This window comes from Nicotiana sylvestris, chromosome 8 (assembly GCF_000393655.2).
Source record: "Nicotiana sylvestris chromosome 8, ASM39365v2, whole genome shotgun sequence".
In the NCBI taxonomy this organism is placed as follows: Eukaryota; Viridiplantae; Streptophyta; class Magnoliopsida; order Solanales; family Solanaceae; genus Nicotiana; species Nicotiana sylvestris.
Window position 1 is genome coordinate 151,606,298 of NC_091064.1, and position 72,089 is coordinate 151,678,386.

Genomic DNA, 72,089 nt, shown 5'->3' on the forward strand with positions numbered 1-72,089 from the left:
TTGCTTCCTCCTTCAATTAGGCATTCTAACATGAGCTTGAACTCTCCATTTTGACAATGCTCCACTTCTTTCACTTCCATATCCCTATTATTTTCTTCCCAAAAAGTAGAATCATCATAGCGGGGGCTTGGGGAAGGGAATGACAAATAATCAAAATCATCCCAATGACCATTTTGACGACTACACTTATCACAAATACTCCACTCATGGGTTTGAGATTGTGCGCACAATCCATCCCAGAGAGAATTTAAATAATTTTTCCACGAGTGTGTCCTCCACAATAAAGACATAGGTCATCAAAGTATGAACAACTACAATCCGATCCATTGTCATAATATGATGCCATTTTTCAAAACTTAAGAAAATAAATAAGGAACAAGAAAATAGACCAAGGTAAGAAAAATAATTACACAAATATTCACAAGTTTGGATCAAAGCACTCACGCTTATTTCTCAAACAACTTAAATTATGCCAAATTGTTCGCCGGCAATGGCGCCAATTTTGATGATGTCCAAATCCACTACTAAAAAGTAAATGGACACGGTCGCATGTAATATAATTTACCCAACTATGAGTCGGGGTCGAATCCTACAGAGAACAATATGTATGTGATTAGGAATGTAAGAGAATTATCACTTGTTATCAATGCAAAAAACTTAGAATTGGTTTTTGAAAATATTTATATCTAAATGCGAAAATGTAAACTAACCTAGAAAGCAAGTAAAATGATCAATGGCTACAAGTATGGATTCATTGGGAATTACACTCAAGTAACGATCCAATGTATTTCATGATTTTACAAATATGAGCGAGTTTATGTTAATTAGCCTCGGGTAATAATTCTATATTAGCTTCTTCCGAAGACTAACAAGACTTTCTAATTGAATTATTCCTAAAACAATTAAGAGATTAAGCACACTCGATTATGGCTACAAGTAGTTCAATCCTATCTTTAGGTAGAATCTATAAAATGAGGGTTAAAGTTTCAAGTTCTTGTTAATTAATCTTTTCCAACCCCAAATAATCTTTTCCAAAATTATTTCAGAGTTAATGGGCGAGTTCTAGGGTTGGCTAATCCCTTTGGAAACATTAAAGAGCAAGAATAATTAAAGAAACAATAACCCACTTCATAAAAGATAAAAAAACCACTCAATACATAAGCACAACAAGATATTTAATCCACACTTTAATTATGAATATTCCCATAAACAAGATTCAAGTGTTGAAATAAATAATACACACTTAGATATTCAATACAAAGCAAGAAAATGAAGAAATGAGCATAAATGATTAAGAAATTCTCAACCAAAAGCTTCAAACCTTCAAGACCCAAGTGTGTGTGCAAACCCTAGCTTCCAAACTTGTCCTCTCTAGTCTTAGAGACTAAAGATAAGCCAAAAGATATGCCAAGGATCTGTTCGGTCGCGTATTAAAAGGTTTGGGGATTAAAAACGTAAAATTCCATTTCTGCTCAGAACTGCCCAAAAATGTGCTATGCGTCCGCATATGTGCTCCTGCGTTCGCGGTGAATAACTTCTCCAAGGTACGCGATCGCATACAGTCTCACGCGTTCGCATAGCTTAGTTGACCAGCCGCTGACCGTGCTTTCTTCATTGCATTCGCACTGATTCATATGTGTTTGCGTAGCTTTGCCATCATTGACTACTGTGATCGCGTACAAATTCTTGCGATCGCATAGGGTATTCACTAGCAGTGGTCCATTTTTCCTTTTTTTGCACTTTTTGACTTGTTTTCTTCTATATCTTCTCCAAATCATATGATACTTGAAATATGCCAATAAACCTCAGAAAATGCCTTAATTTCTTATCAAAATTATACAAAAGCCTAAGTATTAAGAAGTGATAAGTTGGTAAAATACCAACTTATCAAGCCTCCACAGGGATCATCTCCCTCAAGCCATCAACACTGGAAACACCGATTCGACCCTGAAGTCACAACATAGTTTCATCTCCGATAATCACTTCTTAGGCACCACTTCGCAACACCGTGCCTAAAGGACAAACAAATACGGACCACCATATTGACGAGCCTCAGTGAACTCAAATAAGTATGATTGCACAACAACACAACTAAGAAATTTACCAATTTGGAAATACCTAATCCTGCACCCCGGTCAACCAAGGCCTGAACATCCGTAGCCCAAATGCCTCTTGTGCACTGGAACGAATATCAAACTCCACAGTCATGAATCATTCACTACTGTGACACATAAGTAAACACCCTATAATTTACACCAACACTACATGAAAATAACATGAGAAGCATCATAATACACTGTGCATAACCCGAAATTCGTGAGCAATGCCAACACTAGACTGAAACGATTGAACACCCTCCCACAAGGCAAGATAGTAGTCTACCATCATAATGAAGGGTAAAACATCCCACACGCACCTGTAGTACCACCACAAGTCCTCGATGCCCAACTGATATCAAGTTCTCAACATCGTCTTCGAAAGAATAGGAAGGAACTAAAGACACAAGGTTCAACTGAAATCAAGTCGCACAATAAGGAAACAAGAAAGGGAAGTTCTCCTAACAACCATGTAGCCTCTCAAAGATAAGTATAGGCATCTCCGTACCGATTCACAAGACTCTACTATACTTGCTCATGACTCGTGAGACCTAAGTGAACCTAGTGCTCTGATACCAACTGTAGTGACTCAAAACCTACCGTAGGCCGTAATGGCACCCAATACTCCATTAGGCAAGCCAACAATTAAATCAACACATCATTTGTTAATCCAAAATGCATTTCGAAACAGTTGAAGAAATAAGGAGCAAAAATCGTTCATTTTAAAGGAAATATAGATGTTATTATTTTAAATGTTCGAATGAGGCCAAAATATAAACTAAGAAATTATAGTAGAATACAACCAAGAGAAAAATCTAAATTCCCAAAATTCGGTGTCACAAGTGCATGAGCATATACTAGAACAAATACAACACTACTACAACATCTGCCTGAAATAGAAATAGACAGAATATAGTAAATAACTAGAACAGGGACTCTGTGTGTTGCAGATCAAAACATGGAATGCAACTTACCACAAAGTCTCCTTAGCAGCTGCGCCTATGCGCCTAAATGACCATCAAATGTACATGTCTGATTACCTACACAATCAAGGTAGAAGTGTAGTATGAGTACATAAATTAACACGTACCCAGTAAGTATCTAGCTTAACCCCAAAAAAGTAGTGACGAGGGATTGGCATCGACACCTACTAGTTGTCCAACAACTTAAGTACAATAAAAGTAGATAGGTATTAAGCATTGCAAGTAAAATAGTAAAGACAGATATATGTACATAAAAATGATCTTCAATAGATAAGTAAACCCAAAATCCTCGAGTACCGAATATTACCGCGAATGGAATGTATGTTAGGTCAATAACAACTAAAATTTCACGTCTGAAGTCTGATAAAATCATAGATATGCTGAATCCTTATCGAGGCGAACAACCCAATCCCATAAGAGTGATGGTATGACATCCCGTCGTGGCGTGCAGTTCGATTCCATAAGAATAGTGTACTCTGCTGAGGCGAATGGCTCGATCCCATAAGAGTGTGTTATATGATACTGCCATGGCGAACAACCCGATCCCATAAGAGTCTATTCTATAATACCGCCGAGGCGAATGTCCGAATCCTATAAGAGTATGTTATATGATATTGCCGAGGTGAATGGCCCGATCCCATAAGAGTGTATTACATAATACCACCGAGGCAAACTGCCCTATCCCATAAGAGTATTGCTAAGGCATTCAGCCTGATCCCAATAGAATAAGAAACTTTGACGGATCACTGGCCCACTCACGAATATACATATGAGTTATAAAATTTAGAAAATAGTTGGAACGAATACACACAATGTGGAAGAAATACGGAAAAGGTAAGTATAATGTCCACATAAATTAAATAGCTATCAAGTTTCTAAAAATGTAATTAAGGCATTTAAATAGGCAAGAATAAATCAAATAGCACAATTAAAGCGTGACGTGAGTCTAAGTCTACCCGGACATAATTAGCAATTCTAGCATAAGCATAGACACTCATCACCCCATACGTGCGTAGCTCCCATAACACGTAGCACATAACAAACATATAACCTATGGTATAACACGTAGCACATAACAAACATAACATGTAGCACATAACAAGGTTAGACAGGAGACTAACCTTGATCCGAAGTCCGATAACCGGCTCGAACATCTCTCTAACACCTCAAACCAATTCCAAATAATCCGAAACTAGCCAAAGAACACTCAAACCAATCAAAAATAATACTCAAGAACCTACAATTTATTGTTTAGAAACAATTCTCAACCCCACACAAAAAGTCAACAAAAGTCAACCCGGAGCCCCCACACCCGAATTATATATATTATCAAAAATAAATATACCCATAACTTATATAGTCTTTTTCAATAAAATCATCTAATTTATTCAATGAATTGTGTTACATCTCACGTTTTCGTAAAAGCTTCGTCTTCAGTTAATTGACGTAGACTCAGGGATGAGATCATCTTGACTTTAACGTATTTACGCTATTTATAACAAGTGACAAATAAGTGTTATGAAGGATAATGAGGTACACGAATTAAAGAAAACAAGTTTCGTTGAAAGTGGCCAATTTGGAATAAAACATGGGTCGAACGATAATACCCGATAATTATGAACTAGTACCATGCAAGGTACCATATGACCATGATAGTATAATGTATATAGTATATATGAAGTATATTAAAAATAAGTAGAATTTTAAGTAATTTGTGATAATTTTTAAATTAGACGGGTAATTGATTAATTACCGGGTAAGGGGACATTACCCAGTTAACTAATAAGTGAATAAAACTTAATTAATTATACTCCAAAGACATGTGGCAACACTAGCTTACCACATGAAGTGACTAAGCAATTAAATAACTCATGTGTCTACCTAGGAATCTAGGGGAATTAGCAAGGATATTATCCATTAATTTGGACAAAAAGGAAACCAAAAACGTTAAAAAATCCAAAGGAAAAGATACTGCATTCTCTTAGTCCAAGTCTTAAAAGTGTAAGGATTCAATTTATTCAAAGAACCTCATATTACATTTTGTGATATATCTTGTTTCTTCAAAAAACGTTAGAAGCAGAAGCATGTTCGTTCAAAAATTTTAAGAATCCAATGCAGAATTTCGATTCATAAAGTTCAAAAAAGCAAGAACGAATTTTGTTCAAGGATTTCAATAAAAAAAGCAGAAGCTTAATCCGATTTTTACGATTATAAGTTCGATCCACGAAGGTTTCCAATGGAATACTATACGGAGTTTTCCCTACTCCAGGTATGTTTAGGCCATCCCTTCTTTCTTTTGGCATAGTCCAAATTATACTGAATAAACGAGCAAACACACAGTTTTCATAAATTACTCTATTCATAGAGATACTAGGGGTGTCTATATTATTGATTCCCCATGAGAATTATTATTATTATTATCTTCTGTTCATGGGTCTCAGAATAATACGCAGTTGAAAAAGTTTATTCGGAAGGAATATTGAGATTATTACGTATTTTTCATGCATTTTACCCATTTATACATGTGCTTTGACCCATGACCAGATGGCGTTATATATGCGTATATATGTAAATATATGTATATGGGATATGGAAAAAGGTTACGGCGTTATATATGCACCACCACCTGATCGGCTGGTATATGTTGATGATGTTGCCCATAGTGGCCAAGACAATATGATGGGATGCCCTCAGTGGCTTGATGATATTATGTATACCCTTACCTATTCATGACACGACATTTATACGCACGTGCATGACATTATAAATGCTTCAGAATTTACAAAGTTATTCAGATTTAAGGATTTGTTTCTTAATTCCATGTTTCATCTACTAATTTTCATGCCTTACATACTCAGTACATTTTTCGTACTGATACCCTATTTTACGGGGCCTGCGTTTCATGCCCGTAGGTGTAGGTAGGCAAGCTGATGGTCCCCCTTCTTAGGATCCTTGATTAGCGAGAGTTGGCGTGTTCCACTTGATCCGGAGCTGTTTTTGATTTTGGTACGATATGTATATATATATATATATATATATATATATATATATATATATATATATATATATATGGGTATGACGTGGCTTAGTCCCGTCCTTGTACAGTTATGTTTCTGTTAGAGTCTGTAGACAGTATGTCTAGTTGGGTTGTATGTGGCCTTGTCGCTTTCAGTTTTGGATGTATAATTATCTATAGCAGCCTTGACGGCTCCCCCACTGTATTCTGTATGTATATGTACATATGCCTTGATGGCAGGTTTCCTTCATGTATGTTATTTTCGTAATTCAGCAGATGTTATTCAGGTTCATATCTTAAACACATGCTTATGTGTGTTTGACAGGCAGGACTCAGGCAACCGTCGCAACCCATCAGTTTGGGTTTTGAAAATTGACCCTCAAATCAAGAATTTACCATTTTTCAACTTTGAGGCTCAAAACTCCAATTTCTACCATCCAAATACAGATAAAAATAATATTCAATAGAAATAATCATGGGAAAACATCAAAATAAAGGTTATATATTTACACCCTTTGTTGATACGAGAACAACGCCACAAACATCACATCAAAAGGAGCTCTAGAACTCAAGATATTCTCAAAATACTAAAATGCTCGGTCTGCCAATTTAAAACACTGCCGAGGTGATTTTTGTTCTTTGCCTTCACGAGACACCTTTACGTTCGCGAAAAGCAATTTTTTCAATTGATTTGTCAGCCCAGAATTCCTTCTTCGCAATTGCAGGACCTCTCTCGCGTTCGCGAAAAATAAAAGTTCGCACTAGAAACCAGCAATCTTTCTCGATGCGGAAATGGTCATAATTTTGTCATAAGATCTCGGAAATAGACGATTATTGTTGATATAGTTCTGTAATTACAATACAGATCTAATCATTCAATCTAATCACAAATAAAAGGTCATTTTCTCAGTTTAGTATCCTTTATGCCCAAAGAAACGACGTCGAAATATCAAATAAGAGCGTGACACAAACCAAACCCATCCGAAACTCACTAGATCTAACCAAAACTTGTGAAAAAGTCCAAGATCATCATACAAACCTGTTCAATTTTTTAAATCATGAATCCGAGCTTGTTAAGTCCACTATTTGACCGTGGTCAACTAATTTTCTTGAACTTAACTAGTATGCAACTCAAGTGTTCGAATCACTCTTAAACACCTCGGAATGAAACCAAATTTCACACACAAGTCCAATATGATAACACAAACTTGACCCAAGGCTCGGAATACCAAACATAAATCGATAATAATAAAGACCACTCCAAGTCAATCTTAGCAAATTTAAAGACCTTCAAAATGTAAACTTGTAACAATAAGCATTGAATTGCTCCCGGACTACCCGATACTCAATCCGAACATATGACAAGTCTGAAATCATTTTACGAACCTATTGGAACCTTCAAATCCCAATTCTGAGGTTGTTTACTCAAAAGTCAAACCTTGGTCAACTCTTCCAACTTAAAGCTTCCGAATTGAGAATTATTCTTCCAAATCAACTCTGAACATCTCAAAAATCGAAACTAACCACATACACGAGTCATAATGCATAATGTGAAGCTACTCAAGGTCTCAAACTGCCGAACGACGTGCTAAAGCTCAAAACGACTAGTCAAGTCGCTACATCGGGTTTTTTAATCTCGATTTTTCTCGAGGTTTTCGGTTTTTTATCCAGGTCTTCCGAGGGTTTTATTAGATTGGCCAAAGCTTGAACATCCATGTCTAGTGGCCTCTCTATTGCTTGTCAATATGCCAAACCTCCCATGCTCTCAGCCTTTCTACTCAATACATCGGCCACTATATTGGCCTTCTCGAATGATATAATATGGCAATACCATAGTCTTTCAGCAACTTTACCCATCTCCGCTACCGCAAATTAAGGTCATTCTGCTTGAACATGTGCTAGAGACTCCGACGGTCGGTATAGACCTCACAATGAATGTCATACAGATAGTGCCTCCAAATCTTCAGCGCGTGATCAATGGCTGCCAACTCTAAGTCATGAACATGGTAATTCTTCACATGAACCTTCAACTACTGAGATGCATAGGCAATCACCCTACCATCCTACATCAATAACACACCAAGCCCAATACGCAATGCATCACAATACATGATGTATGATCCCGAACCTATAGGAAATATAAACACTAGGGTTGTAGTCAATGCAGTCTGGAACTTCTGAAAGCTCAACTCACACTCGTCGGACCATCTAAAAAGAGCATCCTTCTCGGTAAACTTTGTCAGTGGGGCTGATATAGATGAAAACCACTCCACGAACTAGTGCTAATAACCCGCCAAACCCAATAAGCTTCGAATCTCTGTAGATGAAGTAGGTCTAGGCCAGTTCTGAACTGCCTCAATCTTGTTAGGATCCACCTTAATGCCCTCGGAAGATAAAACATGGCCCAAAAACGCAACCGAGTCCAACCAGAACTCACAGTTTGAAAACTTAGCATATAATTAACGATCCCTTAGAGTCTGAAGTACCATACGCAGATGCTGCTTATGCTCTTCTCGACTTCGGGAGTAAACCAAAATATCATCAATGAAGACGATCACAAAAGAATCTAAATACGGTTTGAACACTCAATTTATCAAATCCATAAAGGCCGCTGGAGCATCAGTCAAGCCAAATGACATCACTAAGAACTCATAATGATCATGCCGAGTCCGAAAAGCTGTCTTAGGGACATCCGATGCCCTAATCTTCAACTGAAAATAACCAGATCTTAATTCAATCTTGGAAAACACCTTGGCACCTTAAAGCTGATCAAATAAGTCATCAATTCTCGGTAACGTACACTTGTTCTTGATAGTAAACTTATTAAACTGCCGATAATCTGTACACATCCTCATCGTCCTATCTTTTATCTTCACAAACAATACCGACGTACCCTAATGTGAGACACTAGGTCTAATGAATCCTTACCAAGCAAATCCTGCAACTGCTCCTTCAGTTCTTTCAACTCAACTGGGGCCATATGGTATGGTGTAGTAGAAATGGGCTGAGTGCCTAGAACCAGATCAATGCAGAAGTCGATCTCTGTTGGGTGGCATCCCAAAAAATCTCTAGGAAATACCTCTGGGAACTCACATACAACTGGTACTGAATCCATGGGATGAACCTCTGCACTAGGATCACGGGTATAGGCCAAATATGCTAGACATCCCTTCTAGACCATACACCTTGCCTTCACATAAAAAATGACTCTGCTAGTAGAATGGCTAGGAGTCCCTCTCTACTCCAATCAAGGATACCCCATGCCTAAGATCACATCAAAGTCCACCATATCAAGAAGTAGAAGCCGATAGAAACCACACACGAGCGATAAACACGATCTACCATAATAGAATATTCCATAGGCGTAGACACAAAAATAGGAGCACTCAAAGAATCACGAGGCATAACCAGATATGATGCAAAATAAGATAACACATAAGAATAAGTGGAACCTGGATCAAATAAAACTAGGGCATCCCTATGGCAAACCGGAACAATACCTGTGATGACCACATTAGATGATTCTGCCTCAGGTCTAGCTGGAAATGCATAAAAATGGGGCTGAGCACCACCACTTTGACCTTCGCTTCTCGGACGACCTCTCTCTGTCTGACCTCCACCTCTAATGGACAGATTACCACCTCGGCCTGCCTTACCCCCACCTCTAATTAGCTGAGCGAGCGGTGGGGCAACCTATGCCGAAACATGGCACGAGAACTCTAACGTGGCATGCTGCTCCGTGACCTAGGACAAAACCTTATGACATGTCTCGGATCTCCACAAGTATAACGAGTCCTCGACTTCTATGACTACTCACCTTGAAACTAACCTTATCGACTGAATAACCACCCTAATAACTCTAAATTGGGGGTGCACTGACCGGAGCAGAAGGTGTGTTGTAGACTAGCTGCTCAGGATGAGACCCATAAGAACCATAGCTACCCGAAGCACTATGGGATGCCTGAAGCGCTGACTGAATTGGCCTGGGAGGATGGCTTCTACCAAATAAACCCCTGCCTCCAGACGAGGCACCACTGAAACCACTAAAATGACCAGGCCTCTCCACAGATACCGCATCCCTACCCTGACCACGAATCATCTCGATTCGTTTAGAAATCTCTACCACCCGCTAGAAAGGAATACCATCCCCAGTCCCTTTGTCCATCTGTAGCCTGATATCGAAAGTAAGGCCATCACTAAATCTCCTCCCTCTCTCCCTCTCAGTAGGAAGCAAGACAACTGCAATACAAGCTAAATCCATGAATCTGGTCTCATACTGCATAACATTCATGCTACCATGCTGAAGGTGCTCAAACTGCCTACGATACTTCTCTCTTAGAGTAAAAGGGATGAACTTCTCCAAAAATAGCTATGAAAACTGATCCCAAGTGAGTGGAGGTGATACCGCTAGTCTGGCTTGATCATAGTCCTGCCACCACCTCTTGACGAAGCCATGCATCTGAAATAACGCGAAGTCAACTTCATTAGACTCTACTATACCCATGTTGCGTAACACCTCGTAGAAACGGTCAATGAAATCTAGTGGATCCTCAGAAGGTGTGCCACCAAAGCGAAGAGGAAATAACATTTTGAACTTTTCCAATCTCATCAACCCCTCAAAAGACATTGCGAGCCTCTCCCTGGCCTGTGTAGCAATAATCGGCTGAACTACTCCAACTGGCGGAACTACCGGACTCTGATATCCGTGAGCCATCTGCTCTATTGTGTAAGTAGTGGGAGAAACACAACATGAAATTGATGCTCGCTAGCCAAAGATAGTATAATTTAATTATCGTCTCCACAAGGATTGGATTTAAATAATGTTCAAGTAATTTTTGGTTTAACGATATTTAGGATGATTAACACTTTGATTGGAATGATTATGAACTAAAATTAACTATTAAAATTAAAGCAATTAACAATTGATCATAAAGAACTAGAGAGTAGATCAATGAGATATTATCAAGACGAAGAATAAGGGTTTTGACATGATAGGTGTAAGACTGCTATCCTGAATTTGACACTGTAATATTTTACTCTTAAGGTTCTATTGATTTTCACGAATTCAACAGGTGATTAGCTTATACTTCCGATTTAGATTCCTCTCTCGATTAAATCTAAATCTTTAAAATAAACTAGTGTGAAGTGCGGTGAAACTTGCAAGAATCTATTGTTAGGAATGATCTAAGTAAAACTTCTAGCAAATATTTCTCAATCTTAATTTAAACAGTAACTCAAAAAGCTCTCTCGATTACTTCAAAGAATCACCAAAATAAACTAAGGCATACGCTGCAATATATTCAATAAGATGTTCCTCTTTCGATTAAACACTATAAAGAATAAAATCACAATAAATATTAAAGTTTCTCCAATAAATTCAAGCAGTTAAATAATAGTCAAATCCATAAACAACAACCAAGTCACCAAATCATATCAAACCCTAAGGTAAACTACTCCATATATATATGAAAAAAGTTATCACAAATAGAGTTAAAGAGTAAGAAAACATTAATCCAATGTTACAATCGCGTATTGAATTGGTAGAAGGAAGATGAAATCTTGTGTCTTGAAGCCTCCAATGCTATCAAAAGCTCTCAAGGTCAAAATCCCCTTCAAAAACATGTTTTTGGTATGTTTATACCTTGTAGGAACGAGCCCGGATGAAAATACCCTCTCTGAGCTGAAGTGAAAAAAGGTGGATGAGAAAATACATTATCGCAGCACACCGGGCGACACACCATGCGCCACATTGGTGGGAAAGTTCAGAGGCCTATTTTTTTCACTCTGCGTGAAATTTACCTTAGCACCCCGATTACCCACGGGGTGATAGTGTATTTTTTCCAGAGTAATTATTTTTTCTCAATTTTTAACATCTATAATGGTCCTCGAACCCTGAACACGATCCTGGCTTAATTACTTGGGCTTTTACTCAAACTTCAAAGCTCTAATTCATCCATTTTAGCTCTAAGCTTGCTTGTCAACTCGAATCACATCCTACAAAATATAACACATAATAAGTACAAGTACTGACAATTAGGCTTAAATAACATCAAACTATAGTAATTAGAGTGCGAAATATGGTTAAAACGTGAGTTCATATCCTACCATCACTCCTTCCCCAGCCTGAGAGACAGTTGGTGCCACACGAAATGCACCGGTCTTGGCCACGCTCTCCATAAGGACCACTAAGAGGACTAGAGCATCCTAAAGTACCAAGGTAACAATAAACTCCTCCGGGACCTGAGCTGGTCAAACTGGCACAGTCTAAACAGGAACCTCCTCCTCTTGCTCGATCTGAGGCTCTGGAATAGGTGTTGTTGCATGTGCTTGAGGCTGAGCTCTTCCCCTGCCTCTGCCTTTGTCTCGACTCGGCCTCTACCTCTGGTTGTGGTAGCAACTTGAGGCTCTGGCTTCGGTTCCTGACCCACCGTGGATGGTGTGCGTGTCCTCACCATCTGCGAGAGAACAAAAAGGGAATAATTCAAAATTCAGTGATAGAATAAAATCGCACGATAGAGAAAGAAAGAAGTGAAATTTTCCTAAATCTCTATAGCATCTAAAAGATAAGTACAGACGTTTCCGTACCGATCCTTAGATTTTACTAAACTTGCTCATGACTCATGAGACCTAGTAAACCTAGAGCTCTAGTACCAACTTTCACGACCTAGATTCCCAACCTCGGGGCTGTGATGGAACCTAACATCTACTTACTAGGCAAGCCAACATTATATAACAAATTAACTATTTTGACAATTTAAAACATAGTAATAACATTTATTAACGATAATAAAGCTGTAATACATAAGATAAGCCCATAATATAACACTATCTAGTCTAATACCAGAAATCTGGAGTCACAAGTACATGAGCAACTAGAATACTACAAGTATGATTTGAACGAAATACAACTATTTGAAATAAAATAAACAATAAAAATAGAAACAATAGGGGACTTCAGGGACTGTGAATGCTAGTAGCTCTACCTCAAGTCTCACTGTAGATATGATCTTGGTAGAAGCACCACTAGACACCGCTAGGACCAACACCAAAATCTGCACAAGAAGTGCAGAAGTGTAACATGAGTACAACCGACCCAATGTACTCCGTAAGTATCGGTCCTAACTCTGATGAGGTAGTAACGAGGCTATGACAAAACACCTACTAAAATCACGTGCAGATATATGCATAAAGTAACAGAAATAACATGTAGGGAATTTAAAATAATAATGGGGATGGAATATGTAGAAGGGAAGTACGATAATAACGACAAGTACAAAATCACCAAGTAGCCTTTTTCGAAATAAACAACAATGCAACCGATTAAATCACCAATCCGGAAATCAAATAAAGCAATGAAATCAATAATGGCACGACATCACCCTTCGTGCTTTTACTTTATCCTCACCATGTAATATCATAATTGTAATGGCACGATATCATCCTTCGTGCTATTACTCTCATCCTTACCATATAATAATGATATGATTAATGATATGATATGGCATCACCGTTTGTACTTTTACTCACTTCCTCATATGATATGATAAATGATAATTAGCAATCAAGTGCACGGTATCACCCTTCGTGCATTAATCCTCAAAATCTCTCAAATAAATGATATTATACGCAAATAAGGCACGATAACACCCTTCTTGCTTTTCACTCTTCATCACCAAGCAACAACAATAATCCAAGGTACCAATGCAATGTTAGAAGTAAATTTCCCTTCAATCATAGTGTTATGATAAACAAACTCAATTTTCAGTAGACCAACAACTCCAAAATAAACAATAAATACGACGAACAATTAAAGAAATAATAATCTAACTAAGGCATGGAATGCATAGTCAATGAAATTACATAGTACAATAAAACATTTTTTACCACATGCTTTAACCCAATGACAACACATATATGCTTGTCACCTTACATATATCCCGTCCCCACACATAATTCACGTAGCAAATAGACCAACAAGTCCTAATTCCCTCAAGTCAAAATTAACCGCGACACTTACCTTACTCAGCAACCAAATCAATGCTCAACCACGAATTTTTCTTTAGACCCAATCAAATCTAGCCAAATATAGTTCAAATAATTTAAAATAAGCTTTAAAAACTACCCACAAGTGAAAAAGATTCAATTTTTAATGAATTTGAAAAGAGTTAACATAAGTCAACCCCGAGCTCGCAAGGTCAAAATCGATATTCAGACCAAAATTCAATTGTCCATTTACCTTCGAGCCTGATTATGTGATTTATTTTGAAATCCGACCTCAATTTTGAGGTCTAAATCTCAATTTTGCAAAATTCCTAAATTCTACCCAAATCCCCAATTTCTTTTATGAAAATCCTAGATTTGATGTTAAAAACTCATGAAAAGTAATGTTAAAAACTCATGAAAGAAAGTGGATTAGAGTTGCTTACCAATGATTTTTAGAAGAAGAAATTCTTAAAAAATCGCCTCTAAAGTGTTTAGGGTTGAGAAATAGTGTAAAATGAGCTAAGTTCCATGTTTGTCATCTTTTACCGAGCTGCAGGTGTCGCATTTGCGATTAATTATTCACAAATGCGAGACACTGGTCGCAAATGCGAACAATATATCAGGTGTACAAATATCGCAAATGTGATAAAAACCCCGCAAATGTGATATGCCCATTGATTGCAAATGCAAGCTAAGCTTCGCATTTGCAAAGCTGCCTGTCCCCAGCCCCTAGTCACAAAAGAGACTCAAAAGTCGCAAATGCGAACTCCCAGAGTTCGCAAATGCGATCTAGTTTTTGCAAATACGAAATACCAACCCACCAGCCCCTTATCGCAAATACGATCATGGAACCGCAAAAACGAGCTCGCAAATAAGAGCCAAATCTCGCAAAAGCAAGATCTGCAAACCTGAGACACCATCAGTTTTGCACCAGCAATTCAAACTTCAACCAAACTCTTCTGTAACACACTTGAAACTCACCCAACCCCTCGGGCCCTAAACCAAACAGGCACACAAGTGTAAAATTATCATACGAACTCGCTCGCGCGATGAAAATACCAAAATAATATCCGAAACCACGAATCGGACACTAAAACACATGAAATTCAAAAGGAAACTAAAGAGTAGTTAGAAACACAACCAAGCATCTGATTCCTACCAAACCACCTCAGAATTTCACCAAATTTTGCAGACAAGTTTCAAATAGAAACACGGACCTACTCCAAGTCCCAAAACCTAAATCCGAACCCGATAACCATAAATTCAACCTACGGTCAAACCTAAACAATTTGTAAGTATTCAAATTGCCAACTTTCGGTAAAACAAGTCAAATCAACCTACGGACCTCCGAATTCACTTTTAGGTATACACCCAAGTCCAAAATCACAATACGAAATCACTCTGAATTCGTCACGTATTACTTGTGTAAAATCCTGGAACGTTCCCTAATTTTTTAATTTACATTATACTTCAGTAATTTTGAATTGTTATCAGTGCAAAATCTAGGAATAATTCTTGATTTTTAACTTTTTACAAAATCCATGAACAATTCATGATTTTTAAATTCATATTGTACTTTATTAATTTTTAATTTTTTATTGTTCCAACTGACCAAGGTGCTGCTTTGTTGATCGTAATATCCTGATATCAACCACCAACTACTTTATATCAAATTAATTGAGAATCTGAAGAGGGAGAAGCTAACTGATTACCTGTGGTTGAATTTGGCGCAAAAAACAATAGAGAACCTGATTGAGAATTTGGGATGGAGAGGGACTTGAATTTATGTGAATTGGCTTTATGATTCGGCACTTCATTGTAAAGATGAAAATTCTTCTCGAAAATCTGCAATGGCAGGGAAGAAGAAGCAACACAAAAAAAGCATAGATTTTAATTTCTCTGTTTAGTTAGGAGTATTTTTGTTCGCCTAGCTACTACATGGCTAAGTCTAATTACCTTTGAAATACTTGCTAAAATCTGATTGTTGGTGTAAAGAGTGGCTAATTGCCAATTTTTTCCCATATATTATTAATTTGCAACATGTTACATTGTGTAGCTCTGTCACGACCTAAAAATCAACTGTCGTGAGGGCGTCTATCGTGGAACTAGGTCAGCCACTACTCAACATCTCAATATAGTAAAAACTTTGAAAATAAAGACGAAAGCAATTAATATTTAAGAAAAGCCTTTTAAACACATAAATATTCACAAAATACCATCCCAAAACTTGGGTGTCACAGAGTACATGAGCGTTTATACCAGAATATAGTCTACTACAGTGTCTAGGGAATAAAATTGAAACACAGATAGAGATAGTGAAGGAGAGTCAAAGCCTGCGAACGCCATGCAGTTACCTTGATAGTCTCCGGGGTCTGACTCCTCAATCAACAGCCGCCGTGACCAGAAGTGCCTGGATCTGTACACGAGGTGCAAGGAATAACGTGAATATAACCAACTCAGTAAGTAACAAGTCCAACCTTGGAGCTAAAAGGTAGTGACGAACTCACCCGGTACAGTTAACAATAGATATAACAGTGCAGAAATGTAGGCATGTTTTCAAATTTAAATAGATAGCTCAAAACAGTGAAATAGATTAGATCTGAACAATGTGAAGAATATAAATCTTCTATTTCTACATGTCAATACACATGTTGTATGTGATGCACCATATTATCAACCTCATATGCTCACACTCTCAAATGCTCAACCAGTCGGTACTGTATATGACCAATTCGGCCCAGGGAAGATCCATCTCGGAATATCTACATCATTGATCATAAGTCACCCAGAACCGAGGAAGGCTAATCCAACCCTGTGGAGAATATCCATCTCTAGGTATCAAGTCCTTCGGACAATATCCATGTCCAGGGAAGATCGCCTACCATCAACACCCCACACTTAAACCATTGCTCTTCCTCGAGCAATCAAACTAAACTTTTGTAAAGACACGACATTTTTAAACAATTCTCCTAACTCATCATACCAAGAATATTTAAAATAGCCTAAGCACAATAGTGTAACATCTTCTCCTCAAGATTTGATTCAAAAGTACCACGCATTATTCACAACCCGCTCAATTACTCTAACATAGAGGTCAACGACATTACTTTCCTTCACAAATCAAGTGCCCTCACATAACAATCGAGAGTAGTTCCACACACAGTAGAATTTAAGAACAAGTAGGAACTCAAGATAGAAAGAATTAGCGCAATCTCAGAAACATTATTCATATGCCATATCATATGCCATAAAAGATGAAACATAGGCTTCCCTATAGTGTACTACTCTACTAATTGAGCTCATTCAGTCAATGATCAAATGGGACTTTAATTGGTTGTAACGTAGGCTGCAGTACGGGTAGGATACATTTAGATATAAGAGTGACTACACCTCCCTAAGTACTTTTATCCATACAATTAAACGTTCAAAACTCCACACTTATGTCAAACCATAACTCTACCTTCACATCACTATACATTAACTCCCTACTTCTTTAAGCACAATTACATCAAGATATACCACTTATCAAAGAATATTTTTTCACAACAAAACAACTATCATTTTTCTTCTTTTTAAATTCAAGTGGCTCTTATTTTTTTTCAAAACAGTGCACCTTTCTCCTTATTTCAATAGTTCCACTTAAAAGCCAAACCAACACCCCACACTTCAACTTTACAAAGTTCATAACAAATTCAAGTGCTCATGAGAGGTAAAAGGTTCCAATAGATGGTCAATTCAAACAAATGGGTAAGGCTTGTAATGTGGTTGCCAAAGAAATAGGATTACATGCTAAAAAGGGTTAGCTAAGATACATAATAATTTGGTGGGTAAACATATATCAGGCTCAACAAAGAAATGCCTATATCACTTCCAAGTCTGAATAAACTACTATTTCGCTTTTCAAACACATGGGAAAAGTTCTAGACATCAAATGCAATGCACAGTACACAAAACCTCACACGCACATGGCACATAACTCACTCTGAATTAGACTCATCACGGCATTCGAGTCAAAGAAGTTAAGCATAGTTCATATCATACTATTTAAGGTATTATACAAGAGTCAAAAACTGAGCTTAAGCATCACAACAAAATCACTCATTATTCTCAAGGCATAATAAATTCAAGAGATACTTCTTCAATTCAAAACATAACACAAGGTTCCCTACTCGGTAATAAAATTAAAAACTAACTACACCCGGTTCAAACAAAACCCTTGGAAAAGAACCGCAGCACAAAGAAAAACCAAGGAGGAATCATTACACTACCTAACAAAAGAAAATCTTTTTTTCTTTTTCCTTCGACTTTAATCCCTCAAGAAACCTGTCGATATGATATACATCGTCAGGAAAAGTCAAAAATTTTAAAATTTTTATGTTTACTTTTTCAATTTTTTCTATCTCTAATTACTCAAACTAACAAAAGTAAAACTAAAACTAACATACATACAAATATATTACCCACCCCACACTTTAAGTTGTGACATGTCCCCATGACACATATTTAAAAAGCATAAGGTAGAAGAAACTTCCTTGAATATCTAGTCGGGGTCTGAGTCGAAGTCGGGCTCCATTCTTCGCGCCCGAACTAATGCACACATCCATGCAGACAACTTCTTCTCAGCTTTCTCGGGATGCACCCCACACTTATCTTTTTCACTCACTACAGCCTACTCTTTCGAACCCTTCACTTTCCACTCAACACTTGTAGCTGTCTTCTCCTTTTCCACCCCCGTTTCTATATCCATCTTAAAAGTTACAGTCTCTTCACCTACTTTAAGCATGAGTTTTTCTCGTGTGTATATAATATTGCTCTACCCATTGCTAAGAATGGTCTTCCTAGAATGAGAGGGACCTCCTTATTCTCCTCCATCTTTACCACTATAAAATATATAGGAAATACAAACTTATCCACCCAAACTAAGACATCTTCAACTATCCACTCAGGTATTAGAGTCTTTTGGTCTGCCAGCTGCAAAGATATTGGTGCAGACCTTATCTCTTCGATCTCATTTTCCAGCTTCCTATAAATAGAAAGAGGCATCAAATTAATTGAGCCACTAGAATAACATAAAGATTTATCAAAATTAATAGTGTCTAAAGAGCAAGGTATAGTAAAACTCCCTGAATCTCCACACTTTTGTGAGAGTTTATTTCGTGATATCGCATTGTAATGCTCTCTGAGCTTGACCACTAAGGTTTGCTCTATTTTCCTCTTCTTTGTCAGGATCTCCTTCAAGAATTTAGCATATGCTGGTATTTGTGAGAGCACTTCTATGAATGGTAAATTCACATTAACTTGTTTTAGCATATCCAGAAATATCTCAAACTACTTGTCCATCTTTTCTCTATATAGCTTTTGGGGAAAAGGTAGAGCAGGCATATGCTCGCTCACATCATATTCCTCCCTTCTCGAAGTTTCACCCTTCTTCTTTTTGTCAGCTCCTTTCTTGCCTTTCTTCTTCTTATCAACTTCACTTTTCAGTTGCTCCCCACTTTCTTTTTCAAGTTCTACATCTTTTTGGGTTGGGGTGGGATCTTTCAACACTTGACCACTTCTCAAGGTTACAATATTCACTGTTTCTTTGGGATTTCTCTCAGTATCAGCGGACAGAGTACCTGAGACTCTCTCAGATAATATTGTTGCAATCTGTCCCACTTGCTTCTCTAGATTATGAATTGCTGCCCCTTGTACTTCAAATCTTTTATCAGTTTTCACAATAAAGGCCTTCATGATATCTTCTAGACCAGGGTGATTAGGATGTTGAAGCTGAAACTGTGGCCTCTGGTGATTCACAAAACAAGGAGCTCCTTATCCCTAGAATTGGGGTTGTTTTGTTGCCATGCATTTGCAGTACCCAAAGGTGAACTCCATGAAAAATCGGGGTGCTTCTGTCCCATTACATTAAAGTTATAATTTCCCACAATATTCACTTCCTCATTTGAGGTTTGATACTCATGAGTCGGGTGTCCTTTTCCACATATATCACAAACTGCATGAGGTTCACTCTGTATTGTGGAGGTTAGCTTTCGTATTTCTTTGGCCATAGCATCAAGTTGTACCTGCATAGATGTATTAGCATCAACTTGGTGAACACCAATTGATCTTCTTCTTTCCGCACTCTTAGAGGGCCACTGATTTGCATCTTCAGATATCTTATCAAGAATTGTAACTATATCCTTAAACCTCTTCCATGCTTTAAAAACAGTGTCGGTCTCTTTCTGGCAGAAGTTATGGATTTCTCTTTTAAACTTGCTCGGTTTAGCTGATGAGAAACATTTATCAAAAACATTTATGGTCATCTCGTCCCATGTTCTAATCGATCCATTGGGTAAGCTTCAAAGCTACTACTTTGCATCATCTTTGAATGTAAAGAGGAATGCCCTTAAGTATAATGCATCTTATGACACTCCATTGTATTGAAAGGTGTTCATAATCTCCTCGAAGTCCATCAGATGCTTGTTAGGATCTTTGTTCATATTTCCCCTGAAAACACAACAGTTTTGAAGGGTTTGAAGCAACCCTTGCTTCAACTCAAAATTGTTAGCTGCAATTGGAGGTGGTCTCACACTTGATAATCCTTGGTTGTAGACCGGTCTAGCATAATCGCCAAGTGGTCTCCCAGGCATGGGCGCTATATTTATGAACTGGTCGGCAACCAAAGGTTGATTTTGAGCAATTCTCCAAGCCCTCTCTTCTTTATAGATGATCTGTGCATCTTTGATACTGCTTCCTCAGCAACCCGTACAATGTTTTCTTGTTGTTGGGCTGCCTCTCTTGCAGCCAAATCTACATTATCATCATCGTCTCCCGCCATAGTTCCTTTGGTTGAGGATTGCCCAACCTTCTCTAAAGTCTCAGGGAGATTTCTTTCCTTCCTTAGCTGTCGTAGTTGTTTTTCTATCTCCGGTTCGTATGGTAGCACTTCTTTACCAAAAGATCAAGTCATGTACCACTCTTACCTGTATCCTTTGCACAGTCAAAGATCACCAACCGTAAACAGGGAAAATTTAAATAAATAAAACATAAAAAATTCCTGAAGTAGCACTACAAACTATTTCAAACACTATTTATTGCCAATCCCCAGCAACAACACCAAAATTTGATGAACGCAAAACACCACTTAAATTATGCTCGCTAATCAAATAAAGTATAGTAAATCGTATCTATAGGGATTGGAGTTAAACAACATTATCATAGTTTCTAGCTTGATTGCTCCAAGATGATCAACAGTTGAGATTTATGTGATTTATACTAAAATTAACTAAGAATCTAGAGCTAATTGACTAATGACAATCGAAGAAATGAATAAGCAAGAAAGATATCAATGGGAGAAGATAGGGTTTTGATAGGATAGGTGCAAGATAATTGTCTAGGATTTAACTTTAGATAATTCACTTCTATTGTTCAAGTGAATCTCTTGAATTAACTTAATTATTAGTTCAATTGTTTTTATGAGTATATCGATAGTACTAATATAGTGTCTCTTGTTGCCTCTTCGAGTCGAGGGTCTCCTGGAAATAGCCTCTCTGCCCCTCGGGGTAGAGGTAAGGTCTGCGTATATATTACCCTCCCCAGACCCCACTTGTGGGATTACACTGGGTTGTTGTTGTTGTTGTTGTTGTATTAGTTCAATTGTTTAGTAGAAAATCTTCTCTCGATTAAGTCTCAACCTCACAAGATGAACCAATTTAAGCTATGTGAAGATATGAAAGAATGCTTAGTGGATTGGTCTTTAGGAGAACCGCTTTCGATTATCCTCCTAACTAGGTTTAATCAATGATTCAACTAGCCTCTTTCGATTACTAAGAAGAATTAATGAACTTAACCAACAATATAATGCAGAGATATCACAAGTTATGCCTCTCTCGATTACATGAACATACGATTAAATTATCCAAAAATGCTTCAATACATAAAACTAGAGTTATAATCCACAAACAAATATCAATACACCAAATCCATCAAACCCTAAAGAGAATTACTCCATAGATATGGAGTAATTCATAAAAAATATAATAAAGATGTAGGAAAACATAAATTCAATCCAAACTCGGGTCCTGAGTGAGGAAGGAATGATGAAATCCTTGTGCGTTGCTCCTCCAACTCTTCCTTAGCCTCCTTAGGTCTAAAGTATGTCAAAAGTCCAGAAAATAACGTTTTTCCATGTATTTATTTCAAGTAAGGTCAGGCCTAGATGAAACCACCTTATCCTAATCGAAATAGGACATTGGCTCTGTAAATATTGCATAGGTTCATCGCATGGGGCATTAGTGGGGAAATCAAGAGAGCTAACAATCTGTCAGGCAGCAGGAAATGGGCAGCCACGGCGCCCCACGCGATGCGGCTGTGGAGTTTCGTTAGAGTACGTCTTTTTCCTTGCTTTTTGATATCCAGATATGGTTCTCGACCCCCGAACGCAATCCCAGATTAATCCCTTGGTCTTTTACTCAGATTTCAAAGCTCTAATTAGCTCGAATTAGCTCCGTAATATCTACATCACTCAGAATCACTTCTAAATGGCATACAACACATAATAAGTACAAAACACTAGCTATTAAAGCTCAAACACAATAAAAGTGCAATGAATTAGAGTAAAATAAGTGACTAAAACACGAGATTATAGCCTACTATCACCCACCTGTGTGACCCCACATCGACATCTTCCAACGACATTGCCCTAATTATAGCCATCCCGAAATCGGTTAATCCTCCTGAGCCCACGCTCTCCCACCAGTCGAAAGCATCTGCTCTTTCATATCAACATCAAATGAAGGTCCAGCGATGCATCCAAAACTCGAAGTCATATTACATCCTAAGAAAACTCTTTGTATCACATTCAAACTTCCGAAGCACAAAGCCGTCATCTCGAATGACATACACAGATTTAGTCCCTTGTTTAACATGGCCAAAATCGCTCCAAGCTTTTTGAAGCATGTGGCCATTCTACCGTTAAATCCATACGATACACCAACATTCTCACTCTGAGTTAACCATCTTTCAAAGCAAACTACTCGACCTCTAGAAATTCAACCTCTGCGAGACACCTCCCACTATGTCCTTCCTCATCTTTCGCTGCCCAAATACTTCCTCAAATCATAATCCATCTTTGTAGCACCCGAACGGATAAATTTCCACCAACTCTGAGCCTCCATAAAGATCATCACTCTCGAACCATTCAACAGCAGAAGCATCGATCCGACCCCGAAGCCTCCACACATCACCATCTCTGATAACTACCTCTTAGGTATCATTCCACAACACCCTGCCCTGAAAGCAAACCAAAGAAGACCATCACACCGACGAGCCTCAAAACATTCAAACAAAGACGATGACACCACAATGTTAACAAGAGTTCCACTAAATTAGGAAATATCCAATCTCGCGACTCCATCAACCAACGCTTGAACATATATAGTCTAATTGCTTCTCCTCCACTAGAATCAAATGTCGAATCTCCCAATCTTGAACCGACTAATCCTCATCCCGAATCATTCATTTCCACGACACATAAGTAAGCATCCTACAATTCATACCGGCACTATGCGATAACAACCCATGAACATCACAATACACTGTGCATAGCCTCGAAACCGTAGGCAACATCAATACAAGGCTGAAACGACAGAACACTCCTCCATAATGCGACAATAATAGTCCACCTACATACTCAAGGAAAAATATCATGCACCGCATCTGTAGCATTTTCACAACTCGTCGGGGCCCAATTGATAAAAAGTGCCTGACTTCGTATACGAATGAGCGGGAAGGAACCGAAGGCATAAGCTTCAAAGAAATCATATCGCACGATGAGGAATCAAGGAAGGGAAGTTCTCCTAACAACCATGTAGCCTCTCAAAGATAAGTATAGACGTCTCTATGCCGATCCGCAAGAATCTACTAGACTTGATTATGACTCGTGGGACTTAAGTGAACCTAGTGCTCTGATACCAAGCTGTCACGACCCAATTCTCACTATAGGTCGTGATGGCGCCCAACGTCGCTGTTAGGCAAGCCAACAGTGAACTACCAACTTAATTATTTATTTATTATTTTCAAAGTCGTGAATTTTAGTAGATAGAGAAATTAATGCATTAAAATCATGAAAACTTACAGTTTGAATAGAATAGATAATAAAAGTGTGCAAATGCTAAGAAAAAACACAACAACTTCTAGAACATCCCAAAACCTGGAGTCACAATGAGCGTCTACTAAAGAGTGCAATAATAATAGAACATTTGTGTGAAATATAAAATAGATAGGATAAAGTAAACAAATAATATGAAGACTCTATGGGCTGCGGTGCGTACCATAGAAAGAGGCTCATCATAAAGTCCCCTCAGCAGTTACGCCTACGCGCCAATATGGCCATCAAATAAACTAGTCAGATCCTACACATTTAGTGCAGAAGTGTAGCATGAGTACGTAAATCAACGCGTGCCCAATAAGTATCTAGCCTAATCCTAGAGAACTACTGAAGAGGGGTAGACATCGATACTTACTAGTGGTCCAATAAAATAATATAATAGATTATAAACAGGTATGTAGACATGTAATTTTTTACCCTCCCCAAGATTTTATATATTTTAGCATTTAAATACTTAGTTTAAGTCTAATATAGTTATTTCAACTAGCTTTGACTCTTCTAATTTATTTTATCTCAAAAAATAAAAATTACAAAAAAAAATTGTTTCGTTTATGTTTTGTAGTCATACTATTTTACTAGGATTCTTATTTTTAGTATAATCTTTGAAAATACAAAAAATAATTGCTAATTTTATCCCCATTTTGGTACATAAGCTAAGTTTAAATAGTAAGTTTATAGATTTAAACTTCTTATAAAATAGAAAGAATTAAGCTTGGGCTTATTGATTTGTCTTTTTTGAATTTAAGTACTCATCTAGCCCAATTTTGAGCCCAAATTCGGATAGCCCATTTCCCTTAACCCTAAGCCCCTTCCCATAAATACATAGAAAAAGCTAAAGAAAAGAGGGGAACAAAAAATAAATAAAAAAACCCTAGGAGACCTAAACCCTAGACCCCTAGACCTTAGAAGATCCGTCGTTTTTCACCAATTTTAGACCCCTCCACGCTGAAGCTTCGTCTTCTTCATCCCCCTCCCCCCAAACGCCAATAGTGGCACACCCTAAGCAGCCATTAGACCTAGACCGAAGAGCTAGAAGCCGTTTTTTTACAACCAACCCCCCCAGTGGTGACCCTAACTTTCTTCTTCATGGAAACAACGAAATCCCTAACCTAGCTAACACAAAAACAAAATCTGAAGAAGCAGTCGCTAAAAATAAGAGACAACCCTACCCCATCAGAATTGGAGCTCCATTCTTCTTCAGCCGTTGAATGAACAGACCCAAAATTGCCTGCCCTGCATCTTCAACCTTTACTCACAACACAAATCAACCGTTTCAGATCGAGCCTAGACCTCTCTTGTTCTCTTGGACATTTGAAGACTTAAGCTTCTTCTTGAATAAACAAAAAAAGCAGCAACTTAAGACCCTAGGTAATAGTAACGGCAGAAAGGGAATTCTAACGAAAAATCCAGTGCATCCTCTTCGTTCTTTGAGTTAAACACACGCACAAAAATGAAGAAGAGTGGAAAATGAGATGAGAAAAAATTTGAGGTTCGTTGCGGTTTCCGGCGAAGTGGACTTCACTGTTGGAATCGTTTGAGCTTCATCCTAGTCCGTGTTGGCCTCGATTTGGTTCATCTTAGTTAATTCATTGTTTAATATGGTAAGTTTTAAACCCTTTGTATTATGTTTTTATTTGAATGATTGAAACTGTTGGTTCCTTGTTTAATTCATGTGAATCTATTTCATGACCTAAAATTAGACCATGACCAAATATTCTAAGACTCCTACGAATTAGCAATACTTAGGAGTAATCCATTTGTCCCAGCCCGATTCAGTAATGTTTGTCTTTGGTTAGTATTTTGTGAGATGAGAATTCATTTTATAAGTACTGATTGTTATACTTGGGTCTCACGAATTAAAATTTGCTTTCACCAATCTGCAACAAATGACAAACACACTGGCGTAATATTTTGATTTTTGGTGGTTCGTATCGAGAAGAATTACAGTGCTCTTAGCCACACGAGTACGATTTAAAAATGTATATTCGTAGTTTGCTTTAGGCGCGATCAATAATAAATTATCACGACTACGGGTACTATTCCCGTGACATAGTTGCGATACACAATTTCCAAATTCGGGTGTACATTTTATGTGACATGACTTTAATTTCCAATAATGTTTAATAATTAAATATGTCGTGAACCGCGGGTGCATTTCATGTAGCATGGTTTACGATGTGTTTTCAAAAGTAAAAAAGTGTACGGTGATCATGAATTTTTCTAAAAACGTTAAAGCGGTTAGAAAGCTAAAAATGCACATAAGTTTAAAATGTGTAATTAATCAGATAATTAGGCCAATAATAATAGTTGAGCGACCGTGCTAGAACCACAGAACCCGAAAATACCTAAAACTTTCTCCCGGGTTAACAGAATTCCTTACCCGGATTTCTGCGTTCGCAGACCATAAATAAGAGTCATCTTTCCTCGATTCGGGATTTAAACCGGTGACTTGGGACACCATAAATTATCCCGGTGACTTGGGACACCATAAATTATCCCAAGTGGAAAATCTAATTTTGAATAAATAATTCCGTTTTGGTTATTGTCACTTTAATTGAAAAAACTCTCTTATACCCCTTCACGGGTGTAGTAAAAAGGAGGTGTGACAGCTCTGGCGACTCTGCTGGGGAAAAGAACCCAGAACCTCTGGTTCAGGGTTCAGAATTCGAGCTTAGAATAACTATTATAGTTGGCTTTTATTTATTATCCGATTTTTATATATTTGAGCCTAATGTGCTAATTGTTGCTTTTTACCGCTTTGATATTGTTTGGACTTTATATAAATTGTTACGAAACCCTCTTCTCTCTGAGTCTTCTAAATCATCTGGGATGTGTGCACTTCGTGTGACTTCTTTTCTGTTAGAGTCATATCCCAATTTTAGAATGAGGTTCGGACAAGTTGCAAAGCCGGTGAAGCTTTTGTATTCCCGGTACGCTGCCCCCCTCCCCGGCTCGAGCTGTTCGCTCGGGTAAGCCAGGTCTAGAACAAATACACCCAGGTTTTAAACTTAAAATAACATAAATTCATGTCGGATCCCTAGTAGGAACGTTTGTTTGCATCACGTGCATTTGACTTAGGGGACTCAACACAGGGGTTGGGTTCGCTAGGATAAGTGTACCCAAAAATAAAAGACCATCCTAATGTGCTACATGTTGCAATCTTCAAGGGTAAAAGGGTCATTTGGCGGACCAATGATGGTTGAAGGTAAATGAGAAAGAAAAGAGGGTTAAGTTTAAAAACAAAGAAAGTAGGTTTCAGTTATGTTTTTCTTTCACATTTTTTTAAAGAAGAAGACAAAAAAAAAGGAAAATGAAAAATCCAAAAAAATATTTTGCACTTTCCCATCATTTTCAAAAAAAAAAAAAAGACAAAACAAAAAAAAATATGTTTTCTCTAAATTAGTTATTTTTTTAATTCTCGCTCGTATCCAGTCTTTCTGAATTACGCAAACCTGATTCTCGTCTCTCGGGGCGGGATATGTAGGCAACCCACGTAGGGTCTTCCTCCTCTTCTTAGTGAGTCTTAGGTTATTGGCTTTGAGGTCGTAGCCAAATCTTGTGTCTTGCCACTTTTGGCCACATCGGTCATTTTGCAAAATATGGCTATTTTTGCAAAGTTGTTTGTTTAATTGTGTCTGGAGAGTCTTCAATCCACAATTAGGTGTCTCTTTACTTAAAGGTTTGTCCTTGTCGAATTTGCATATCTAGCCGTTTTTGGCACATCGGTCGTTCTTGCAAAATGGGATCATTTTTGCAAAAGTAGTTCAATTAGCCCATGTTTTAGAGTTCTAAGTCCACAACAAGATGTTCTCTCTTTTTAAGGTCCGTTGTGTTGAATTTGCATGCTTAGCCATTTTTGTCCACATAGACCATTTCTATAAAATGAGTTATTTTGGCAAAGTAATTTTTCCATGTCTTAGAGGTCACTTTTGTCGTGTTTGCACTTCTAGCCACCTTTTGGCCACACAAGCCGTTTTGCAAAAATAGCCTCAATCATGTCTTGCATGTGTCCTATAGAGAGCGTTATTGTCTCACATAGTGTGCTAAATCCTTAACTCTATTTGGTTTTAGTTTTCTTATATAAGTGTGGATCTACTTACCAGAGTTTGACCATGACACCCCATGACCATCTGGTCAGGACCGGTGCATCCAGGAGTTGCTTAAGGAGATTTTTTATGTTTTGAGTTTGTTTCTTTTTATGTTATCTTGTACTTTATAGTCATGTCCAGTAGCACTGATTCTTTTAGTTGGTGTCAGAGTTTGTCATAGTCTAGTAGGTTTGTCGAGTCTTTTGTTATTGTGTTTCCTATTTTGTATTTGAAAAAGAAGTGTTATAAGTCAAAAGTCCAAAAAAAAAAAGAAAAAGAGTTTTTGCATTTTTATATTTCTGTTAGATGATTTCTTTGGAATACTAATTCTAGAAATTAAAAAAAATTGAGGTGGTTTTCCTTCAGGAAATTAATATTTAGGACTCAATAAAAATTGCTTTTCTATTTCCTTTAGTATATTGAGATTAAAAATTCAAACAAACAAAAAAAGGAGAATTTTCTTTTAATACCTCTTTAGAAGTTTTCATTAAGATATTAATTCCAAAAATCCAAAAAGATTTTCTTTTAAGGTTCTTCTTTGGGAAATATATAAAAAAAACAAAAAATGTATTCTTTTTATTTTCACTAGAACTTTAGGACCTTGTACATAAAAAAAAACATACTTTATATTTTGTTTATCTTTAAAGTTTCTTCCTTAGGTATCAATAACGGAAATCCATAAACATTTTTTAGCTTGTTCGTTTCTCGTTTCGAAATCTTTCTTCGGGGATATCAATTGAAAATTTAAAATATTTTTCTTTGGTTTATTCTTTAGATTTCCTTCCTAGAAAAAAAAGAATCAAAAATTATTTTTCTCTTCTAGGGTTTTTTTTCCTTAATAATTTCCCATAGAGTATTTGTTTCAAAAGAAAAAAGAGAAAAAAAAATATATGCTCGTTAAGCTTGAGTTTAGAATAGGTTATAGAACATTAAGTCTAGAAAATTCAAAAAACAAAAGGGATTTGCTTCTTTTATTTCTCTTTTCTCATCAGAGTAGTCATTAAGGTAAAAAAAGAAAAGAAAAAAAAGGGAAAAAGAAAAAGAGAACGTTAGTTTATTTACTTTATTCCTGATCTTCCCGAACTATGCAAAGATCTGATTCATGCGGTATCATGATACGTAGGCAACCTACATAGGGTTCGATCGAATTTTTTTATTAAAAGAAAAAGGAAAAAAAGAAAGAAAAAAAAGAAAAACAAAAGGAGATGAAATTATGAGATGTGAGAAATAAGAGGAAAGAAAGCGATAAGCAAAAGAAAAAAGGAGAAAGGAAATAAAAAACCAAGCAGTGCTAGAAAAGAAAAGAAAAGAGAAGATTCAAACGGACAAATTGGGATGATGCCAAGTGACCTTGTGACCCTCGAAGTCTTTCTTGAACCGTTAATTGTTGCTAGGTGCATTGCACGCAATGTGATATTTTTAGTTGTTAAATGCCCTAACGCTAACTTGATGACCTCATTTTGTTCCTTTTTGTTATCTTCATTAAGCAGAAGGGTGGTCGATTTGTGGTTCTTAAGGTAACTCATTCATACAATACAAGGTCAAAGAGCAAGGTAGGCATGGCTGGCAAAGAGTTGGGCACAGGGGTCATTGATCCGTCTAAGGGAATTGTTGAATCAGAATCTGAGTTGAAAGAAGAGGTCTTAAGGTTGAATGGACAGATGGCCGAAATATTCCAGGCCTGGATTAGTGGGCGTCCTCCACCATTAGTTCCCGCTAATTACACTGAAAGCCTTGTCACCATTCCGCCATTGTCACAAATCCAGCTTCCTACTGTTGCCGATGTCTACCTGCAACCTTTTCACACTCCACCCGCCAAAACCACCTCATATCCCGCTCCTTTGGCCACTCATGCTTTTGCAGCTCCTCCACCAGCTATTTTTCCTCGATCCTCTAACGAGACTGTGTTCAAAGTCCCCGATGCCCAACACTGTGCTCCAGAACTAACTTTAAGGTCTCGGTTCCATACTCTCACGCTCCTCATTTTGAGCCTCCCGGTGAAATTGAAAAGCTTGTTAAGACAATGGAGCAAGATGAGATAACTAGGAAGGTGAAAATCTTAGAGCAGTCTTTAGGACACATGCAAGGGATAGGGAGCAAGATAAGCGTGTCTTACAAAGACTTATGCTTGTTTCCCGATATCCAACTGTCTGCGGGGTTTAAAATGCCAAAGTTTAATTTGTATGATGGGCGTGGAGATCCAGTAGCCCATCAGAGGGGTTATTGCAGTGAAATGAGAAGTATTTGCGGGAAAGATGAATTATTGATGGCATATTTCAGTGAGAATTTAACTGGGGCAGCCTTGGAATGTCATACTCGTCAAGATGTCAGTAAGTGGCATACATAGGGTGACATGATTCAAGATTTTATTTGGCACTGTCAGCACAATGAAGACATTATCCCAGGCCGCTCCTCCCTATCTCGAATGGAAAAGAAACCCAAAGAAATTTTTAGGGATTTTTGGTTCAGATGAAACGAACAAGTTGCTCGGGTCAGTCCTCCGATTAATAGAAAAGATGTTGCTGAGCCTCGCCAACGACAGGATCCAGTGGACATTCCTTCTAAATGCTTTCAGACTCAATACTGACCCCATGAACATCCCCAAACTCCACATAATCCACCTCAATATTATCCTTCGAACAACATCTGGCCATCTGTCCAACCACTAGGTCATTCCTTAGGGCGAGCACCAGCATCCCAAAATTCTCGTGCGCCTTCACAACATTTCCGAGAATCCAACAACCCTAGAAAACTGGGGCATGGAGGGAAACAAAGGCAAAAATATAATTTCACACCCATTGGAGAATCCTACACAAACTTGTTTGAAAAGTTAAAACATTGATTGAGTCGCTCCTCGGCTATACGTCGGACCCATATGCAAAAGGATTTGATCCTACTATACGGTACATGTACCACTCTAATGTCCAGGGGCATAGCATTGAAGATTGTCGTGCTTTGAAAAGGGAAATGGAAAGAATGATTCAAGAAGGAATAATTGTGGTCCAAGGTAGTTATATCCCAAGTGTCATACATAATCCTCTAAAGGTACATGACAACGCACAGATTGTTGAGATAGTTTGTAATGACAAAGGGTTGGTCAAAGGAGTCAATGAGCCACTTGGTGAAGTTAATGATATTGAAATTGGTAATGGTCTTGGTAATATTAATATGGAACTCAGTGGCTAAGATGCCGAGCTTGGTAATTGGAAAGACGTTCCTTTCTTGGCTAGCCAGGAAGGAGTCTTGGTGGTTTATTTTGTTGTCATTTCTGTTGTTCGGGTTATTTCAGGGTTGCAATCCGGATATTGTCTTGTGACTCAAACCCTTCTATCCTTTTTATTTTGCCTAGTTCCTTTAGTCGTAGTAACTCATTTAGCGTTATCTAGGTTTGTTCCAAGGTTGTACCCCAGTTTATTTTGCTTGTCTTGTTGTTCAAACGTTTTCACCGTCTGTCTAATGCAATTTTCTATTTTCTGTTATTTCTAGTCATTTTTGTGTAGTTCTCTTTTCCTTTTATAGTTCTTTTCCTGCTAACCCTAGTGATATGATATGCACGCATAATTCTAGACCTGATCTTAAAAGTTATTTTAATCATGAAGCAATGAAACAATTTTGAAGATGATAGGGGCACTTAAGGGAAATAAGTAAAGATTTGGACATTTTGAGATCATTTGAAGCCCGAACCATGTGAAACTGGAGCAGATAATTTAGAAAGTTAATAGGACGACACGAAATTGTGACAAGAGAGTGTGTCCCAACAATTTGAAGCAAACAACTTTGAGTTCAAGTGCATCTCAAGTTACAGGATAAAGTCAAGGGATTTTTCTCCAAGTAGACAGAGGGTATCCATTGTGAAGAAGAAATTACCCAACAAGAGTTCTGTACTTGACAAGGCACTAAAAAAAATGGAAGGCATATCAGTGATATCAATGTCGAAGCTGCAAAAGAAATATTGTGCATGATCTTCTTTTTTATTCTCAAGTTGCATGTGTTATACTTGGTATTCTTAGAGATTGGTGCCATCTTTCAGCTATCTAAACACTTTATACCATTTGGTACCCTTTTGAGCTTGTACGGATTTCTTTGACTTCCCCTCTTTTGGAATCAAGTTAGAGTCATACAAAAAAAAAGTTCATGTCCACATAAGTTTATTTTAGAAAGTTCATTCCAAAAAAAAAAGAGAAAAAAATAGAAAAAAAAGGAAAAAGAAAAAGAAAATAAAAGAAAATAGCAACAAAAAGTAGTCGTGTGAACTACGTTTGACCTGATTCTTGTCACCACAAGATACGTAGGCAGCCTTACGGTTCGGTCATACAAATAAAATATTTCATAATCCCACAAAGTCGAGAGTGGGGTAGTCTTTCTTAGTAACTCCATAAAAAAACAGAATCAAGTTCTCTTGTTTTAGAAATTGGGGCAAAGTTTTGAAGTGGATTCTAAAAGTTGTAAATAAATTAACCATGTTATCTTAGTTATTTTGGACCTTTATGACATCCTTTCTTTCTAACCGTGTCCAAAAGCCACATTACAGTCCAAAAAGACCTCCCAGATAATCTTTGAGGGTGCTGAGTTTAGACATGCTAAGAGTATATGATGTTTTTACCATAGTTAATGCCTTGTCATCTGCAGAATCAGAGGAAATAAGAAGAAAAGAACAAAATGAGAGAGTCTTATTGGTGAAAACCTTCACAGGCACCATAAGGCGATGGTGAGTTGAGAGAAAGAACAAAATGAGAGATGCTTGATGGTGAAAACCCTTCGGGCACTACAAGTTGAATAAGGATCGTGAATCAGATTACATAATCGGAGCATTGAAGCCCAGTTTCATTGTTTAGGGGTATAACAAGAGTTAAACATCAGACTTGCTTGACAGATGATGCCACTTAATCCAAAGGTGCATGTCATGGTCATTAGAGTTAGTATCCATATCTGATAAGTTTCTACTTTGTAGTTTTCTTGTTAGGAATCATCTCTTTCCATCGTCCTTTACTCTGTTCCTTTTGTCTTGTTTACTTCTTCTTCCTAAGTCTATTTGGTCAGAACAAGTGAGAAATGACTTCAAAATCTGCCATCAGTTTTCCAATTGCACAAAACGAAATCTAGCTAGCACATCAAAGTGGCATACGTCAGGAAAGAACATTATGCGCACTGAGTTGGTAACAATCAACGTGCTTTGGGATTCATGTGAAATACAAAGGTTCTGTATATGTCAATTCATTATCACAATGCAACAGATAAAGGGTATTGGGTTTGAACGGATTAGAGGTATTTTCTATGATAAGGGTGACAGAGAAAGTGGTCAATCAATAAACAAGCAAGGTCTTTCGAGTTGAAATCAAAGTTATCATGGGAAGTGAAGGAGCAATCTCCCTCAAAGTCAAGGCCACAAACCAACCACCATGTTTAAACTCACAAGTTTTCTTTGTTTGAAACAGGGACGAAGAGTATGTCCAAATCAATGCTTGGAAACTTAAATTTTTTCAAGTGCCATGCCCAAATTTTGTCAGCACAAAGGCGGTTTTTGAGAAGGGGAAAAAAATTTGTTCGATCTGCTGGAACCCTCCATGATGAAATCATGGTTCAGGGGAAAGGAATTTTGTTCGTTCTACAGAGATCCTCCAAGAAGAGAGCATGACTCAGGTAAGTTCATTCTCGGCTTCTCAAGACCCTCTTGGATAATGGGATTTAGTTTTAAGTTTTCAGGACCGTCCTGGATAATGAGATTTAGTTTTAAGTGTTCAGGACCCTCCTAGATAATGCGATTTAGTTTTAGGTTTTTAGGACCCTCCTGGATAATGGGATTTAATTTAAAACTTTTACGTCTCTCCCAGATAATGGGATTTAATTTTGAAAGTTTTCAGGACCCTCCTAGATAATGGGACCTAGTTAAATTTCAAGACCTTCATAGATAACAAGATTTAGCGTAAGCTCTACCTTTAGGAAATATAATTTAGCTTTAAAGTTGTCACTCTTAAGATGAGATTAATTTGAAGTTTTCAGGGCCCTCATCGATAATGGGATTTAGCTTTTAAATTCTTAGAGCTCTTTTAGGTAACATGATTCGATTAACACTCACAGATGTGCCCAGATACCAAACTGGGGAAGAAACATTTCTGTTGTTTTGTCTGTATTGTTGTAATGGCAGGCGCCCCCTGGAGAACAAGGGAATACAGTTCAAGTTTTTGGCAATCAGGTGCCCACCTGGAAAAAAAGGGAATACAGTCCAAGTTTTGGCAATCAGGCGCCCACCTGGAGAACAAGGGAATACAATTCAAGTTTTGGCAATCAGGCACCCACCTAGAGAACAAGGGAATACAGTTCAAGTTTTGGCAATCAGGCGCCCACCTAGAGAACAAGGGAATACCAATCAGGCGCCCATCTGGAGAACAAGGGAATACAATTCAAGTTTAGACAATCAGGCACCCACCTGGAGAACAAGGGAATAGAGTTGAAGTTTTTGGTAATCAGGCGCCCACCTATAGAACAAGGGAATACAGTTCAAGTTTTGGCAATCGGGCGCCCACCTGGAGAACAAGGGAATACAGGTCAAGTTTTGGCAATCAGGCACCTACCTGGAGAACAAGGGAATACAGTTCAAGTTTTGGCAATCAGGCGCCTACTTGGAGGACAAGGGAATACAGTTCATGTTTTGGCAATTAGGCGCCCACCTGGAGAACAAGGGAATATAGCTCAAGTTTTGACAATCAGGCGCCCATTTGGAAAACAAGAGAAGTCATTTCAGAATTCATTTCAAGTTTCAAATCGGAGATAGAACGAGTTGTTTGAAGAATAAGGGTTTTATCTCAAGGCACAGGGGTTTGAGATGACCGAAGAAGAAGTATCAATCCAAGAAAAAAGAAAGAAAGGAAAACAAAGAGGGAAGTGAATCCAAATGCAGAAGCAGATGAAAGATGTGAACAACTCAAGACATGGTTGAAGTCACAAGCTCTACATGCCCGGTCTTGATCCGAAAAGATGAAGAAGAATGAGCTAGCACCTACAGCTAACAAGCGCCAAGGTTCAAATCTAAAGTCTGCATGAAGAACCATTCAAGACTCAAGATCAAGCTTCAGAAGATTTATAAATAGGAATCTTGTAACTCGTAGTTGACAGCCTTAGTTAGTCTTTTTTATTTTTTGATTTTTGATGTAATAACAGGACCACGAACCGGAACCAAGACGGAATGGCACCTCGACCGGCTCTCCACCTCAGTATAATCCATCACTGTTCCTACTTTTGAACTACATGTGGCATGATTCCTTTATAGACAAGGATATGTAGGCATCTCAGATACCAGGGCTCGGTCACATTCTCATTTCTTTTAGTTTTTGGTCTCTTTAAATAAGGGTCGGGTCAAAAAACTTGTCTCGTCGTTCTTCGTCTAAAATACTTCTTATTTTCAGTCAAAGAGGAGCAACTATAGACATGTAATTTTTGACCCTCCCCAAGATTTTACATATTTTAGCATTTAAATACTTAGTTTAGGTCTAATATAATTATTTCAACTAGCTTTGACTCTTCTACTTTATTTTATCACAAAAAATAAAAATTACAAAACAAAAAGTTTCGTTAATGTTTTGTAGTCATACTATTTTACTAGGTTTCTTATTTTTAGTATAATCTTTGAAAAAATACAAAAAGATAATTGCTAATTTTATCCCCATTTCGGTACAACCCGAGGTCTGGAGTTCTTTCGTACAACACTCCTCCACTAAGGAAAAACCCGTTTGCCAACCGTCGAATTGTTCGTTTCTGATCACCTGTGGCCTGTATCGGATACACACCCATCCTGATATATTCCTTGATGTCATGAAACCACGGCTCACTGTCAAGTTCCTCTTCCACCACATTACAATAAGCGTGTTGATCGCGGACCTGAATCAGCAAAGGGTCCACGTAAGCCTTATCCTGATGGTGTAACATCGACGCCAGAGTAGCCAACGCATCGGCCACTTCATTATGAATCCCTGGAATGTGCTTGAACTCTATCGACTGAAACCGCTGACAAAGCTCATGCAAACATTGTCGGTACGGTATAAGCTTTAAGTCCCGTGTTTCCCATTTTCCTTGAATTTGGTGTACCAGTAGGTCCGAGTCACCCATGACCAAGACTTCCTGGACACCCATATCTACAGCTAATCTCAACCCCAAGATACATGCCTCATATTCTGCCATGTTGTTCGTACAATAAAAACGAAGCTGAGCTGTAACAGGGTAATGTTGCCCTGTTTCAGAAATAAGCACCACTCCTATTCCCACGCCTTTCATGTTTGAGACCCCATCAAAGTAAATTATCCATCCTGGTTTCTCAACTTGTTCCAACTTTTCAACATGCATCACCTCTTCATCAGGGAAATAAGTCTTCAAAGGTTCATAATTTTTATCAACCGGATTCTCGGCCAGATGGTCCGCCAAGGCTTGTGCTTTCATCGCAGTCCGAGTCATGTAGAAAATGTCAAACTCTGTGAGCAGGATCTGCTACTTTGCAAGCCTCCCTGTGGGCATAGGCTTCTGAAAGATATACTTTAATGGATCCAAACGAGATATGAGGTAAGTAGTATAAGATGACAAATAGTGTTTCAGCTTCTGTGCCACCCAAGTTAGGGCACAACATGTCCTTTCAAGATGAGTATACTTAACCTTGTAGGGTGTGAACTTCTTGCTAAGGTAATAGATGGCATTCTCCTTCCTTCCGGTGATATCATGTTGACCCAATACACAACCGAACGAATTGTCCAGTATCGTTAAATATAGAATCAAAGGTCGCCCTGGTTCTGGCGGAACCAACACGGGTGGATTTCATAAATACCCCTTTATCTTATCAAACACCTCCTGACATTCGTTTTTCCACTTGACTGTAGCGTCTTTCTTTAACAGCTTAAAGATAGGTGTGAGCACGTGATTTTTGCCTTACGAAAAACTACTCCAAAATAAATCAAAAAATAAAATAAATTTCTTTTACTGTGTAATTTTTGAATTTGCGTGGTGTTAAATATTTGTGTTATGTTCATAAATGCTTACTTCGTCATAATGAAATGAAAATTAAAATAAAATACATGTTGCATGCATATAGGATTTAATTATGCATTTGAAAGATAATTTAAATAAAATCACAAAAAATATGCATTCGTTCTATTTTTAAATGTGTCAATGTTTTATCTACGTGTTAATAGTTATTAAAAGATAATTAGTATTATTGTAATGATAATTTTGTTTTTATAATTTTTGATTAGGATTTTATTAATTAATAATAAAATAAAAATATAAGTTAGAATATGAAAATCGGACCTGGATTAAAATCCAGGCCCAAACGAAATGAATCCCACAGCCCAATCCAACATCCCCCTGTCCGGTCCAATTCGAACAAGCCTAAACGACGTCGCATGAGGTACCTCAAATCTGAGCCGTTGATTCATTGCAATCAAACGGTCCAGTTCAGCCCTTGCATAAATAAAACGACGACGTTTAGGGCAACTAGATCTGAACCGTTCATCCATTTTGATCCCACGGTCTTAAAAAACTCACTCAAACCCGATCCATTTCAACCCCGGGTTGACCCTTTCCCCAACTTAAATCAAACGATGTCGTTTTGATAAGTGGATTGATCCTGGCCCTTCATCTTACTTGATCGGACGGACAATATCAATCCACCCCACCCCTATATAAGTCCCAAGCCCTACCCCGGCCCCAAACTAAGCACCCCTCCCTCCTACACTGTTCATCATCATCCCCCAAACCCCCACTCCTAACCCTAGCCGCCCTTGGATCCCATCGCCTGAAACCCTGCGGCATCAACGCAGCCGGTCACCAAAATAACACCCTAGAACCCCCTGAACCTCCTCTATCCGAATATGTTAGCCGTTTGGCTCGAATCTTCCTGAAGGTTCTCGAATCTTCATTTGAAGATTCGAGCCAAACTTAGATCTAAACCAACCAGCCCCAAATTAACACCATGGCTTCCCCTAACTACCCTCGTTGTGGATCTGGTGTTGGTTTGGTTCGAATCGCCTCAGAACTCTTCGAATCTTCTTTTGAAGGTTCGAATCAAATCTGAACTCACTCAGATTCTTTCCAAACTAACACCAAACGACCCCTAGGCCTCCCTCACCCTTGTGTCATCTTTGGTTCCCTTCGAATCTGCCTAGAAGTGTTCGAATTTAGGATCCAAGAATCAGAAAACCCTAGAAATTTCAAAACATGGAATTTGCCTGAGTTAAATAGAAGATTGGGGTCTAATCGACCTTAGTCGAAGTATTTTCAGTTGAAAATACTTCGACTAAGGTCTGTTTGATTTCAAAAAAAGGTCCGAATTCAAAGTCAAGTTCGAGTCCGTATGAAATTGAAGATTCAGAGGTATTTTCCTATTTTTCTTTTGTTTCCTACATATGTTGTTGCCTATTTTAGTTGTCTGTTTAATTTTTTTTATTTGTATAATTCCGTGATTCTGCCTCCTACCTATCTACTTGATTCGAATGTGAATCGTTTCTGTTGGTTGTGATTAATTACAATGTGTCTAATCGACTCGATTAAGTCCGTCGATTAGTTATATTATAGAATTCTGTTTCTGAAAATGCTGTTTGAAATAATCTGTTTATCAGTTGTTTGTCGACAATTGTTGTAAATAATCAGTTTGACTAATACTCGTTAATTAAATCAGCTTTGTTTGAAATTCAATAAGAATGCTGTTGATTTCTTAGTATTAAGTTTCAGGCAGTGTCAATATACTGACCATGCCCCTGCACTTATGCTAAATTCAATTTCAATTCAGATTTTTGTTCTGTTAAGTTCTGTGTATTGTTAATACGTTTGTATACAAGTTCAGTGTTCAATCTGAATTTAGTTTTGTCCATTAGCTATTAGACATTGGGTGTGGGATCAATTAGCTATCATTAAAAAGACAAAATGTTTGTTTTGATTTAGGAATTGGTTTTTAGCTGCTAAACAGTTTAATTCAGATAAACCTGTTAAGATTTAGGCAGTCTTTGGTCTGGGGCAGTAAAAACTGTAATTACAGTAGGATTTTCAAGGGTATTTCTGGGATAGAAACAGTAGGGTAATGTGATAATAGTAGTGGGCTGAAAGTGGAAAGTTAATGGCTATTATTTAGTGTGATAATGGGAAACAAAGGGTAATGGGCTGCTGAAAATCAGGGAAAAGTTAGCCTAATGGGATTTAAAGTGGAAAAACAGATTTTTAATGGAAATTTTCTGTTTTTAAAAGATAAAGGGGGTCCGGGCAGCACTTAAAAAGGGGGGACAGACCTGTATAAGATAGAGGGGATTGGGACTGATTTAGGAGAGTTTTACACACAGACTTTGAGAGCTTAGAGAGAGTTTAAAAACAGACTTTAAGAGGAAAAAAAATCAGATTTGAAAGCAGATTTTAAGAATTTAGGAGAACTTATCAGATTTTAAGAGGAGAAACAATCTGATTTAGAAAGAAAGAAATATGAAATAGGAATCTGAAACGGGTAGAGGAAAGAAACTGAAATCTGAAATGTTATCTTTCTAGAATCTGTCCGTTGTTTGCTTGTGAATATTGTTCGGCTCAAATCTGAAATTTTCCTCAAGCTTCTGTCACTGTTCATCTGGGTTAACGGGTCTTGTTCAGACTTGCTGTGTTATTGGTATATTCTGCTGATTTTGTTACTGCTGCTACTGCTGAAATTTACTTCTTCTACCTCCATTTCCAGGTACATACCTTTTAAACTCAGGTTGTGAAAAGCTTCAACACGGCAAATAAATGAAGTTTGGAGTTATAATTTTGCTTTTTACTCATCTAAGTCCTTTAGTTTAAATTTCTGTTTTATTTCATGTTGGTTAACTAGTAGTGAATTCAACACTATGGCTATTAGTTAATCATCTTATTTTGAAATTCGCGTAAAAGTTTGTAATAATATTATCCATTTCGAAGTCTCATTAGTATAGTTATATTTGAATTGTCAAAGTAGGGAATATGGCATGAATGTTGGTCATTATTTAATTTTGTTGTTAGCTAAGTAAGAAAGTAATGTAGAAGTATCAAGAAAACTACAGTAGTAATATCTATTGTTAAATAAGGTAAAATGGTGTTGGTATTATTTTCATGTATAAGATAGCAGGTATCTATAGAACCATCAGTGGATGGTAAGTTGAGTTGTTATGGCTCATTATGATGTTAAAGTGCTACGAATGTTTCAAGACATACAAATATGTGGCATGTAAGGCAATGTTGTTAATCAATTTGTACAATAATTCCCTTTATTATCAATTTGATGCCTATTTACCATCCTAAATAAATAATTAGGCCTATTAGATTAAAAGCAAGTATATGAGAATAAGATGAGATATACAAATTGCAACACTTTTTATCAACGACAATTAGAAATAGGACTTGCACTAAATAGAAATAATAAAAGTTCTTGAAAAAATATTCTTCCCTTTATAAATCATTTTGTGAGTTTCATATGTCCCTCATTCTTTGGTATATGTATATATATGTTGTATTTGTGAAGAATAGTATTAATCATGTTCTTATTCTTTATTTTGAATTTGAATAGTCTTGGATAAACATAAATTATGCGCGGAAATTCTAATCGACGGGCAACATTTAATAAATTGTGGATTCTTTTTCAAGAATTAAAGGGTATCTTAAATGGAGATTTCTCGTGATATAATAAACATTTTGTGGAAATTCCATAATACCATTACAGTATTTTGCGCAATTAGGAATACGTTCGCGTACCCTGATTATATTTAAAAGCAAATTCGGATTATGTGTACGCGCAATTTCGAGCGAATATTTTAAAGGATTTCTCCGAGGACGTTAAATTAATTTCATAAAAACCCGCGATGTGCGGTTCAATATTTAAGAAAAACAAATATTCTTGATTCAACACAATCTCGAAAAATGATTGCTTAATAAATATATTATCAAAAGTTATTGTGTACACGTACGCGTGACACAATTCCGCATCTTTTTAATTTATAACACGAATATACGTACGCGTAATTCGATTCAAAGAAGGGTCCTTAATCACAATAAGTAAAAGCGGTAGAAAAATCACGTAACAAAAAGTATTTAATAAAAATCAAGATAATTAAGCCAATAATAAAAACAGTTAAGCGACCGTGCTAGAACCACGGAATTCGGAAATGCCTAACACCTTCTTCCGGATTAACAGAATTCCTTACTCAGGATTTCTGGTTCGCAGAATAATAAACAGAGTCATATTCTCCTTGATTCAGGGATTAAAATTGGTGACTTGGGATGCCTTAAAATTCCCAGGTGGCGACTCTTAAATAATTAAATAAATCCCGTTTCGACTGTCCTTTAATTGGAGAAAACTCCCCATGTGCCTCGCGGCGCGATAAAAAGGTGGTGCGACAATAGGCTCACAAGTTATCGTGAGTTGGGCGATGAACCTGCTGATATAATTCAATCTCCCCAGCAAACTCATCACCTCGGTCTTGTTCCTTGGAGGTGGCAATTCATGGATGGCCTTGATTTTTAATGGATCCAGTTCAATACCCCGGCGGCAGACTACGAACCCCAACAACTTTCTAGACGGCACCCCGAACGCGCATTTTGCAGGATTAAGCTTGAGATTGTACCTACGAAGCCTTTGGAAGAACTTTCTCAGATCCCTGACATGGTCAGATTGCTGTCTAGACTTTACAATCACATCGTCCACATACACCTCGATTTCCCTGTGTATCATATCATGGAATATTGTTGTCATTGCCCTCATATAAGTTGCCCCAACATTTTTCAAACCAAACGGCATGACCCGATAACAGTATGTTCCCCATGGCGTGATGAATGTTGTCTTTTCTGCATCTTCCTCGTCCATTAAAATCTGATGATAACCCGCGTAACAATCCACAAAAGAACCAATTTCATGTTTGGCACAATTATCAATCAATATGTGGATGTTCGGCAGTGGAAAATCGTCTTTTGGACTTACCTTGTTAAGATCCCGATAATCGACACACACCCTGGTCTTGCCGTCTTTCTTCGGCACATGCACAACATTAGCTAACCAGGTGGGATACCGTGTAACCCGAACGACCTTCACATCGAACTGCTTGGTGATTTCCTCTTTGATCTTTACACTTATGTCCGTTTTGAACTTTCTTAGCTTCTGCTTGACAGGAGGGAATGTCGGGTCAGTGGGCAATTTATGAACCACCAAATCAGTACTTAGCCCCGGCATATCATCATACGACCATGCAAAAATATCCTTGTACTCAAACAATGCTTTGACTATCCCATCCTTGAGCTATGGCTCCAGATGAATACTTATTTTAGTTTCACGAACATTGTCTTGGTCCCCTAGATTAACTGCTTCGGTGTCATTTAAGTTAGGTTTGGGTTTTTCTTCAAAGTGACTTAATTCTTTACTAACTTCCTTATAGGCCTCGTCATCCTCATATTCCACCTCATCGTCACACTCGATTTCTTGCACTATTATTTCTGAGTTAGATTGGCTTTTAAAACTGGGTCGGAGATTCCTCATGCATGCCATGTCATTGATATCAGCATAAAAAGAACTGTAAAGAAAAGAAAAAAAATGGAAACAAAATTAGGAATTAAGAAAGAAAAGGAATTGCATTTCATTGAATGTAAATATAATAGGGTTTTAACTCATCCAAACGGACGGAACATAGTAACTGAATTACAAACCCTGGAATAATCCAGGTGAACAAAAGGAAAACAAAACCCATTACCGCGAGTCCCTCTGAGATGGAAGAGGAGTGGCTTCCCAGTTGTTGACATTAGCATGTGGCCCAATGTACTGTATATCTGCTTTGCTCGACCCTTCCCCGGCCTCAACCATGTTCATCTCAGCAAATACCCTCTCAATCCCTTTCTCCAAGTTCACATCCGCCCCAATCAGTGGACTAGATACCTTTGCCAATAATTGCTTTCCGATACTTGGCTTGACGAAGGACCTGGACAGACGTGGAATTGGTTTGAGAAGAACCCAACCTCTTTTCTTCATCTTACGGGCTCGTCTTACATCTGCCGCCGTAGGCTTGAACCCTAGCCCAAAGGTATCCAGATTCTTGGGCAAATAAACTGGCTGAACAATACCTTGCAAATTAGCACCCAACCCTTTGCCTGGTACAAACCCGTTTTTCAACATTTCAGAGGCTACCATGACAGTTGCAGCTGTTATTTTGGGGACTAGGATGCTTTTCCCTTCAGGAACCTTTTCTACCGAGACTGTATCGAAAACCTGGTAAACCCACGGCCCCTTATCATCATCAGTCCCTATGAAGGATACTATGGCATCACTTACAATGCTCATGTTGTCTTCCCCATGTACTACGATTTCTTGTCTATCCCACTCGAATTTGACCATCTGATGTAGTGTAGAAGGCACCACTTTGGCAGCGTGGATCCATGGTCGCCCCAATAGAAGATTATAAGACACTGCCACGTCTAACACCTAAAACTCTATGGTGAACTCGACCGAACCGATTGTCAATTCAAGTATGATGTCACCCACTGTGTCTGTACCACCACCATCAAACCCCCGAACGCAAATGCTATTCTTATGAATTCTGTCATCATCAACCTTCAACTTGTTCAATATAGACAAAGGACAGATATTGGCACTGGACCCATTATCAATCAGTACTCGAGTGACTACCGAATCTTCACACTTCACGGTCAAATAAAGAGCTCTATTATGTTCTGTACCCTCCATGGGCAATTCATCATCAGAAAATGTCACTTTGTTTACCTCAAAGATTTTGTTTGCGATTTTCTCCAAATGATTCACTGAAATTTTATCAGGGACATGAGCTTCGTTCAATATCTTCATCAGAGCCCGGCGATGTTCATCCGAGTGGATAAGCAATGAAAGCAACGAGATTTGGGCTGGCGTTTTCCTTAGCTGCTCAACAATAGAATAATCTTGCACTTTCATCTTTTTCAAGAACTCTTCTGCCTCTTCCTCCGTAATAGCTTTCTTAACTGGCACCAGATTTTCCTTGGGGGCCCTGGCCTTTCTCAACTCTTCGGGGGAAAAACAACGTCCCAAGCGAGTTAAACCTTGTGTTTCACAGACTTCCTCTTTGATTTCCTTCCCCTTGTAGGTCACAACTACCTATTCATAATTCCACGAAATAGTTTTACTGTCAATTACTGGTAACTGGGTTACTGGCTTTATAACAACTGGTTCTATGTGAGCCCCCTTCATGACTGCCGCCGGTGTGCTTGATACTCCCCGAACCACTACCTTGATCGGCTCTGGTTTCTTCACAACAACGGACGATCCTTTCCCCATCACCACAACTGGCTTGTTGTCTATTCCTTTCAGCTGAACTGCTGGTTTCACACTAGCTGACTTTTCATTCACTTTGGCTTCACTAGAACGGATCATCATGACTGTCTGTGAGGGCTTCTTAAGCTCTGCTCCCTTATGTATCAGTTCAATCATGTTGGCCTCATGATGCGCTGTCAACGGGTTCTGATTAATATTGGGTGCCTCCAGGGCTTGAACCTCGATCCTGTTTGTGTCAATAAGCTCTTGCACATCAGTTTTCAATTTCCAACATTTCTCGGTATCATGTCCAGGGGCCCCTGAACAATAATCAAAGCTCACTGAATGGTCAAGATTTTTAGGAAGGGGATTTGGCATTTTGGCCTCAACCGGGTTCAACAGGCCTAACTGCCTCAGTTTGTAGAAAAGAGTGGTATAGGATTCTCCCAGCGGAGTGAATGTTTTCTGTTTCTGCATTCTCTCGTTCCTGAAAGTTTGGTTTGGGCGAAAGCCTGATCCTGGCCTATAAGCCCTCAGGTGTGGATATGTGTTTTGTGGAGCTGGGTAAGTGTTTTGGGTAGCCGGTGCACGCCATTGCGCGTGAGCCGGAGGCTGGGTATAAGTCTGGGCATGGTGGACGGAAAAGAGTGGCTCTGGTGGTGGATAATAGTGTTGAGGAGGGACATATGGGGTATACGGATAATTTGGGTGGTGGGGTCTGGGTTGGTTGTAATAGGGTGAAGGGCTTCTAGACCTGGACCATGCTCTAGATTCGACAGCTGCAACCTCTTCTTTCTTCTTCTTCCCAAGCACACCCCCAATGCCGTTTTGAATGGCTTGGGTGGTTGCTTTGATTGCTGAAAAACTCATGATCTTATTGGATTTGAGTCCCTCCTCAACCATGCCTCCCATTTTCACGACTTCATTAAATGACTTTCCCACTGCTAACACCAAATGACCAAAATAGGTGGGCTCCAACGCCTGCAAGAAATAATCAACCATTTCACTTTCTTTCATCGGGGGGTCAACCCTCGCCGCTTGCTCTCTCCAACAGAACTCATATTATCGAAAGCTCTCACCGGGCTTCTTCTCGATTTTTGTTAATGACAGTCGATCTGGGATGATTTCAAGATTGTATTGAAACTAATAGGCGAAGGCTTGGGCCAAGTCGTCCCAGGTGTACCACCTGCTATGTTCTTGTCTAGTGTACCATTCCAACGCCGATCCGCTCAAACTTTGGCTGAAATATGCCATCAGCAATTCATCTCTCCCTCCTGCTCCTCTCATCTTACTACAGAATAACCTTAAATGTGCTACTGGGTCGCCATGCCCGTCATACAAATCAAACTTAGGCAACTTGAACCCAGCCGGTAACTGAACATCTGGGAACAGACATAAATCTTTATAGGCTACACTTACTTGGCCCCCTAACCCCCTCATGTCTCAGAATGATTGCTCCAGGCATTTGACCTTTCTGATCATCTCCTCCTGCTCAGGGTTTTTGGGCGGCTTCTCGATGCCTGCCGTGAGATCCAGATGAGGGGTATAAGAGTAGGGTTCTAGAACTTTGAAGGTAGGATCAGGGGGATAATACTAGTTGTCATGCGTCTAGAACAGAGGTTCACTGGGGGATCGGTGTAGGGTAGCGGGTGGAGGTGCCACAAAAACGGGAGTGATTGGTGGAGGAGGGTATGAGACTTGTTTGGATGGAGGAGCCTGTGATGTATGAGAAGTGGTGCCTTGGCATTGTTGGTAGAGGGGAAATGCTGGAGATGAATTCACAGTGGGTGGCTCCTGAGGCTGAGCCAGTGGTGGGATATAAGCGGGGTTAGCGGGATAAACTGGCGGTGGATACCGCTTCGCCCAGGCTTGGTACATTTTAGCCATCTGTTGCTTCAGCTTATACATTTCCTCCCTCATTACATGAATGTCCATTTCTTCTACTTCTTTCGATGGGTCAGCGATACTCGTATCAGATTCTGGGCCAGTCATGTTCACTTTATCTTTAGACCGGGTGTTGTATGGATGGGTTGCCAGAATGCCAAATAACTAACCACCTTCCTGGACTCACACATTTAGACAACAATTCCATTAGCGATTAGGCTTTAACAGATTGGATAACTGCACATTGGGCATAAATGCATCTATACAGTTAACCATTTCTATTATGCATTTGCTTGACCGCATGCATCATCCCGGCATTTCCGTAGTTCCAACTGTAAGCTTTCTCTTTTCTTTTTGTTTTCTTTTCTCTCTTTTTTCTCCTTTATTTTATTCCTTTCTTGTTTTTCTGCTCTTCTCTTTTCTTATTCTTTTTCCATCCTCTCTTGTTTTTCTTCTTTCTTTCGCTCTTCATTTGGTTATGGTTGAATCCTATGGAGATTGCCTACGTATCGTGACCCCGCACGAATCAGACCAGGCGTAGTTCGTGAAAATAAGTGCCAAAATAAAGGAACAATTTTTTGGGAATTTTCAGATTTTCATTACCACAACATTCTATTACAAACTAAACATTTTGAAATGGAAAATAACGGACTCCAACTAAACTCAAATACAAACTCCGAACATACTAGCATACTTGGACACAAAAAGAAAACAGACTGACAAACGACAAACTCTAGAATGGAAAATACAGACTCGATATATGAATACATTAGTGCTTCAAAAGTGGGTGCTCGCGGGGCATCGTTCGGCCTCGCCGTGGGCTTAGGTGCCAAATCCCTTTCAAGTTGCTCCAGCTCATACATGGTTCACTTGACATAAATCATTACTACCGAAAAGAAGGTAGTGCGGGTCATGTCTTCACATGCCCGGCATCTCCTGAGGATGGCGTGGGCAATGGTCTTAATCTTGTCTCTTGTTCAACCCTTTTTTATAATCAATCGCCTTACTTGATTATTGCGAGCCTCCAACACATGAGAATCCTAAAGATGCTGATCCTGTAGCTGCTGTATTTCTCCTTCCATTCGGGCCAGTAAGTCATAGCAGTGTCCACTTTCGGTCTCAAAAGCTTTAGCTTGCTTAGCTGCCTTATCCTCAAGGGTGACCATTTTTCTTTCCAGACTAGCAATGGTCTTTTCATAATCCTTCTTTAATTGTTGCATGTAATGGGTGAGTTCTTCTGTTCTTTTTACCCACTGTGCTCGGAGTTCTGCTATGGTGCCTTCGGATTTTTTCAACTCATCCCGACACTCACTAATTTCCTTTTTCAGCCCCTTTATCAACCGCTCGTCCGACAGGCTCCTTTGTTGGTTATTGGTAGTTATCCTCATTTGCTGGATTTGGGCCCTAAGCGCCTCATTTTCTTGGGCCAACCTATTCTTTTCTCCCTGATCAGCAGCAACTTGCACACTGTTCTCAAATTTCAGAGCTCCAATCTGTTGTTTCAGCTTGCCGATTTCAGCCTGATAGCCTTCTTCTTTTGCTAGCTAACCCCGCTGTTCTTGTGATGATTCAGTGAAATCCTGGATGTGGGGTCTTTTAGCTGGCCTCTGATGCTCAAGTTCTCTTCTGTACCACGCGAGGTATTCTGGCGACATTTCTCCTTTGGCCCGATCCTGCACACAAGTATCTGCTTGTAAATATTGACATTCATTCCAAATCTCGCGAACTTTTGCTTCGGGAAACTATCCGTCAGGGCTAATCTCAATTACTTGAGCACTAAGATCTTCCTCCCGTGGCACTGTTTGGCATCTCCCGAGTTGTCTCAGAACCCGACATGGAGCATAAGGTTGGATGCTCTTAAGTCCCATCAAAAGAAAATGTGACCTAGCTGTTGGCATGTATATGATTTCTTCAACAGGCAACCATCCCAACGTCCACTATATCTGACTGTCCGTGAGAGTACGAAAGTATGATATCCATGCTGTTACTCCTTCAGGCAGACTAACCCCGTCAATCCTTGTGTAAAACTCTCCTATACATGTTTTGTCAGACGAACCATAACTCAAGAGCTGGGAACGGCGGCATAGATGCTCGGTCATCCACATTTGTAGCAACAAGTTACACCCCTCAAAAAAATTGCCTCCGGCTTTGCAGGCAGTGAGAGCTCGGAAAATGTCAGACACGATCATAGGCGCAAGAGTGCTTTCATCTTGAGTAAGCAAGGTACTGACGACCCCGACTACTTTTATATCAATATTCTCGTCTTTCCTTGGGAACACCATGAGGCCCAAAAAGGTTATCATGAAAGCCACTCGTCTATGCTCATCCCATATTTGACGGTTATTTTTACTGCATAGCTTGATGTCCGTCTTGTTAAACCCTCCCACGTGGCTGTACCTGTCATATATGAAGCGCAGAGTGCAGAAGCCTTTTGCCAAATCTGGATTATGGACTGTCCTGGGTATCTTTAATGAGTCTAAAAACCGATGCACCGTGATGGCTCTTGGAGCAACCAGATATTTTCCTCTTAACGGAACCTCAGCATTTCCGATGTACCTGGCGATTTCCTCCAGAGTTGGGGTGAGCTCAAAATCTGAGAAGTGGAAGACATTGTGCGCCAGGTCCCAACAAGTGACCAAAGCTCTTATAATATCACCCCGAGGCTTGATTTCCAATAAACCCGTAAGACCTTTCAGATATTTCTTGACTTCGTCTTGTCCTTCTTTGCCTAAATCGTTCCACCATAGCCGCAACTCGAAAGGGATTTTAGTCATTATTGAGAAAGGTTCGTTTTGCATCGTGCTCATCCTGCACATTTATTAAAGTGATTTAAGCAAAAACAAAACTTTTATTTGACTCAGAACAAAATTAACTATTTCTTTTTTTCAAATGTAAAATTAAAGACTCGGTTTTCGAACATGGCCTTTCAGCACTCCCAAGAACAAAGATTTTCAAGCTGTGAGAGTCAACCGGTCAAAAATCAAAATGACCAAAAATGGCCGTCTTTGCAAAGTCAGCCTTCCGGCGTCCCTTTCGGGAACATTTGGCTATTTTTTGAAAAAAACGGCATCACCTAACTTATTTATGACGAAAATTAAAATTTTGATATTTTTGCTATTTTTGCAAAGGGGAGGTTGGACCCGATGAGGGTTGCCTACGTATCTCATTCCCTGTGAGAATCAAACCTGCGTAGTTCGGGCCAAGAAACTAACTATATTTTGAAAACAAGGCTCTTTCTTTTCATTTTCCATGGCAAGACAAACTATTTTTCCTTTTCTATTTTTGAAAACAAGACAAAATAACGAGTCTCCTTTTCTTTTCATTTTCAACAAACAATAAACAACCTATTTTTTCCAAACTAAAAAAAAGACTCTTTTTCTTTTATTTTTCAACAAACAACTTTCCAAAAATAAAAGACTTTTTTCTAATTTTCCATTGCTTTTTAGTAAAACAAACATTTTCCTTTTCCATTTTCTCAATATTTCGACAGAGTTTCGACAGTATTTGGTCATCAATTAACCCCCTAACTGTTATTTCTCTCCTTTTCTCTTTTCCTCTTTTCTCAGTTTTCCCACATTCCCGAGATTCAAAAGCCGGTCAACATGCTGGTTGAAACAAATATATGTACAGAACAAGTAGGATGCATCAGGATGGTCTTTTCATCTCAGGTTGCTAGCCCTAGACGGATTCAACCCCTATGTTGAGTCCCCTAAGTCAAATGCAGCATGATGCAATTAAGCGCTCCTACTAGAGATCTGGCATGAAGTCAAGTTATTCTAGGTTCAAAACCTGGGTATGTGTTCTAAACAGTGCACTCAAGCGTACAACTCGAGTCGAGGAGGGGGCAGCGTACCGGGGACCCACGAGATCGTCCGGCTTTGCAACTTATCCGATCCTCTTTTTATTTCAGGGTATGACACTAACAGAATAGGGAGTCTCAACCAGTAAGCACATCCCCGGAGGTGAAGAGAGAAGGGTGTCGGCACAGTTTATATACAGTTCAAATGATATCAAAGCGGTAACATTCAGCATATTCAGCACAAAACATGTAGGAAAATCAGATATAACCAAATACAACAATTTATCTAAGCTCGAATTCTGAACCCTGAACCAGAGATTCTGGGTTCGGTCCCCAGCAGAGTCACCAGAGCTGTCACACCTCCTCTTTCACTACACCCCGTAAGGGCATAAAGGAGTTTTTCCAATTAAAGGACAATCAGAACGGGATTTATTATTATTATTCAGAGTCGCCACTTGGGAGATTAATGGTTTCCCAAGTCACCGATTGTATCCCGAACCGAGAAAACGTATGACTCTGTTAACAGTCCGCTAACCAGAAATCTGAGTAAGGAATTCTGTTAACCCAGGAGAAGGTGTTAGGCATTCCCGGGCTCCATGGTTCTAGCACGGTCGCTCAACTATTGTATTTGATTTTATCTGATTTTAATACATGCTAGCTTATGTGCCTTTTATTCGTAAACTGCTTTTATCGTTATTTTAAAAGAATTGCAACGTCGTGAAAACGCGTTTCGAACCACGTCGCAATCAATGCACCCGTGGTTTTCAACATATTTTGACTCCGTTGAGATTTGGATTTGGGTGGCATCAATGCGCACCCGAGTTTAGGAACGTAATTTTATTAAAGTCGTGCTTAAAGAGTCTAGCGTATTATTATTTTGGGGAAAACCGTGAAATTCGCTGAACTGCCCTCCTGAATTCTAAATATTTTCATATAACATTATTGAGGGCCCCGCAATTTATGTGTTTTGTTTTGCGAGACTCATCTCATTTTATTGATTACGGACAAACCTAAAGCAAGTATGATTTTCTATATTTTTGTTTCTAAGAATAAAGCAAAAGCGGCCCTAAATAATTGGAGTTACTTAAACAAAACATATTAATAAAGACCCTTTAGCAATTCTGGGCTCACGTAATTGGCCCAATTCCTGCTGAATTGAAACCAACCAGCGAGTTGGACCTTGAGAACATGCTGAGTTTGAAATTCTATACTAATTCTATGCTAATAACGTTCAGCCCAGTTTTGCTTCAGTTCCTAGTTAATAATACTTCCTAACTCAAGTTGCAATTAACCTTAACTAATTATCCACAATCATTCAAATATCCAATTATCAACTAAAGATGCAAGTCCAGAATCAATTTCCAAACTTATGTCTTTTAACAGAGTTAATCAACAAACTATTCTAGGCTAATTAGTGATAAGCTAATCCAACAGTCAAATTACACGTCCAGCTCTAAACTAACTCACAATTACCATTACTAAATACAAACAATGTGACTATAGTATTACACTACCAGTTATTAAGACGAGTGAGGACTGTGAATCACAAGATCGCTTTATGCTTTGAATAACTTCTGATTTTTCAAAACTTAACTACACCAAATGAAATTAAACTACAACATGTCTAACAAACGATCAAATGTCCCGAACAGTCCATGAGTTTAACAGTTCAAACCAATCTAAATCAGTGTAAAACAATTTTAATTACAGTCCAAACTACTACAATCAACTATGATAAAACACGGCAATAACTGAAACTTCCAATGAAGTTGTACTTCCATTTCATTTCATTCCAACTGGACAGCTACATGATTTGAGATTCAGGACATGTACCTGATATTTGGACCACAAAACAAAGAAGAGTTGGAAGTCAGATGAAGCAACGCACGAGCAGCAGTAGCAGTAAGCAATTTTCAGTAGTACAGAACAACAAACAACCCAGAAAATGAATCCAGAAATTCCAGGAAGGTTCAGAACTCAAATGAAACAAACAGATTAAACCAAAACCCTTGAAATGCACTCAGTTATGCTAGAAAGGCATCAACATACTTTCACAGGACCAAATCTCAATCAAACACAATCTAATTAGACCCAAAAACTGCTCGAGATCACCCAGCAACCATTCTGAACATCAGCAATCAAAGAGTGAACTAGAAGATGTGAATTAGTAACTAGAACATCAACATCAGTCTACAATTTCCAATGAAATAGTGATATTTTTTGATTTTTGAGTTTTTGTTTGTTTTTTTTTTTAAATTTCTACTTCAGATCTGAAAATTTCAGAGAGAGAGAGAGTTTTTGGGGGAATTCGATGGCTGAAAAAAAAACCTCCTCCATGAAGTAAAGGGCATGCCCTTTTATAAGCACCCATGAGGGCAGCCCTCAGATTTTCAGTTTTCAATGTCAGTCTCTTAGCTATTTATTCAATTAGTCCCTTATTTTTTAACTTGTTACCCAAGTAATCCCACTAAAATTATTGAAATCTACACTAAAGTACCACTCTAGAAGGTCCTAGAAGATTCTAGTTGCAACTACCATGTGCTGCCCAATCCTAAATGTCTAAACTACCCCTGAACTTAAACTAAAACTACAGCTATAACCAAGACAGTTTCTTAAGCTCTGAATATACCCCAATTTAACTCTTGTTGAATCTATCGATTGAACTCAAAATTAATGACCAAACTAACTACCAAACGACGACTAATTAAACTGAAACTGAACTAACTAGTAATTAACCTAAACTAAAGGAACACCAGAAATTAATTCAAACAAAACTTAGTAAAACTAATTAACAAATTATCAACGGCTTAACTAAAAATCAAACTAAGATCAGGAATTGGAACATATTAAAATCAAACAAACAACTAAACTTAATCAAAACAAATCAGGACACAAGATTAGAACAATATTGACAAAAATTAAAACGCAAATTAAACTAGACATTAACCATGGAATTCACACATGCAGAAAATCAAAAAAGGAAAAAGAATTGAAATAAAAGAAAATGCCAACAAGAACTCACTGACAACAAAGAGCTCCGGCCAGTGGTTGTTTCTCCAAATCCCCGAAATTTCTGACCCGTAATATCCCTAACCATATGTTTTCATAAGAAAATACCTGGTTAGGGTTGTTAGGGTCCGAAATCATGGAGACTTTGCATTAGGGTTTTTGGTCAGAAACCTTCAATTTGATATTCGAGTTGTTCCAAGTAGATTCGAGAGATAGGGCTATGGGGGTTGGGTAGAAGAGGCCTAGGCGATCACATGGTGTTAATTTGGTGGTGATTGGGTTACTTTGGGTTTTGGCCGGAGAATCTTTGATCGAGGATTCGACGAGCTAGGGAGGGATTTGAAGGAAACGGGTGGTGGATTCATGATGAGGGAGAAGAGGTCTCGTGGTGTTATTTTGGGGTAATTTGGAGTAGGTGTTGTTCACCGCCGGTGAGCTCCGATGAAAGGATATGGGGGCGGCTGGTTTTTAGGGTTTAGGTTAGAGATGGACGGGGGGGGGGTCTGAGATGGGTGGGCTAACTTTCGGACACTAATATACTCAGCGACCCACACTTCTCATCCGTTCGATCAAGAGACCTCGACGGTCCTGATCTAACGCCCCTTGAAACGACGTCGTTTCGTTTAGCTGAGGAAATGGACCGGGTCAAGGGGTTTGGGCCTGGGTGAATCACTTGGGCATGGCCTAAATCGTGGGCAGCCCTTTCTGTATTTGTTTCTTTTATCTAATTTTGTGTATTTCATATATATATATATATATATATATATATATATATATATATATATATATTGTATATATTTTTTTAATTTTATAAAATTGCAACAATTAAAATAAAGTCCTAATATATTTCAAAATTAAACTAATTGATTTCTAAAATTAATTTAAAAATTATTTCGGGATGAATTCACAATTAAACAATTAAAAATGCAAAAGTGAACTATTTTTGTTATTTTCTTCATATTTTGTTCTAAAACAAATTAACCCCTAATTAATACTAAAAATATGAAATTAAATCCTAAATGCAAATGCATATTTTTGTATTTTTCATATGAATTAAAATGCACAGATAAAATGCAACAATTAACAGAAAATGACACCAAAATTCACAAAAATTGTAAAATATTACAGAAATTATTTTGTTTGAATTTCTGGGAATAATTTGCTTTGGGCAAAAATCACGTGCTCACAACCCTAACTTTCTTCTTCATGGAAACAACGAAATTCCTAACCTAGCTAACACAAAAACAAAATATTTAGATACAGCCGCTGAACATCAGAGACAACCCCACCCCATCAGAATTGGAGCTCTATTCTTCTTCAACCGTTGAACGAACAGACCCAAAATCACCTACCCTGCATCTTCAACCTTAACCCACAACACAAATCAGCCGTTTCAGATCGATCCTAGACCTCTCTTCTTCACTTGGACATCAGAAGACTTAAGCTTCTTCTTGAATAAACAAAACAAAACCAGCAACTTAAGACCCTAGGTAACATAAACGGCAGAAAGGAAATTCTAACGAAAAATCCAGTGCATCCTCTTCGTTCTTTGAGTTACACACACGCACAGAAACAAGGAAGAGTGGAAAACGAGAGCAGCAAAAATTCGAGGTTCGCTGAGGTTTCCGGCGAAGTGGACTCCGCTGTTGAAATCGTTTGAGCTTCATTCTAGTCCGTGTTGGCCTCGATTTGGTTCATCTCAGTTAATTCATTGTTTAATTAGGTAAGTTTTAAACCCTTTGTATTATGTGTTTATTTAAATGATTGAAACCATTGGTTCCTTGTTTAATTCATGTGAATCTGTTTCATGACCTGAAATTAGACCATGACCAAATACTCTAAGACTCCTACGAATTAGCAATACTTATGAGTAATCCATTTGTCCCAGCCCAATTCAGTAATGTTTGTTTTCGGTTAGTATTTTGTGAGATGAGAATTCTTTTTATAAGTACTGATTGTTATATTTGGGTCTCACAAATTAAAATTTGCTTTCACCAATCTGCAACAAATGACAAACAAATTGGTGTAATCTTTTGATTTTTGGTGGTCCATATCGAGAAGAATTACAGTGCTCTTAACTACACAAGTACGATTTAAAAATGTATTTTCGTAGCTTTCTTTAGGCGCGATCAACAATAAATTATCACGACTACGGGTACGGTTCCCATGACGTAGTTGTGATACACAATATCTAAATCCGGGTGTACATTTCATGTGACCCGACTTTAATTTTCAATAATATTTAATAATTAAATATGTCATGAACCGCGGGTGCATTTCATGTAGCATGGTTTACAATGTGTTTTCAAAAGCAAACAAGTGTACGGTGATCATGAATTTTCCTAAAAACATTAAAGTGGTTCGAAAGCTAAAAATGCATGTAAGTTTAAAATGTGTAATTAATCAGATAATTAGGCCAATAATAATAGTTGAGCAACTGTGCTAGAACCACGGAACCCGGAAATGCCTAACACCTTCTCCGGGGTTAACAGAATTTCTTACCCAAATTTCTGTGTTCGCAGACCATAAATAAGAGTCATCTTTCTTCGATTCGGGATTTAAACCGGTGACTTGGGACACCATAAATTATCCCTAGTGGCGATTTTGATTTTGAATAAATAATCCCATTTCGATTATTGTCACTTTAATTGAAAAAACTCTCTTATATCCCTTCACGGGTGTAGTAAAAAGGAGGTGTGACAAGGTATGAAACACAAAAATAACCATGAGATAAAAACTATAACTCACATAATTCCCCAACTTTTCTTTCGACATAATAAACCTCTCGAAGGTCATATGCTATCTAAACATATCAGAAATAGAAATTGTAATCTCAAATGGATAAGGAATACCACATAAATTCCAGGTCTTAACAAAAGGGGCATCTCATGAATATTCGGACTCCTAACGGTATTACGCACGATTATGTCGAGGTCGTACGACCCGATCCAGAGTGGTGTGTACACTGCTGAGGGTCGACAGGCGCGTACCGGAGATGAATCTCAATATATTGGTGAGGCATTCGGCCCGATCCACAAAAAAGAAAGAAACTTACCGAATTACGAGCCACGTGCTTACAACATAGGTACGGGAGCATAAAAAGAATATAACATATACCATTTATCAAATATCTTGCCAAGCAATTCAATGTGATAAAGCTCGGCCTAATATATTATTAAATCAATTTCAATTTTAAGTTAAATTAGTTAAGCTAGCACATTGAATTCAAATAGTTCAAAAAATTACAGCATAGAGTTCTAAGTCTACTCGGACATAAACATGATTTTAGCTACGTACGGACTCTCGTCACCTTGTGAATATATAGCACCCACAACTAGAAGAACATAACAATTTGTAGTACCTACGGGGTGGTTTCCCTCTCACAAAGTTAGAAAGGAGACTTATCTCGTTCTGAAGTTCCATAACCAGCTCCAACGCCTCTCTATCACCTCAAACCGATGCCCATCAATCTGAAACTAGTCAAACAATCAGGAAAACCAATAAAAATATATTCCAACATTATAATTAATTAATGTATAACAATTCCCAACTCTGCTCGAAAAGTCAACAAAGTCAACCCTCGGGCACACGTGCCCGAATTCCGAAATTTTTTGAAAATAAATATTACCATAAAATCATGAACTCAAATATATAATAATTTTCTAAGATAAACATTACCCATAACAACACGAACTCAAATATATAATTTATTCCCAGTTCCATGTCCAATTTTGTGGTCAAAATATAAAAATACCAAATTCTAGGTTTCTTTCAAAATCTCACAATTTCTACTAATTTTCATGTTTAAATCCGTGTAGAATCCATGTAGTTAACTAAAAATACGCGGGAATTATTTACCTTGATATAGATGATGAAAATCTTCCCTCCAAGAGCTTCAGAATTTGCCCAACCAAATGAAAAATGGGAGAGAAATGGGCTAAGTCCTACATTAAATCAAATATACTCAGGGATCTTCGCATCTACAAAGCTAATGGCCGCTTCTGCTGCGTTGCTTCTTTGGCAACAAGTCCTCTTCTGCGGAAAGCACCGGAGGTCCGTCCCATCACACCTGTGGACAAGGTCCCTCTCCTGCGACATCGCAGGTGTGATACTCGAACCCCGCTTCTGCGCTTCGAGTAGTCGTATCTGTGCCATCGCAGATACGTTCAAAACATCGCTTCTGTGATCCTCCCTCACCCAGCCTTATCCCACTTCTGCGATGAGCATCCCGCTTCTACAAAGTCTCTTCTGTGACCAAAATTTCGCAGAAGTAGCTGCACCAGCACCAAAACTCCTTCAGTAGAGAAATCATGAGACAAAATGATTTGAACCACATCCGTAACTCACCCGAGCCACTCGGGACCCCGTCAGAATATACCCATAAGTTCCATAAAATAACACGGACCTACTCGAGGCCTTAAATCATGCATAAAAACATCAAAACTACGAATCGACGATCAAAACCTTTCTTTAAACTTTTAAACTTTGCCAAATGTGTCCGAATTATACTTAAACATCCCGGAATGATGCCAAACTTTACGTGCAAGACATAAATCACAATACGAACCTATTCTAAGGCTCGGAATCTCAAACGGACATCGATAACACCATAGTGCACTTCAAGTAAAACATAGGAATTTCTATAACTTTCAAAATACCAACTTTCCCCAATAAGCATTGAAATGCTCCCGGGCGACCTGATACACAATTGAATATCCACAAACCTATTGGAACTTTCAAATATCAATTTCGAGATAGTTTACTCAAAATTCAAACCTTAGTTAACTCCTCCACTTAAAGCTTCTGAATTGAGAATTTCTCATCTGAGTCAACTCCGAACTTCCCGAAATTTAATTCTGACTATACGTACAAGTCATAATACATGAAGTAAAGTTACTTAAGTACTCAAACCATCGAACGACGCACTAGAGCTCAAAACGACCGGTCGAGTCATTACAATTGAGTAGCCTTGATAAATACAAATCTTGTGGAAACTCTAGGAACCAGTCAAAGGGTAGAAACTACTACAGTTGTGGTCAACCCGGTCACTTCAAAAGAGATTGCCCAAAGAAAGGTCGAGGCATGAGCAATGGATAGAAGAATGATGACAACACAATTGCTGCACAACGATGATTTTGTGGTTCTCTTCGTTCACGAGGAAGAAGAATGCATGCATTTAGCATGCAATGAGTTGGAATAGGTGGTGGATACAACAACATCCTACCATGCCACACCGGTAAGATAATTTTTCTATAGGTACAAAGCAAGAGACTTTGGAATAGTCAATATGGGAAATACCAGTCGCTCAAAGTTGTGGGTATTGGCGACATTTGTATCAATACAAATGTCGGATGCATATTACTTCTAAAAATGTGCGGCATGTACCAGATCTACTAATGAATTTGATTTCAGAGATCGAGACAGGTACGAGAATCACTTCACCAATAGGAAGTGAAGACTCACCAAGGGATCATTGGTTATTGCTAAAAGAGTTGCTCCCTACACGTTGTACAAGACAACCACAAAGATATGTGAAGGTGGATTACATATGGCTGTAGATGATATGCAAACAGATTTATGGCATCGGAGATTGGGCCATATAAGTGAGAAGGGACTGCAGATCCTATCGAAGAAGTCACTCATCTCCTTTGCAAAAGGTACAACTATAAATTCTTGTGATTATTGTTTATTTAGAAAACAACATAGGGTATCATTTCAAGCAACTCGTGGAAGAAAATCGAATATACTTGATTTAGTATATTTTGATATTTGTGGTCCAATAGATGTAGAATAAATGGGAGGTAACAAATATTTTATCACATTTATTGATGATGCTTCATGGAAATTGTGGGTTTATTTCATAAGAACAAAAGACCATGTATTTCAAGTTTTTCAGAAATTCCATGCTCGGGTAGAAAGGGAGACATGTCAAAAATTGAAGCGTCTCATGACAGATAATGGAAGAGAGTATTCTTCAAAGGAGTTTGAAGACTACTTCTCAAGCCATAGAATCAGATATGAGAAGACAGTTCCTGGAATCCCACAACACAATGGTGTAGCTGAAAGGATGAATCGTACCATTGTGAGAAGTATGATCAAAATGGCAAACCTATCTAAGTTATTTTAGGGTGAAGCAGCTTACACAGCTTGTTATCTGATTAACAGAAGTCCCTCAGTTCCATTGGAGTTTGGCATTCCTGAGAAATTCTCGACCAACAAAGAGATGTCCTACTCCTATATGAAAGTGTTTGGATGTAAAGCTTTTGCACATATGCCGAAGAAGTAGAGAACGAAATTGGATGATAAACTTATTCCCTGTTTCTTTATCGGTTATGGAGATGAAGAGTTCATCTACCGATTGTGGGATCCAGAAAGGAAGAAGATCATCAGAAGTAGAGATGTCATCTTCAGAGAAGATGTGGTCGGGATTAATAGTGATCAATCAACAAAGACCAAAAATGATAATGGTACAATCACTAACTTTGTCAGTACTCCTAACATACCTATATGTAATCCTTCCACGGGTGAAGAATGGCACACGGAAGGTGTAGATGAAGAGGTTGATAAGAATGGGGAGCATCCAATTCAACAAGATGAAGAAGAATAGCGACAACAAGAAGAAGAAGGACAGAAAACTTTGAGAAGATCTGAAAGAGAGAAGGTAGAGTCTAGCCAAAGAACTTCAAGGAGGTGCTATCTCATCAAGAACAAATCCAGTGGATGGAATCCATGCAAGAAGAGATGAATTTTCTACAGAAGAATGGTTAAACTTCCAAAAGGCAAAAGACCACTCAAGTGTAAGTGGGTCTTTAAGCTCAAGAAAGACAGAAATGGCAAGCTGGTTAGATATAAAGCTCGATTGGTGGTAAACAGTTTTGAACAAAAGAAAGGTATTGATTTTGATAAAATTTTCTTACCTATTGTCAAAATGACTTATATTTGAACAATCTTGAGCTTGGAAACTAGCTTAGATCTTGAAGTGGAGCAGTTAGACGTGAAAACTACATTTCTGCATGGAGATTTAGAAGAAGAGATATATATGGAGAAGCCAGAAGGTTTTGAAGTAAAAGCGAAGAAACACATGGTGTGCAAGTTGAAAAGAGTCTTTATGGGCTGAAACAAATACCAAGGCAGTGGTACAAGAAGTTTGACTCATTCATGAGAAGTCAAACATACACAAAGACTTTTTTTTAGATTCATGTGTATACTATAAGAAATTCTCTAACAATAGCTTTATCATCTTGTTGTTATATGTGGATGACATGATGATTGTAGGACACGACAAGAAGTTAATTGCCAAGTTGAAGTAAGATTTGTCCAAGTCATTTGACATGAAAGTCTTGGGTCTAGCTCGATAAATTCTAGGAATGGAGATTGTCCGAGATAGGACAAATAGAAAGTTGTTGCTGTCACAACATAAATATATTGAACGTGTACTTAAGAGCTTCAACATGATGAGTGCTAAAACAGTTAGCATGCCTCTTGCTGGTCATATAAAGTTGCACAAGACAATGTGTCCTTGTCACGACCCAAATCGGAGGGCCACGACTGGAACCCGGTGCCTACTCAACCGAACGCCACGTACCTTATCCTTCTTTACTATAAGACTCGTCACGAGCCATGATAAGCCACATCTATATATAAGTAACAATATTAGAACTTAACTTGCATAACTAATTCTAAAAGGTTTATATAGAAACATAGGGGCCGACAAGGTCGTTGACATGTCATACCTAACTATACACAAGACACTGTCTACAAAGCCTCTAGGAAAACATGACCATAATATATAAGTCAGGACAGAGTTCCCAACATCCTTATAAAACAAAATAACATATATATAACGTGACTCGACAATACTCCAGGAAGAAGTGGAGCTCACCAACCAAAAGCTTATATCTGGAGGCAGCCTACAGTGGAGGGTCCTAACCTCGCCTATCTACACCTGCGTGGCATGAAACATAGTGACCCAGGAAAAAGGACGTCGGTACGAATAATGTACCGAGTATGTAAGGCAGACTAGAACATAATAATAAGCCAACATTAATGAAAGAGATATAAGAATCACTTGACCTTTGAAGTGCTACAGTATATGCATACTTGTTATACTTACATGTATATATATAACCTCTTTGGAACCATTATCCATATCGATGCATGACTGCCCAACTGATCAATGGTAACTGCTCGACCGGCCGTAACGCGATGGTAAATGCATGACAACTGACCGTCTGTAGCTCGGTGGTAAATGTGTAACTGCCCAACCGGTCGTAGCGCAGTGGTAAATGCATGAGTGCTCGACCGGCCGTAGCTCGGTGGTAAATATGTAACTACCTAACCGGTCATAGTGCGATGGTAAATGCATGACTGCCTGACTGGCTGTAGCTCGGTGGTAAATGAAGATGCATGTATCACTGTATTATAAATATTAACATCTTTATCAAATACCTCAATAAGGAACTAGAAACATACTTAGACATGCTTGAATATCATTTTTCAGGAATAAACAACGTAGACCTTCTTAGTTACTAAGAGTAGAACCACTTATGGAATAACATTACATTTATATATTGTTACTTGGATCATGCCAAAAAAACAAGGGATAGCCTTAACATACCTGTATGATCTATTCCTTATAACTCAATCAAACTCAACACAACTTCTTGTATCTGCAACAAGTGAAATGATGTTGTTGTTAATATATAATGTCGAACCATCGTATTTGGCTAGTCGTATGACTTAAGGAAAATCGGGCAGCAATTCCCCTATTTTTTAATACATCCCAAAGACTACTAAGGGTCATCAACAACCCAAAAAAAACAACTATAACCAACAATATCACAACAACAATATAGTCCAATATGAGTTTCTCCGATTATCTTAACAATCATATTGAGCGGCAAGCTCGTTTTTACTCATAACAAGATATAACTTAAATCCAACTCTTATTCCATAAATTAGTTTACAACCTTCAGAACATCATACTTATATGTACCATATTATTTCTAGTTTAAAACATCCACAAAATACCTTCCAAAACAGCCTCATACGTCTAGCACATTAATTTTTATCGTCAATCACTTGTTTTTCATCTTTTCTTCTTAAATCAACTTAATTAAAATTTAGACAAGCTTAACAACAACAGCCACAATATTATCAAATTATTTCTCACAATTTTCAGCTATCACAAACCATATATTTAGCCACAAAATAGTCCAATCAAAAAGACAACCATATCCCATATTCTTTCAAGTGCTATCTTATAGTTTTTCACTCAAACAACACAACCAACAAAAGATTAACCTTAGGCACAATCAAGAAGATGTTATAAATACTTTGTACAACAGCTACAACTCAAAACCCCATCTCAACTTAGCTCACAATAGCCCTCAATCACACTACAATATCATAGAAGCATTTTCTTGTAGTCTTTAACACCTTTGATGATGATTTGAGTTGATTTTTCTTGAGTTTGATTCTTGGGATCTTGGGATATGTTAGGGAGGATTTTGGAGAACTTGAGAGTATTTTTAGTGTGATTAACATCTGTATCTTTGACGAGATATAAGGGGATAAGACCACCGCCTCAACTCTCCAAACGGGTGGATAAGCTGCATGCTTGGCAGCTTGAGCAGTGCAATTTCGGACACTTATATCTCTCTACTCTGTTATCATATCGACAAACGTTTTTCAGCATTAGAAACTAGACACATGAAGCTTTAATTCCATACAATGATCTCCTTGTAACTCTCAATATATTGGGAAAAAACAGCATCACAACTTTACCTATAAACCTGCCAGTTTCTCCGAAGTGCGGCAATGTGACTTGGCAAACCTATTTTAAAAATTCATATTTTTCTACTCCAATATTGTATGAATAAATGGTTTGGACCGTTAGAAACTAGGTTCCAAGAACTTCATTTTGGTATGATATATGTCCCAAAATGACATCATATAACTTACGAATTTAATTTCTCAAAATGGCTCGTTACAACGGCAAATCTTAACTCGATTTTTCCGTAAATTAAATCCAATTTTTTTCAAACTTTATATTTTATGTCCAAACATCTTATATATTCATATTATGACTTTACACTCATTCAAATCATGATTAACAAGTCTTATATTTATTATACGTCATCTTAGGATGCACAGGGTGTAACACCAAACTTGTGGACTTTCGACAAAATTTATCTTCTTCAATTCGTTTAGCTTCTGAGCCGTCCAACCATCTTGGTATTTGTTATTCATGATCTTAAATATTTGTAACTTCCACGGTAACATGATTAACTTACTTTATAAACTTTTCAAAGATGATTTCATTTCTGAGCTTACATCAATTTACTTACAACGTATTCTTACGTACGAAAATATGGGGTGTAACAGTCATACAACAAAGGAAGATAAATAAAGTATGGCTAAATTTCCTTATTCCTCTGCCGTCGGGAGTTTTATGTATGCAATGGTGTGTACCAGACCTGATATTGCTCATGCTGTCAGTATTATTTTAATTGCTCTTGATAATCTCAGAAAAAAATATTGGGAAACTGTGAAGTGGATACTTAGGTATCTAAAAGGAACCTCGGATGAATGCTTATGTTTTGGGAGATCAGATCAATCTTGAAGGGCTATACAGATGCTGATATAGATCAGTGATACTGATAATAGAAAATTCACTGCTAGATATCTATTTACTTTTTCAGGGGGAGCTATTTCATGGCAGTTTAAATTGCAGAAGTGCGTTGCACTTTCAACAACTGAAGTAGAGTATATTGACGATATAGAAGCTGGCAAGGAGAAGGTATGACTCAAGCGGTTTCTTCAAGAGCTAGAATTGCATCAAAAAGAAGTATGCCGTCTATTGTGACAATCAAAGTGCAATAGACTTGAGCAAGAACTCCATGTACCACAAGAGTAAAACATATCGACATAAGATATCATTGGATTCATGAGCAAATGGAGAACGAATCTTTGCAGGTCAAGAAGATTCACACGAGTGAAAGTCCTGTGGATATGTTGACCAAGGTAACACCGAGAGACAAGTTCGAGCTGTGCAAAGAACTTGTCGGCATGGGTTCTATATGAAAAACTGGAGTCACCTTCTTAAGATGCATATGACTGAAGAGGGAGATTTGTTGGGTCCATCCCATGGCCCATGTGAATGAAGATAAGTTTTTGTTGTCTTTGAAATGTCAAGCCAACCAAATCAATAACAGAAAAGATTTAGGCAGCAATTGTTTTTTGATTTCACATGTAGAAGCTGACTTTTGCAGTAAATGTTGATGTCATTACGTATTTAATGGGAGTTCTGTAACTATAAATAGGTGTCTCTACTTTCATTTGTAAAATCACACAAACCAGATAGAGTAAGAGAGAGTTCACAGAGTAAGAAGAAAAATACTCTGTGAGGAATAATATAGAGAGTTTGAGTGGTACTAAAGTGAAGTGAAAAAATTAAAAAAGGGTTTTTTCTTTTGAGTGTGTAGTAGTTTTGGAGTATTTTACTTGGTACCACAAAGTGTAAATCCTTATTATAGTGAAATCAGTTGCTCCTTATTTCACGTAAAAAATCTAGTGTCCTTATTTCTCTTATTATTGCCATTGGTTACTATATTATTCGCGTTTATTACAATTGTATGCCCTGAATATTATTTCTGTGGGAGTTAATTTTTCCCTACAAATATTAGATTTTGTCGAACCCATATGTTAAAAGGCTATCCCCGCCCCGGTTGTTGTGGCGCATATCTTCAAGTGCATGCATGATATGCTTGACGCACTTGACGAGATGTCATATATCCGATTCTTTTTTCCACTCAAAAGAGGGAAAATAAAAAAAAAATGAAATAAGAGAGACAAAAAGAGTATATCGAATAAATAACCCCCACTATTTTATTCAATCGACACAGCAAATGCTTTATTAGGAATTTTGTCAGAATCTTCCCCACATAGTTACAAGTTAATAGATCCCAAAACTTTTTTGATGTTTTTTTTGGACAAAAAATACTTTTTTACTGCCTTAAAAAAAAGGGTTACATAAATGAGTAAAATGCAGTATTATACTGCGAATGATACTGTGTTTTACTTTTAAAAAAAAAATTGTAATTCGCAGTACCATACTGCGTTTTACTTTAATTTTTTTTTTGTAATTCGCAGTATAATACTACATTTTACTTAAACGTATTATTATACTGCGTTTTACTCTGGTTTTTGGCTCACCAATAATGAACTGACATAACAATAATTCAATACATAAAACGTAGTATTGTACTGCGTTTTACATTCGGACTTGCCTTATTTAAAGGCGTTTCAATTTTATAAAATTCATTCAATCTTCAAACTTACGTTCATACTTCTCTCTTCTTCTTATCAATCATTTTTTTACAATGTCTTAAGTGGCAAAAATAAGGGTTTCACTATATTGGGAAGGGGGAGGTTGTGTTGGAGAATAACTCTGTGAGGTATAGCTCACCTCCACAATGTCATGTTAAATTGTCGCTTACTATGGAGTACGATAAATTGGCATAAACACATATTATGAAGAAACTGCAGTTGTTCTCTGTAGCATTCCTGATAACATGGTTCATCAACCCATTCCTCAAAATCACAAATAGGTTCGCCGGGAACCTTGTATAACTGGTTCATACAGCACCAGTAGCGGCGTCCAACTTCACCACCGTCCACAATGTCGTCCACCAAAGTGCAACTGTGGAAAAGAATGCTCGATGCAAAATTGTTGATACGATGGTGAAGTTGGACGCCGCTACTGGTGCTGTATGAACCAGTTATATAAGGTTCCCGGTGAACCTATTTGTGATTTTGAGGAATGGGTTGATGAACCATGTTATCAGGACTGCTACAGAGAACAACTGCAGTTTCTTCATAATATGTGTTTATGCCAATTTATCGTAATCCATAGTAAGCGGCAATTTAACATGACATTGTGGAGGTGAGCTATACCTCACAGAGTTATTCTCCAACACAACCTCACCTCCCCAATATAGTGAAACCCTTATTTTTGCCACTTCAGACATTGTAAAAAAATGATTGATAAGAAGAAGAGAGAAGTATGAACGTAAGTTTGAAGATTGAATGAATTTTCATAAAATTGAAACGCCTTTAAATAAGGCAAGTCCGAATGCAAAACGCAGTACAATACTACGTTTTATGTATTGAATTATTGTTATGTCAGTTCATTATTGGTGGGCCAAAAACAAGAGTAAAACGCAGTATAGTAATACGTTTAAGTAAAACGCAGTATTATACTGCGAATTACAAAAAAGAAATTAAAGTAAAACGCAGTATGGTACTGCGAATTACAAAAAAAAAAATTAAAGTAAAATACAGTACCATACTGCGTTTTACTTTAACGGATTAATTTCCGTTAAAGTAATTCACAGTATAATAATGTATTTTATTCATTTATGTAAATTTTTTTTAAGCAGTAAAAAAATGTTTTTTGACCAAAAAAAACATCAAAAGAGTTTTGGACTCCAAGTTAATAACCCAATATGTTAGTCAATCGAGAGAGTAGAGCTTTATTATTAAAGTTGTCAGAATATTTGCAGTTTTCGATCTCATATTGTTTTGCTTTGTTTCTTGTCTTCTGTTGTTTTGCAATATTTTACAGAAGACTTTGTCACTACTGTGTAATATAATCACATTTTTCGGTAATGGTAGCTAAAGAAAACCAATTACTCGACCTCGATTAGATAGCTGCTAGATGTACGCAAGATAATGTTTTATATTTGCCAAAGGGAAACTAATCTTGTAGTGCTTTATATTTTAGGAAAAATCCTTTCGGCCACACCGTTTTTTGTCAGATTGATCCAAATGGGGTTGTTAGGGTAATTTTACGCCCTAATTAAGGTTTCAGGCGTATTTCTATACCGATAATATCTTTTCAGTTAATTTTGAATATTCTTTCCCACCATTTAATATTTATCTTCTCAATGCATGGAAGATCTCAAAGGTTCAAACCATATTTCCCATAAAGCTTTTATTTCTTCTTCTTTTTTTTTTAACGTATTTTCAGCCTTTTTTTTTGTAATATACCCCCATATAATTCGAAATAATTCATCTATATACATATATTTGATTGTGCAATTCGTATATTTTTAGTATTTAATTGTGTATTTCATATATTTTTTAGTATAATAAGGTCTTCAAAGCCCTACTATTTAAACAAACCTACACTATAATATTATTTATATATATAGCTACAAATTCTTAGTTACATATATGAAAATCGTGGCTAATAAATAACAATAGCCACAAAAATTAAAATTGCGTGGCTATTTACAATTTCATAAAAATATTTAGTTACAAAATAAAATTGGCAAAGCTAATTTATCATTTTTGCTATATTTGCTAACTGTCGTGGCAATAATTACATAAATAGCTACAAATTTATTGCTACAATAAAATTTCGTATCTAATCATTTTTTTTTTTGCCACGCATTTGAAGCTACTGTAGCAATAGAAGTTATACGGCCACAAAAACTTACTTCTGACAAAGTGTTATAGCTAAATAGATATTTTTACCTCAAGTAATAAAAGCATGTGGCAATAACTGGATTAATAACTATAAATTTATTGGTACAACGATATTTTGTAGCTAATTGTGAGTTTTTGCCAAACGTCTGAAATTACTATAGTAATATTAATCTTTTAGCCACAAAATATTACTAGAGACAAAGTGTTGTAGCTGAATAGGTATTTTTGCTTCAATTATGAAAATTTATGGCAAAAACTAATTTAATAGCTACAAAGTTATTGTGATATAATAAAATATTGTAATGACCCAAGAGGTCATCACTTGTTTTTAAAATGAATTCTGCGTTCCGAGGCCTTAAAATCTTCTTTTAGCATCATTTCGATTTGCGTGCGCAGTCCGGACGCGAAGCCGGAAAGCCTATATGTGAAAATCTGTGAAAAATGATAAATTTCGACTATAAAATGAATTAATTTGACTTCGGTCAATGTTTTGGGTAAATGGATCCGGACCCACGGAGGGTCCGTAGGAAAATATGGGACTTGGGCGTATACCCGAAATCGAATTCCGAGGTCCCAAGCCCGAGAAATGAATTTTTGAAGAAATTTATTTTCTGAAATTGTTTATAAGGTTTGGAAATGAATTTTCATTAGAATTTGATGGTATCGGGCCCGTATTTTAGTTCCGGCGCCCGATACAGGTTTTGTATATGATTTAAGATGATCTTGTGAAGTTTGGTAAGAAACGGAATCCATTTGACGTGATTCGGACCTTAAATGCAAACTTTGATGTTTAAAGAAGTTTTGAGAAATTTCATTGATTTTGAGGTTTAATTCGATATTCATGTATTATTATGGTGATTTGATTACACAAATAAGTCCATGGGAAATTTTTGAGGTTGTGCGTATATGTGGTTTGGAGCCCCGAGGGCTCGGGTGAGTTTTGGATAGGCCACGGGATGCATTTTGAACTTAGAAAATTGCAGAAATTCTCAGCTGGTGTATCAGGTCTGCAGGCTTCGCAAATGCAAAAAGGTGGACTGGCAGCCTGAGTCGCAAATGCGACTTCATCCTTGCAAATGCGATTTCGCATTTGCAAACAGCCTCTCGCAAATGTGATGATGGCTGGGGGGGATGATGTATCGCAAATGCGACACATGTTTCGCAAATGCGAAAGTCCTATTTTCCTGAAGGGTTCACAAATGCGAGCCTTGTTTAGCAATTCCCAAGCTAGCAGAGGTCGGGGTTAGCAATTCTCATACCTGAGACCTGCAACTTTATACATAAACGATTTTAAACCCATTTTTTCATATTCTCTCAAAACATAAACACACTACGGCGATTTTTCAAAGGCTTCTTCTTCTCCAAATCAATTGTAAGTCATTTTTAACTAGTTTTCTTCAATCATTAACATCTTTTTACATGATTTCAACTTAAAATGAATGATTTTCAGGGGGGGGGGGAATTGGATGTTTTGGATAGAACCTAGGTTTCTCAAAAATTGGGGATTTGAACCTCGATTTGAGGTTCGATTTCAAAACAAATTATATATTGGGGTTCGCGGGGGAATGGGTAATCGGGTTTTGGTTCGAACCTCGGGCTTTGACCATGTGGGTCTGGGGGCAATTTTTGACTTTTTGGGTAAAACTTTGGAAAACTCATTTTCATACCTTGGGGTTGATTCATTTAGCGTTTATTGATGTAATTAAGTAACTTGTGACTAGATATGAGCGAATTGGTGGTGGAATCAAGGGGTAAAGCCATAATTGAAACTTGAGTTGTGTTCGGGGCATCGAGGTAAGTGTTTGGTCTAACCTTAGCTTGAGGGATTAGGAGTTGTGTCTATTTGCTACGTGTTAATTGTGGAGTACGACGTATAAGCATGGTGACGAGTACCTATATGTCGGTGTCAAGCATGCCCGTGAGTCTTGTGTTATAAATTGTTACGACTCCATTGTGATTTATTGTGCCTCACATGTTATTATCATCATTGTTCCCTTGCTGGGATATTGTTGAGATATCATTGTTCCCTTGCTGGGATATTGTTGAGATATCATTGTTCCCTTGTCGGGATTCCTTGTGATTATTGTTGGCTTGTAACTGGGAGTGGGTGGTACGCCTACCACAAGATAATGAAATAGGAGCGGGTAGTACGCCTACCACAAGATATAATAAAATGGGAGCGGGTGGTATGCCTACCACAAGATAAATGAAATGGGAGCGGGTGGTACGCCTACCACGAGATAAGTGAAATGGGAGCGGGTGTCACGCCTGCCATGAGATACATGAAATGGGAGCGGGTGGCACGCCTACCACGAGATACATGAAATGGGAGCGGGTGGCACGCCTGCCACGAGATAGAGGAAATGGGATCGGGTTGCACGCCTGCAACAAGATGTGAAAAAAAAGTGAAATCTGCCTTTGTTTTTCTTATTCTTGTTAGTGGTTGGATTTTGATTCCTTTATAATTCTCTTGATCTTCTATTTTTACCTGTTATTTCCCTAAAGCATGTTTTCCCCCTCCCATGTTTACTTATTTATTCCTACTTTACTTTTCGCTGTATATTATAGAACTGCACAGGTTTATTTGGTAGTCTGGTCCTAGCGTCGTCACTACTTCGCTGAGGTTAGGCTAGACAATTACCAGCACATGGGGTCGGTTGTGCTGATACTACACTCTACACAATGTGCAGATCCCAGAGTAGCTATTGGACCGTAGTTGGAGGCTACCTTTAGTCCACGTGGAAATCCAAGGTAGACCTACAGGCGTCCGCAGGCCCTGGCGTCTCCTCTATCTTTTTTTTCTGTTTCATCTTTTCGCTTCAGAAACAGTGTATTGATCGTTTCTTCAAATTTTGTATGTAATAAATCTTAGACTGTCTATGACATTGTGACACCAGATTTTGGGTGATTAAGGCTTGAGTAATTGTAATAGAAATAGATTTCAGATATTTTATTGATGTCTTCTGCTTTAATTTAAAGTTCCGTTGTTTATACATTATCACCTTATATTTGTTAAAAAGAAATAATTGGAGAATAAAGTAAGTAGTTAAAGGATTGGCTTCCCTAGCTCACATTAGTAGGCTCTATCACGACTCCCGAGGGTGGGAAATTCGGGTCGTGACAAGTTGGTATCAGAACTCTAGGTTACATGGGTCTCACAGCTCACAAACAAGCTTAGTAGAGTCTGAGGGATCGGTATGGGGACGTCTGTATTTATCCCCCAGAGGCTACAGAGTTAGGAAAAACTTCACATTTATTCTTTCCTATCCTGCGGTTTGGTTTCTCAATGCCAATTTGATTTCTACTCTATTCTTTCGTAGATGGAAAGAACACGCGCTTCCTCATCCACTGACCAGCAGCTCGAGCCCCCAGTAGCAGCTCCCACGAGGGGCAGAGGGCGAGGCCGAGGCTGTGCTAGAGGCCGAGGTAGGGGCAGAGCTCATCCCCGAGCAGCAGCACCAGTGGCGGAGCCTTAGGTTGACTTTGATGATGAGGTTCCGGCCCCAGCAATTCCGGTGGCCCTAGCTCAGGTCCTAGAGGGGTTTATTGCTACCCTAGTTCTCCAAGATGCTCTGGTCTATCTAGTGGGCCTTATGGAGAGTGTCACCCGGGCAGGCTTGTTTCCTATAGCACCAGCCGTCTCTCCGGTTGGAGGAGGAACCCAGACTCCTGCTACTCGCACTCCGGAGCAGGTAGCTCCCCAGTTTCAGACTCCGGCAGTTCAGCAATTGGAGCATCTCAGCCGGGTGTGGTAGCTCAGACAGGTGATGGAGCAGCTATGTCTACCGATGCTTTGTGGAGGCTGGATAGGTTCACTAAGCTCTTTACTACTACTTTCAGCGGTGCATCTACTGAGGATCCCCACGATTATCTAGATGTTGTCATGAGGTTCTCAGGAACATGGGGATAGTTGAGACCAATGGGGTCGATTTTAACACTTTTCACTTGTCTGGATCCGCCAAGTCTTGGTGAAGGGATTTTTGTTTGGCTAGACCAGCCGGATCGCCAGCTTTGACTTGGAAGCAGTTTACTCAGCTATTTCTGGAGAAGTTCCTCCCCATCACTCAGAGAGACGCCTATCGGAGGCAGTTTGAGTGTCTCCAGCAAGGTTTTATGACTGTTACCCAGTATGAGACCAGATTCATCGACATAGCTCGTCATGATCTTGTCATATTTCCCACCGAGAGAGAGAGAGGGTGATGAGGTTCATTGATGGACTTATTCAGCCGATTTGTCTTCAGATGACTAGGGAGACTGTGAGTGAGATATCTTTTTAGGAGGTGGCCTCTGTGGCCAGAAGAGTGGAGATGGTTCTATCGCAGGGAGGTGGTCATGGGTC

General features: G+C 38.2%; 2 protein-coding genes across 2 annotated transcripts; both read right to left on the bottom strand.

Moving 5' to 3' along the window:
• Positions 1-18,848: 18,848 nt before the first annotated feature.
• LOC138875852 (uncharacterized) lies at positions 18,849-19,388 on the bottom strand. The gene has a single exon (XM_070154726.1). It carries the CDS (start codon positions 19,386-19,388, stop codon positions 18,849-18,851), a length of 540 nt encoding a protein of 179 aa, XP_070010827.1.
• Positions 19,389-47,489: 28,101 nt separating this feature from the next.
• On the bottom strand, positions 47,490-47,837 carry LOC138875853 (uncharacterized). Its single transcript, XM_070154727.1, has one exon. It carries the CDS (start codon positions 47,835-47,837, stop codon positions 47,490-47,492), a length of 348 nt encoding a protein of 115 aa, XP_070010828.1.
• Positions 47,838-72,089: the final 24,252 nt, after the last annotated feature.

Excerpts from the sequence above, each read along its gene's own strand:
- LOC138875852 (XM_070154726.1), bottom strand. The coding sequence starts at position 19,388 with ATGCTAAAACAAGTTAATGTGAATTTACCATTCATAGAAGTGCTCTCA.
- LOC138875853 (XM_070154727.1), bottom strand. The coding sequence starts at position 47,837 with ATGAGGATAACTACCAATAACCAACAAAGGAGCCTGTCGGACGAGCGG.